The sequence below is a fragment of the Sardina pilchardus genome, chromosome 8 (assembly GCF_963854185.1).
Source record: "Sardina pilchardus chromosome 8, fSarPil1.1, whole genome shotgun sequence".
NCBI classification, from domain to species: Eukaryota; Metazoa; Chordata; class Actinopteri; order Clupeiformes; family Clupeidae; genus Sardina; species Sardina pilchardus.
Genome location: NC_085001.1, coordinates 17,581,743 through 17,653,831, shown reverse-complemented (window position 1 = coordinate 17,653,831; position 72,089 = coordinate 17,581,743). Strand labels below are relative to the sequence as shown.

At 42.2% G+C, this 72,089-nt stretch overlaps 2 protein-coding genes across 2 annotated transcripts in view; one reads left to right on the top strand and one right to left on the bottom strand.

The window, feature by feature from the left end:
- Positions 1 to 25,376, bottom strand: part of LOC134088867 (NXPE family member 3-like) — a 90,614-nt gene extending 65,238 nt beyond the window's left edge. Inside the window, exons 1-2 of the mRNA XM_062543032.1 lie at positions 25,358 to 25,376; positions 25,118 to 25,185 (exon numbers count right to left, since the gene is read on the bottom strand). Of these exons, the coding sequence (XP_062399016.1) occupies positions 25,118 to 25,180 (63 nt within the window). The 5' untranslated portion in view covers positions 25,181 to 25,185; positions 25,358 to 25,376. The remainder of the gene's footprint in view (positions 1 to 25,117; positions 25,186 to 25,357) is intronic.
- Positions 25,377 to 28,363: 2,987 nt separating this feature from the next.
- Positions 28,364 to 66,232, top strand: LOC134089575 (NXPE family member 3-like). The gene is made up of 8 exons (XM_062544027.1): positions 28,364 to 28,422; positions 28,638 to 28,699; positions 57,556 to 57,945; positions 59,415 to 59,830; positions 61,209 to 61,279; positions 61,580 to 61,783; positions 64,036 to 64,373; positions 65,244 to 66,232. The coding sequence occupies exons 2-8, from the start codon at positions 28,640 to 28,642 to the stop codon at positions 65,436 to 65,438; spliced, it is 1,674 nt and encodes a 557-aa protein (XP_062400011.1). The 5' UTR covers positions 28,364 to 28,422; positions 28,638 to 28,639; the 3' UTR covers positions 65,439 to 66,232.
- The last annotated feature ends 5,857 nt before the right edge of the window (positions 66,233 to 72,089 follow it).

Genomic DNA, 72,089 nt, shown 5'->3' with positions numbered 1-72,089 from the left:
ACGTCGGAATGAACGGCGGATACCCATTTATTTTAAGAGGAGAGGTATAGGACGTAATACTTTGGAAGGAGAGGGAGTGGTGCAATTTGATTTTCTTTGGAGCAACCTTTTCAAACAGCATCAATATCAAAAAAAAACTTGTGATAAAATCGTATCGTGAACAAAAAATCGTGAACCATATCGAGTCGTGAGTTGAGTGTATCGTTACATCCCTACAGGTGTGTGTAATTTATATCGGGTCTGAGCATTGCACGCCAAGATCGGATGTGATCACTTGCAATATGCAATGAGAACAGTCAGTCAGATAGATCAGGTTCTGATCGGATATGCAAGACATCCGATTTCGACTGCCAGTGTGAACTAAGCCTAAATGACGCTTGCCAACTTGTCTGTATCTCCTACTCTTGCACCTCATGTATATGAGTGTGTGCATGTGTGAGTTTGCATTTGTGTATAAGAGTGTGCGTGTGTGCGGGCACATGTGTGTTTGCATCTGTGTGTGAGTGTATGTGTGCGTGCCTACATGTGTAATGTGGATATGTGTGTGTGTGTGCATGTGTGTGTGCGTGCCTGTATCTGTGTGTGACTGACAGTATCATTGTAGACCAGCAACCCTTCACTCAAAAGCACCATCTACAGGCCAATGGGTGTAGTCACTAAATGTACACATAAATTAATTACATTGCATGTAAATGTACTGTTATCACTGTTCTTCTTATTATATCTTCCGACCAAATTCAACGGTTAATAACGCTAAAACCACTGAACCGTTTCACGTCATTCAAACACTCCTACAAAGGTCTTGTAACGGAGATTTGAGGAATGTATTTTTCACATTTGTGAACTTTATACTTTTTGAGATATTTACGATAAAAGAATTAAACACTCCCATGGGGTTAACATTGAGACGCTTTGGCGGCAAAGATGTATCGTTGCGTCAGTGCTCATTAAAGGTAGGGTATGGAATTAGCTTTGTTGGCCATTTTTGCAAAATCACTTGAAATCCTATTCCTAACCCACTTATAGCCACTAAGTTGGAAGCACTGAAATGGAAATTAAACACGTCAATCATCTGCGGAACGGGCAGGGCTCGAAAAACTCCAGCCAATAGAATTCCTCACCCCATACCATCATTTCACAGCTCGTTCGTCAATCTAACGTCTTACTCCTCTTCCTACTCCCCCTCCCCACCGCGCGCGACCCTTTCGAAAGCTGGTGACCGCGAGTCAGTGCTGAAACGAAACCAACTGCCTGCTGCTGCACGTCCATGTTCCCCTCTTGTTGTATGTGTCACTTCATTTCTATACAAACTAACTAAGGCAGCGGATGCCTACGGAAACTCAATCACCCACGCAATAAATAAGCTATGTAGCAAAAATTACATTTTACGATGACACGAAGAGTGCTGTAAACATGAAATCGAAACTTAACAGCTTGGAGCTACGGTGGAATAGGCGAACCAACGGGGCAGCACTAAACTCGGATATTTCAGGAGATAATCGCCCTGGTAAGAACAAACCAGATTCTGTTCAAATATACACACCTATGGCTACTGAACCATATGTACTACAACCCTTTGGAGGTGAATAAAGAATGTAATTGGGGAAGTTGATGTGAGTGATTGTATGGAGACTAGAGCTCATAGTGCTGTAGACGCCAGGATGGCATTTCATTTAGCCTGGCTCGCTCTCGCGCTGCGCATTTGAATTGTCGCTCGTGCATGGAGGGCGGGACTTGAGGTTGTATATGTTCAAACTCTGCCGTCCGTTTTGCTAATTCCGTACCCAACCTTTAAGCTGTAGGCCTACAGCTGTTACAAAGATCCTCCGCTCTGCTTTAACCTTCTTTGGCTGTAACACTAGTGTTATAGAAGATTGGCCTACTGCCAATCTACTGAGATGTTAGGCCCTGGAATGACTTGGTTGACACGTTTTAGTTTCTTTGTTACCGTTATGAAGAGCCCCGAGCGTTGTCTTTGCTTCAGAATGTAATCCTTTAATTCAACGTTAAAACAGCATGGCAAACGCACCTCCATGGTGGAACAGTCAAAAACCTTTTCCCCTTCCGGGGTCAACACCTAACCACAACAGTAAGGTTCCTACCTATATACCTGATACCCACACAGACATGTCCACCGCAGCAACATATTTGGCTGCTACATACCGGCCCCTATTTGTTAATGGCAGGCAGACATAACAATTCAAATAAAATACAACAAAGCACCAAGAATGTTGCAATAACCCCAATAACAATCAAGTTTCATACAGACAAGTTAAACTTCATGCACCAAACACAGTTTCATTACAGGCCTCTCAATCATACTGGACTTGGTTTGTAGCCTCACAGAATGTACATGACCTTGTTTGTCTGGAAAAACCTGAAGCACCTTGCCCAATGGCCAAGAACCTCGTGGGGCTGAGGAGTCCATAATTACAACAATATCTCCTGTGCTCAAACCTTTTTTCTTCTGATTCTACTTTTGTCGCTCTTGGAGTAAGGGCAGATATTCTCGTAGCCTACCCATCTTTTCCAGAAAAGGTCCGAGATATACTGAACCTGTCTCCATCGTCTTTTCACATACTGATCATGAGGCCTGAACACTCCAGGTGGCAAAGCTGGTTTACCCTTCATAAGTAGAAGGTAATTAGGAAGTGGCTCCAAATAATTTGGATTATCGGAGAGCTGGGTGATTGTACGATAATTCAAAATGGCTTCCACTTCACAGAGTACCGTATGCAGCCCATCATCATCCAAACTCTGCTGGTGTAGCACAGAGCTGAGAACCCTTCTCACCAGGCGAATCATTCGCTCCCACACACCTCCATGGTGTGAGCCTGCTGGAGGATTTATTGAATGTCCAGCTAATTCCAACCTGAGAAAGGGTTTCTTGAATTTGGACATGATTCAAAGCAGCAACTGCCTCCCTCACACCGTGTCCTAACTGCAAGCGACGAGACCGAATGCGTGCAACAAAATCAGTTCCATCGCTGTATTTTCAATTGGAATGTCCTGACTGAATGCGATGCAACTGAACGCGACAAGTCTTTTTCAACACCGTTTTGTCACTCTGTCCGTTCCTATTTTAGTCTCGTCGCCTAGACATGGACATTTTTAAACTCATCCAACTGGTTGAAGCCAGGACATATCTGTATGACACATCGGCTAAAGACTACAAAAACCTCAATAAAGTAGCCAAGGGATGGAGGGAGATCGCCAAGCAGTTAAAAGTTTCTGGTAAGTAATTTTAATTTGTCAACACAGCTACCGTAGCCTAGGCCTAGGTTCACATCAGCTATCGATAGCAACTTTTCAAAACTTTATCACATCAAAAGTTATTGAGAAATCGCAAGTGGCACTGTTACTACGCACAAGGTAATAATAGCTAGGCCTATGGCATTTAGTGTGGTTGAAATAGCCTAAAGAATGTATCTCTCTAGCTATGTATATGTTATTGAGAATGATGACTTTCTCTTCAGCATTGAGGTAGCGTAACCTGCTAGCCGTTAAAACGAGGCATTGAAACAATGTAACATTGGCTGCAAAGATTACAGTTGCGATTCACTGTGACACGCGCTCACACACACATTATCGAAATCATACGTCGGACGCTTTATGCTATTGTTTCTACATGGGTTTAGGTAATGATCGGGCTATAATAAAACCACACTTTAATAGTGGTTGGTGAAAACTGGGACATATTAGTGTCCTGACAGGATTTTGTCGGCACTCGGGACACACCACTCAAAATCGGGACTGTCTTGTCACCCTAATGTAGGCTAGCTCACCTAGCTATACTATTGATATGGTTGTTATTACCTAGCTCACTGGAAACAAGGGGCAGACAGAATGACATGGACAGACTGTTTAGGTTATTACAGTTGGGCTGAGATATGCTTTTGTTGTCCCTTTTTGAAAAAAGATATGAGATGTAAAGAAGTTTTCCACACAGATGTGTTAATGTTTAATTTAATTAATAAAACTATGTAGGCCTACATCCACACACACACAATTAGCCCTCTGTGAAATACTGGACAAATTTGTCCCGGATGGCGAGTGCTGCCTGACCACCACGGTTTGGATGGTGGCCTACCACTCTAGGGCCACAATTCCATGGCAGCCTGCATTCTGCATCCCCAGGCTTAGTTAGAAAGTTGTGCAGAATATGCATGCTGCCATTACCAAGGTGTCCATTTTTTCCACTCCCATATGTATGGGACGGAGGAAGATTCTCCACCTTGCTGCCAAAATCCCAAACGCCTTCTCAACAGTCATGCGAGCCCTTGACAGTCTATAGTTGTACTTGCTCTTCTCTCTTGTCAAATTGCGTCCACCATGTGGCTTCAGCAGGAAGGGTTTTAGGGGGAAAGCAGCATCCGCTATGATGACATGGGGTATATCTCCTAGGAACTCTGCACCTGGCAGGGGCTTTGGTGGTGGAACATTGAGGGTTTGGTTCTCCAGCCCTTTGGCCAGGGCAGAATTTCTAAAAACCCCACCGTCACTTGTTCGACCCAAAGTCCCCTACCTGGATGGTGAGAAATCTGTAGTGTGCATCTACAAGGGCCAGCAACACAATAGAAAAAGTGCCCTTGTAGTTGAAAAGGAGGCTGCCACTTCTAGGCGGTGCTATGATATTTATGTTTGCCATCTAATGCACCAATGCAGTTGGGAAACTGCCACTTCTCCCTGAAGTCCTGGGCCACTGCAACCCAGGTCTCTCCCGTTGGTTTGGGGAGGAAGCGGTGCACCATTCTCCTCTCAATCGCCCTTGTAGTCTCTGAGATGCAGTCAGAGACGGTCTGCACACCCACACGATAGTCGTATGCCATTGAATGCATTGAGTCCCCCGATGCCATGTATCTGCAAAAGAGAAATCTAGTTTTAAGCAACATGATCCTAATTAAAAAATATGTGAATATATATGTTTGGTCTTTTTCTGACAGATCCTCAGGAATGTAAAGCGAAATGGAAGTCACTCCGTGACATATTCAACAGAGTGCGGAAACTCCCCAAACCAAGTGGGTCAGCAGGAGGTAAAAGGACATGGAAATATTTCCGATCCATGTCATTTCTTTTGCCACACTTCAAAGAACGAGGGTAGGTTCATTTGGAGTTCATGCACACATACATACGTACATACACACACATACATTCTCCCTCTACCAGCATGACCAAAAATATTAAAAAGAAGTGTAATTATGTGACCTGCCTGAAAATAGATTTTTTTTAAACATGTTTGCACAACACAATAGCCTACTGGCAGCTCCACGTGCATGAAAACTTAAAGGGATAGTTTGGGTTTTAAGACACAAAATTATATGGGTTAAAACCAGCTGGATCTCGGGTCACAGGACATTGTGGGGAGGAGAGACCAACCAAAGAGCAGCGGACAGAGAGAGGAGACAATCACACCTACAACTCCAAAAGAAAAAGAGCACCGACCAAACAACCAACAACAGAAGAGTTGTATTCAATTTTGCGAACCCCCTCCACACCAGATGACCCAGACGAATAATTTTTGTTACGCCTTCTGCCAGATTTGAAACGCATAACCACAAACTGTCAGCTGAAAATACAGCTCATGTCCGCTATCCAGTGGCGGAACAACTGCACACAGGGCCCTGGGCCCCCTCCCCATACCCCTACCTACTTTACATATTACCTAGCACGTGTGTCTCTTTCATTTACCTGAGTGTGATCGCCGATCTTTGTTTGGCTTCAATTGGCTCACGGTAGGTGGTCCTTTGTTTTGTAATATCTGGGCCCACATAGGACACGATCCTCCAACTGGGTAGCGCTCATCCTAAAGTAGTTATGAAACATTTTACTATCCAGTTCCAGCTCTCTGACCAAATTATAATAATCGCCCTGTTGCTTTCGGGCCTGATTTAAGGGATGGACCCACTGTCTTGTCTTGGATCTAAGTAGCAATAGAGCAGCCACCTTTCTCCTGACTTCTTGTCTTCTCTGATAGGGTCCTGGTAGATAGATAGGTAGGTAGAGAGGTAGGTAGGTAAGTAGATAGATAGATAGATAGCCTACTTTATTTGTGTCAAATGGATATTAAGCTGCATGTTGTTTTTACTAGACATAATGAGTATATCATGATTATTGGGCTCTGACTTGTACACTTTGATCTAACTAATGTAATCAACGTAGGCTACAGGCTCAAATGAAATTAAACGTTTGGAGGGCGGGCCTAGCAATCACACCCCTTAGTTACAGAAAGAGGCCATGGTTACACTTTGCTAATTGGTCAACATTTTGCATTGGAACTTCCGGGAAAACTAAAGCATGACAACGCCCTTCGTTGCTTGTTAACGTAGGCTATGGACACATTACTCTTAGGTAGGTTATAAGAGAGCAATTAGGCTATACTCACCCATTTTTCAGTTGGCTCTTCTTCGTTGGCGATACCGTCTGATCTGATCTCGAAGGGACAGCTAGGCACGTGATTGTTTTTCACGACATAACAAAGGTTCATTTAAAGAATGTAACGGACACAATGTGGACACAAACTATGCGGCGCAACGCGACAGTCGCGCAGTCGCTTACAGGACACAGTGTCAGTTCTCTTTCTGCTCCTATGAAGTTGGTGCCGTTATCGGACCTTAGTTTTGACACTTGTCCTCTCCTGCTGATAAAACGTCACAAAGCATTGGTGCAAGCGTTTGTTTCCAATGACCCAGCTACCTCTAAATGGACAGCCCTGCTTGCCATACAGCTAAATATAGCTCCATATCGTTTGCAGGTCGATCTTCCCTTCTTTACTTCGACCGGGCCAAAGTAATCCACGCCCGTGTTGGTGAATGGTGGTAAATCAGGGAGGACCCTCACCCTTGGAAGATCTGCCATTTTTCGCCTCCAGTCAGAAAAATAGACAATGAGATGATCAGTAGGATTAGACGTATCACACACATTAATAGCATTTACGGTCTCCTCCCTTCTAACCTCTACATCACTGGAGTCTAGACTTGTAGTCAAGACTGCCTAAACCGAGACCAAGACACTACCAAGACCAGAGGGTATCAAGACCGAGACCAAGACGATACCAAGGCCGAGACAGACTGAGTCAAGACCAAGACAAAGTCGAGACGAGACCGAGACGAGACTGCTAGTGAGCTATAGTGTTACACCATAACTTGCATCAATTGAATGAGAGCAGCATAAGAGGTTCAGTCCCAGTTTAAATTCAATTTAAGAAGGTATTCTTTCAACAGACAGAACAATGCAGAGACAGAGCATGTCATGAATGTGTGTGATTGTGAGCTCACTCTAAATGTTTTCGTAGACTGGGTGAGATAAACTGCTGTTACTGCACTAGAGGATTGAGACTCCCAGGGGTGATAGTAAAAAAACATCCTGAGCCTGAACTTTTTTCCCTGGGAGTATCAGTATTGTGCTCGTTGCTACGATAGGCTATAGGATTCAGTTGCATGTTCTGTAGACATGAAGTGGCAACTAAAGCCATCATCAGCCATGAAAACTTCAGCCAGCCGTTATTCTCAAAGCAAATGGCTTCGGGGTCTATAGGCTACATAACACACTGTCCATTGCAAACATAGCCTATTTGAAACCGATCATTTTGCTACGTGTGGACATGATCTTAGGCTACAGACATCACTGTGGCATTGACAAATGCCTCCCCACCCCCACTGCATGGCTGTAGGCTGGCTGTTTGTTGTTTACATGCAACTCGTGGAAGAATGCGCAATCATGTTTCATCGTATATGCGCGTTTTAGAATGTTCGAATTCGCCAGCGTGCGTGTAGGCCTAGTTGTGTGAATAGAAAAGAATAGAATATATACTTTTGATGCCTTGCTCAAAATACTTCTGCCATAGCCTACCCAGGTCGGGGATCGAACCAGCTACTCTTGGGCGTAAGGGCTGAAGCTCAAACCAGTGGGCTACGGCTTTGTCCCTTCGTGATGTTAATGTGTGTCTCAATCCACAATCACGAATTCACATAGAAGTTAGCTTAAATTCTAGAAACAATAGGCTTATAGCTGTTTTTCAGCAGACATCGAAACATAGCCTACACATTCGCAAAACTGAGAATATATTTTTCACTCATCATTTTTAATTAGCCTACTTCTCGCGCCTATGCCTGCTCAGCATTTCTGCTCTCTCTATCTCCCTCCCTCCGAGGTAGCTAGACCCTAGATGCTTCTCCCTAATTGAATGAACATTGTCTTAGAAAGTAGCCGCGGTAGCCTGTAAAATGCGGCATGAAATCCTGGCTACTGTGTAATTGAAACCAGTCTAGGTTAGGCTCTTTGTTCGGTCCGATCATTTTCGGCGGCGCAAACATAGCTACCTATTAAATGAATAGAAGTGAATTTGGGGAGTGAATTAGAGCTAGCCACCCATTCATTTTAGAGCTTAGATTATCTGCCCAAACCCGGACTGCGGGTTACGGATCTCGAGATCCAACAACACCGGTGTTGGGCCGACATTTTTCATCCTTCCCCTCCCGTCGGGTCAGGCTCCTAATCACAGACCGCGTATGCCTCCTTTTTAAAATAGCCAACATTTCTAAGTAGGCTAGCATACAAAATGTAAAAACGAAATATAAAAAATTAAATACTATAAAAAAAGTTGAAAGTGAAGTTTGCTCAAGGTTTGTTCAAGAACTCCTCCAGAGTTTTTACCTCAAACAACACAAATCAACCACAGACAACACAGTCTGACAAATGTATTCAAACGATTTGATTCGTGCACGAAGCGCCATCTAGCTGTCATTATGTGTAAGTAACAGCCTCCCAGTCTAAGGACTCAGCGGTCTTTTGACCGCCTCGCCGCGCTTTAAGTAGTTCACAACAGCACGGCGCTTCTAGTAGGTCGTCAAAGCGGTCAAATGATCGGGGCGCGGCGCTTCTAGGTATAAGTGGGTCAGAACGGCACGGCGCTTCTAGTGTTAAGTCAAATTTGAATATAACATGGTCAAAAGACATAGCCTTAAAGGGATAGTTCGGATTTTAAGACACAAAGTTGTATGGGTTCCCTGTCAGCAACGTAGTGCATCAGCACTGACTTACCCCCGACAGCGTCCTGTGAGCCGAGATCCAGCCGGTTTTTGATCGTTTTTGATGCCGGACTATTTTCTTCAGCAAGTTTCTGGGGTCACGAAAGTAAAGTGTTTTTCTTCTCAAAACCATATGCGTTCAACAGAGTGATATATTTGCACCACAAAAACGTTGTCCAGCTGTCAGTAGCGCGCAGTGATAGGAATCGCGAAAAATAAGTAAGTGATAACGAGGTTTGAATTTTTCCTGGACAACGTTTTTGTGGTGCAAATATATCACTCTGTTGAACGCATATGGTTTTGAGAAGAAAAACACTTTACTTTCGTGACCCCAGAAACTTGCCGGACTACTTTCTTCTGCATCAAAAACGATCTAAAACCGGCTGGATCTCGGCTCACAGGACGCTGTCGGGGGTAAGTCAGTGCTGATGCACTACGTTGCTGACAGGGAACCCATACAACTTCGTGTCTTAAAATCCGAACTATCCCTTTAACGTTGCTCCACAACTCGAAATAGGTGGGCGGTCACGCGCGTAAAGCACGTAAAGTCATGTCACGTACAGTCAAATCCGATCCGAGTGTTGGATATGGACAGATGTGTCTCAGTCTGAACAGCTCCCGATACGAATGCGATATGAAACTACCTGGATGTGGTTTGCAACCGTTTCGCAAAAATCGGATTTCATTTGACCTGTCACTGTTCAGACTTCAAAAGTGACATCCGATTCAAATCTGAATGGACTAAAAATCGGATTTTGGCTGGCACTGTTTCAAAGAGTAATAAGTGTGTACCAACACAGTTGATACATGTGCTACATAGGGTAATGGCAGACACGTTCCAAGACATCAAAGACGCAACATAAACTGCTCACAAAAAGTAAGGAAACTTGACTTTGGCCCATTATATCTCCCCTTTAGTAATACCAACCAGTAAAGTGTTTCATATAATTTTTAACGTTGATTTGTCACCTTTACAATGAGGTATAGCTTGTAAGCATAGGGCAATCATGGAATGAGCAACACAAGCAAACGTGTAAGTAGTGCCAACGAAAAATGTGCCAAAATGGCCTGTTATGCTGTTGGAATTCACCTTTGTTACTTCAAGCATTGACGATTGCACTCTCCCACAGAAATGAGGAAAACAAAACATGTTAGGCATACATTTGTTCATTTTATACTCAGTGTCAGGGTCCTCAGTAGCGTGTAGACAGGTTGGCACCTTCTTCTCATGCTGGTCACCAACCTGGCTACATTCTGCTGTGGGATGGCATTCCATTCCTCGATAAGGATCTGTTGTAAGTCAGCCAACCTGGTTTTGTTGGTGACTCTGGCACGTACAGCACGCCCAAGCTGATCCCACAAGTGTTCAAGGCAGGCCATATGGAATTGCCACTGGCTCCAGAATCTCATCCCGGTATCTAACTGCATGATGATTGCCTTCAATGATAACAAGGTCTGTCTTTCCAGTTAGGGAGATGTCACCCCACAGCAGAATGTAGCCAGGTTGGTGACCTGCATGAGAAGAAGGTGCCAAGCTGTTGTGGCTGCATATGGATCCTCTACACCAGGGGTGTCCAAAGTTATTTTAATGAGGGCCAAACACAGAAAAATAAACAAAGGGCCGGGCCACACATGACACATGAATGACATATTGACACATAAATACTGTGTTGTTACGACCTGGTTCATTACTCAAGGTCTCAACATAAAAAGGAACACGAACAAACAATTTAGGTCTTAAAAAAAAGAACTGTTTATTATTAAAGTACAGTAAAGTGTCGACAGGCCTGCAGATGGCTCAGGGGGTCGTATCAGTGTGATCTCTAGCTCACCTATAGTGTGAAGAACATTGCACTCAGTGGGAGCAGTGAAGCTGTCCTTTGGATTGAAGGATGGCTGACATGTCAGGAGACAGTTTGGTGGTTGAAACACGAAGGACTTCACAGAGATGGCTATCAGTCATTCTGGTTCTGAGTTTGCTTTTGTTCTGATTTAACAAAGAAAATGTTTGTTCACATATGTATGTTGAGCCGAACAGGCTCATCATTCTTTTAGCGTGGCGTCTCATCAGAGGGAACTTGGCACTATCCAAACTCTGATAGAAGTCAGGGAGGGAGAGAAGCTGATGTTGACTCTTCAGAGAATCATCACATTGCATTTCAATCAGTTCTAACTGCAGACTCTCTTCCACTTCCTCTGCATCCACCACGAAGGGGGTCGAGAACAGCTTGATTCAGGGCTGGACTGGGACCAAAAAACGGCCCGGGCATTTTTGGCCATAGTGGCCCACCATGATAATTTACACGATAAAACATATGTGCACACTGTTTTGTTTGTAAAAAATATTTAAGTAAACCGCAGTAACCGCACACACACACACACACACACACACACACACACACACACACACACACACACACACACACACACACACACACACACACACACACACACTAGAGTGACCTTTAAACCAGCAAGGATGAGGTTGTGCACAAAACTCATGCTATTAAATGCTTCACTAAATAAAACCTGCTATAATTTATGTTGAGCATTTGCACAATTTTAGCCAACAATTCACCTTGATACTATTTAGTGAAGATGTATAGGCTACACATCCCAAAACATTTTCATTGTTAATTCCATGGGCTATCACCATTCCTGTTTCATTCCATGCGCCTGACTGCATGTCTGTGTGTATGGGTGTCTGCTTGACGCAAAGAAATGTGATAGTTTGCTTGTTGTACTGCGTCAAGATTGACAACAATTTCGACCAATCGTGACTGTCTTAAGATTTCAGAAGGTTGATGGCGAGCCGACAACTCGTTAATTTAATGGGTATCGCAATTCAAATGCGGGGGGTAGGCCTACACAGAAACCACACAAAAAGACGCGCTCACACTATAAAACTTTGTTTTGCTTAACTGGGTGCTGAATCCTACATAGTAGGCAGGTTAATACATCTAAAGAAGCAAGGGGAAGAAGCAGTCGCAGATTTCAAACTTTTAATTGTTCGTTGTGCGCCCAAAAAGTTCAGCCAACATTTCGGCTCCTTCTTACCTGCCTCACAGTAGCTATTCTGACCTCCTCCTCAATCTGTCCCTGCTGGGTCACGTCTCTCACCTCTTCCTCCTCCTCCGAATCAATTTGAATAGCTATCCTTCCTCTGTGTAACTCTGTTGCACACTCGCATGTGCCTCTCTGAAGCCTGCACTCGGTGCTGCTTCTGCACTGCTGCTATGTCGACGGCCCTGTTTGAACTTGTGGTGGCAAACATTTATGTAATTTTAGCACATTTTTGCTGCATCCACTTGTAGGCTTTATAGATGTGGCCTTTTAGCGTTTTATCTCGCAACTTCTCTGCGCCCCCCTTGCGCCTTTGTGGTTTGTCTTCGTACATTTTCATATACGGACGGTCTCAAACTCCGGTCGAACTCCAGTTAAGAGGGAGATGAAGCCGGGAGGGAGATAGGGAGGGCCCTGAGATTTCATTGGACTAGCCCAATGTCCATTAATGCAGTCAACCAATGGGCCGCGATTCGCTACCGTTGTGGCCGTACGTTATATAAATAAGCCTAAAAAAATATTATTAAATAGACAGCCTCGGCCCAAATATGCGTCGGCCCACCGGGCATTGCCCGGTATGCCCTATGGCCAGTCCATGCCTGGCTTGATTTGTTTTTCAATGACAGAAAAATCTTTGAAACGCTGGTTGAATTCTGTCACGAGCGATGCAATCACAGACACATATTTCTCGTTTTTAACAGAAAGATCGGCCGTAGGATAAGCATCCTTGATTTCAGTCAGCGCAGGGAAGTGTGCAGCATTAAAGCTTCGTAGTTGTGTCTCAAACAGGCGGAGCTTTACACAGAAGGCTTTGATGTGCGCATACAGGTGTGGCACCAGCTGATCTTTGCCTTGTAGGTTCTTATTCAGTGTATTCAGATGATGAGTGAGATCAACTAAAAATGCGAGGTCTGCCAGCCACAGAGGGTCACTCAGTTCAAGAAGAGGTCGGCCCTTCTCTTTCAAAAACGGATCGATTTCTGATCTCAGCGAATAAAACCGCTGCAGCACATAGCCGCGGCTGAGCCAGCGCACCTCAGAGTGGTAGAGTACATCCCCGTATTCAGCATCCACATCAGAAAGGAAAGCTTGAAATTCTCTGTGGTACAGTCCTCTAGCTCGAATTATGTTGACACTTTTCACAACAATGTTCATCACATCGCCCAGCTGGACATTTTTGGCACACAGTGCTTCTTGGTGGATTATGCAATGCATCTTAACAGCCTCACCTCCGCTCTCCTTTACTTTGGCACACCATCGATGCCATTCCTTTGCGATCGCCTGTCATGGCCGGAGCTCCATCCGTTGTCACTCCACAGAGCTTGTCCCATTTAAGCCCCATCTTTTCCACGGCCTCTGACACAGCTCCAAAAATATCTTTACCCCTCGTTGTGCCTTTTAGGCTCATCATATCAAGCAGCTCCTCCGTACAGCAAAAGTTATCGTCGACTCCCCGCACAAAAATTAACAGCTGAGCGGTGTCTGTAGCATCAGTGCTCTCATCACATGCTATGGAGTAAAAGTCGAAACCACAAGCTTTGTCTTTCAGCTGAAGTTTCAAATTAGCTGACAAGTCCTCAATTCTCCGTGCCACTGTATTTCTGGATAAGCTGACGTTGTTGAAATCCTGCACTTTCTCCGGGCACACTATTTCTGTGACTTTGATGAGGCACTGCTTTACGAAATCACCATCTGAGAATGGCTTGCCATGCTGGGCAATAAGCTTAGCAACTTCATAGCTTGCGGTTGTGGCATTTTCCTGAATTTTGTTTGCACGAAAAAACACCCATTGCTGTGCTTGCAGGCTAGCTGCCATTTGCTTGACTTTCGCTGTTCGTTCGGCACCGGTGTAAGATGCGTAGCTGTGATGTTTGGTCTCATAGTGCCGACGAACATTATATTCTTTCATCACAGCAATATGTTCATTGCAAATCAAACAGACACACTTGCCGTTGATTTCTTTGAAAAAATAATCATCTTCCCACCGTGATTGAAAATGCCTACACTCATTAGGTAATTTGCGTTTCTTGGGTGCTGCCATTTCTGGTAACTCGCGCGGTAAAAGTTTTTCTTTGCTTAATTTTGTTTAGTAGTGGTTACCGTTGTTAAGCACCGTTTCCATTGGTGGCGCCATCTAGTGTTAACTGAGAAGTGCAACAGAATTGAGCTCAAACTTCTAGTGCGGGTCATTTTCAATTATATTTTCAGAATTTGCCGCGGGCCAATAAAAACTGGACCGCGGGCCGCAGTTGGCCCGCGGGCCGTAGTTTGGACACCCCTGCTCTACACGCTACTGAGGATCCTGACACTGAGTATAAAATGAACAAATGTATGCCTAACATGTTTTGTTTTCCTCATTTCTGTGGGAGAGTGCAATCGTCAATGCTTGAAGTAACAAAGGTGAATTCCAACAGCATAACAGGCCATTTTGGCACATTTTTCGTTGGCACTACTTACACGTTTGCTTGTGTTGCTCATTCCATGATTGCCCTATGCTTACAAGCTATACCTCATTGTAAAGGTGACAAATCAACGATATCAATGATATGAAACACTTTGCTGGTTGGTATTACTAAAGGGGAGATATAATGGGCCAAAGTCAAGTTTCCTTACTTTTTGTGAGCGGTTTACATGTCATATGTGCATGCAAGTAATTGACTGGTACACTTAACAGGTTTATTCCACAGTATCAAAGAGTAACAAAGGTGTAGCAGTGCAGCTGTTACATTTATCAACTGTGTTGGTACACACTTATTACTCTTTGATACAGTGACATACTGTAAACCCGTAACAAGGTTGTAGCAGCACAGCTGAAGACAATGACCCCTTGACTGGAGCTAAGAATGGTTTGTATCAAATCTGTCATGACCAGATTTACCCCATTCAGCAGGTCTCAGGTCAGCCCTTTGCCTCTGATGAAAAAAAGCACTCAGTATTACAATGTAGCAACTATATGTAGGTACCCACAAATACATAATGCAAGTACAATGATAGTACCTGATAGTACATGTTGTTACACAGGTTGTACCAACGTACCTATTTAGGTAGGTACACTGTAACAGCGACACCCCAAACTAAAGTGTAACCGAAAATTTCATAAAATTTGGGACCCGTTGATTCTGTATTTTGATAGGCTCAACACTCTCCCATAAGACAATAGGGCCCTGATGTGTGTTTCAACTATGTGTAACTGAAGGCATGTAAAATGTAAGAGTGTGAAATGCCCCCCTCCTTTTATTATTTTTTTTATTATCATTTTTTATTTTTATCAATTATTATTTACATTAATTCTGTTACAGTTATCTTTATCATTATTATTATTATTATTATTATTATTATGTACTTATTTTCACTATTGTAACTCCTTTCAACTTGTTACTGTAGATGGCAGTAAGTGGGTGTTGTGGGTGGGATTTGTTTGACAAAATATTGTTAAACCAATTCAAGATATTGTATTTTAATGCATCCTGTACAGTATTACCTTTCTTGAATAAAAAATATGGTTTAAAAAAGACAAAAAAAGGAATCCAACGTTTAGCGATCATGAAATAATACAATGCAGAATGTCAACAAGCAGGAAGATAATGAAGAGAAGTAGTACTACTCACACTAGGCTTACTTGTGCACGTAGGCTATGGAAGATTTATCAAATCTAACAAGTAGGGAAGTTTAAGCGGATGGTGTGAAAGTGAAAGTAGACGTTCGAAAGGCCAACGAAAGTTAAGGTTGCTTATGATGTAGTACAAAGACGCAAAACTGGTGGTCTAATTAGCGATTTTGTTGTCTTTGAATGATTCTCTTATAGATGCACTTAACAGCCAAACCGCATTCAACACCTGCTTTTACAAGGCGGAAATATTTAGGCGTAAAATAGACATGCGCTTTCACAGGCAGTTTTAGTACATACAGGGGAATACATAATTATGCGCATTTAACGCTTCTCCTCCCATCTTTTTACACGAACCTCCTACTTTCATCTGACACTCCCATAAATCCATATGCATGAGACGGAAAAGCGCAATTTGCCATTTTCAGCTCCCACGACAGGCCGTCTGTGCCTTCACCTCATGTCTGTTTGTACATACTTGGCCATCTATCTATGCGCACGTTGCGAAACAAATACGCCTGACGTGGGCGCAAAAGCGTTAGTACATCTGCCCCTGAGTGTAGGTAAGATAACGTTTCTTATGCTCGTCTGCAAGTAGGCATGACCATGACCTCTCACGTGATTGGACGAGGATTAGAAGGCTCGTCGGGCTCCTCCAATCACATGCGAGGTTATTGTTATACGGAAGGACTCGCGAGACAAGCTCGCTCTGGCTGGCGTTTATGAACAAGTGTTGTCCCTGTGAAACTCAAACTCTGTCAGTTGGAAGATGGAAGTCCCAAGACTGAAGGAAAGACCCCGTCTCTTCTGTGCACATTGCAACAATGAGCTCTCTCATTCACAGTATTGTGATACTCCAGACACTTGAGGGAAACCTCAGAGCTTTATTTATTAAGCAAATAGCAACAGAGTTGCTGTTACAGCCACAACTCAAGCTTATAACAGTGCAATTCACCGTACTATGTCCAACTTCACTCTCGGAACCACGCACACACCTAAACTCCACCCCTCCAGTTCCCCTTTAAGGGACACAACCATTTGGTGAACTCAACCAAAGATCCTTAAGGCGGAGCAAGATACGTCGTCGTAGTTCATGTCTATGGGCGCAAAACGGGGATCACTTCCTCTGCATAAAGGGGGTGTGTCATGCGTGTCATGTCCATAGACTTCAATGGAACAGCTCTGCATAAAGGGGGATTTTGCCCCCCCTCCCTCTTGCGATTCGGGTTCCAGGAAGTGGCTTCTCATGAAGTATCTTGCTCCGCCCTTAATGATCTTTGACTCAACTCAAGGTAACAGGTAACACATTTAACAGGATATCACAGTGTTATGACCACAGAAGGCGCTATTTTAAAAATGGAGTTTGGGAGAGAAAATCCAAAAGGGCTAGGTCAGATAACGTTAACGGTACATAACCTACTTATGATTGATATCCAGTCAAGATCCAACTGGGGGAGTTATGTACAACCTTGATTGATGAACGTGGCAACCTGACAGGGACAACAAGAAAGCAGACATTCCCAGCTGCACTCCCCTTCCAGACAATTGCATTCCCACCTAGTGTCTATTATAAATGTAGCCTACATAGGCTGTTTTAACTATTATACAGTGCCCTCCAAAAGTATTGGAACACATTAAAGTGAAATATAAAATAATCTTTTGGAAATTAATCTTGCTGAAAAAATTAGGAAATATTCAACCTTTAAGGACATACATTTTCTTTGTGAATGAATAATGTATTGTAAATAAATAAATGTTTTCCATAAAATACAGGGGTCATAGCCTAAGTATTGGAACGCCCATGTTAAATTCCCATAGACTCTATGGGAATCTACTCTACTCTATCCCAACAGCTGGCTTGATGCATCATTAGACAAAGTACGTGCCTCTGATACACCTTTGGCCAAATCTCAGTGCAAAAATGAGAACTGCTGTTTAAAACTGACCTACAGTCCTTTGAGCAGTGACATCAGGAACATTGTTAATTTGCATTGGCACATTATTCTAAGTCAGGGGTGTCCAAACTACGTTTTTATTGGCCCGCGGCAAATTCTGAAAATATAATTGAAAATGGCCCGCACTAGAAGTTTGAGCTCAATTCTGTTGCACTTCTCAGTTAACACTAGAAGCGCCGCGCCGTTCTGACCCACTTATACCTAGAAGCGCCGCGCCCCGGTCATTTGACCGCTTTGACGACCTACTAGAAGCGCCGTGCTGTTGTGAACTACTTAAAGCGCGGCGAGGCGGTCAAATGACCGCTGAGTCCTTAGACTGGGAGGCTTTTACTTACACATAATGATCGCAAGATGGCGCTTCGTGCACGAATGAAATCGTTTGGTCATAAATTCAGTTTGCACTAAGCCATGTCATTCGTGTCAGACCGTGTTGTTGATAATCTGTGGTTGTTTGTTTCATTATGACATACAGCACGTTTGAGTTATCTGTTAATATATTTGTGTTGATTTGTGTTGTTAAAAACTTTGGAAGAGTTCTTGAACAAACCTTAAGCAAACTTGACTTTCAACTAAAATGCTCTAAAAGTGAATGTGGCTAGTTCTAATTCACTCCCCAAATTCACTTCTATTCATTTAATAGGTAGCCTATGTTCGCGCTGCCGAAAATGATCGGACCTGGTCACCTGGAACAAAGAGCCTAATAGTCTGGTTTCAATTACACAGTAGCCAGGATTTCATGCCGCATTTTACAGGCTACCGTGGCTACTTTCTAAAACAACTTTCATTCATTTAGGGAGAAGATCTAGGGTCTAGCTACATTGGAGGGAGGGAGATAGAGAGAGCTATGCTGAGCAGGCATAGGCGTGAGAAGTAGCATAATTTAAAATAATGAGTGAATGATATTCTCTGTTTTGCGAATGTGTAGGCTATGTTTGCGATGTCTGCTGAAAAAAAAGCTAGGCCTATTGTTTCTACAATTTAAGCTAACTTCTATGTGAATTCGAGATTCAGCATTGAGACACACATTTTCTCCTAGTTAACAAGTAGTGTCGTAGCTCACTGGTTAGAGCTTCGGCTTGATCACCCAAGGGTTGCTGGTTCGATCCCCAACCTATTCCTGCCGGAAGTTCTTTTGAACAAGGCATCAATAAAGTAGGCTAAATTTATATTCTTTTCGATTCACATAACTACACGCACGCTGGCGAATTCGAACATTCTGAAACGCGCATATGCGATGAAACATGATTGCGCATTCTTCCACGGGTTGCCTAAACAGCCAGCTTACAGCCTATGCAGGGGACAGATAGATGGGGTGGGGGTGGGGAGGCAGTTCCTCAATGCCTCGGTGATATCTGTAGCCTAAGTATCCTAGACGAGTGTATGGGGGAGGGGGATGATCGGTTTCAAATAGGCTGCAATGGATAGTGTGTTGTATAGACCCCGAAGCCATTTGCTTTGCGAACGGCTGGCTAATGAAGTTGTTGGCTGGCTAGCTGGCTCAGCCAAAACCTTAATGCAGCCGCCACAGTTTTCATGACTGATAATGGCTTTAGTTGTCACTTCATGTCTACAGATGTGTATATTGTATTAGATATCAACACACAATGTTATTGTATTGTTTTGGACAACGTTCTGCACGTTTCACTTCAATGTAGACTGCATGCGTTCATTGCGTTGTGAACAGCGCAGCAATCTCTGGAAAGGAAACGGTGGAAGTCGCATCAGTAGGCTAGCTAATAGCCTATCACGTTCAATGCTGTAAATCCATCTGTTCCAGAATATTTGGTTCATATCATCAATCTTTGGTTTTGGTGTTTGTGCAACCGGGCCCTGACGATTTAACAAAAGTCTGAGTAGCCCTACGTAGGAATTAGGAAAGTAGCCTATGTAAGGTGAGATCAAAATCAGGCTACTTTGTTTGCTGCTTTTCCCCATGTCATTTTCATTGGTCGTCAACTCACTGGGAGTCCTGTGTGTCGTAGCAACGAGCACAATACTGATGTGGTGTGTCCAGTGGGAAAATCTCATGTAGGCCTAGTTTCTAGGCTATCGTTTATTTTTTCGCGTGTCACTATGATATAATTATTTTTAGATGCAAAAAGTCTAACTGGCTTTGTCAAAGTTTGTCAGTTGGCGGCAGAAAATGATTGGCTGGCGAAATTATTTGTCGTTAATGGTAGGCCTAAACATATTGCGATTCATCCGTTTATTTCAGATAGGTTGTTATTAAAAACCATTAACAAAAAATAATTGTTCATCGACGTTGAAAAACGGTCAGTAAATTCTATCGATATAAGATTTTGCATTTCGCTCCTGCCGAGATGTGAACACGGGTCTCCGGCATCGCAGACAGGAGTGGTAACGCTGCGCCAATTGACATTATACAACAAGTGTGTTAGGATAGGTCCTTGACTTGACGTAACTCAGTCAGTCCAGCAAATATGTAAGAAAATGCTTATACATTAGTCTGAGCTTTAAAAGATAGCCTACAAATAGAAGATAAGATGTACAACTATGAATGTACGTAGGCATACGCGCCCTACGTACATAAATAGGCTACGACGAAAATTACACATGTAGGCCTGTCGCAACGTTTTCAAAACAAACTCGCATTTTACCACTGTAAATCGCCTCCATAGACTATGCCATGTAAATGAAAAATAGTTATTAAAATAAAGCACATATATAATACATGTTGCACATATAAACGATATGTTTTATGGTAAAATATTATTCTCATGCCCGACTGACAGGAAATCCTTGCGACATCTGCTGTGAGAAAAGAGAATAGCAGCCTGAACAAAAATGGCCGAACGCGAGACAACATAGTGTTGTCACATAAGTGAGCGCAAAATAGCTCTAAACTAGCTTGTACCGGTGTGCTTTTGATCATGTAAAAATTCTGGGTGACAAAACACGCGTATTTAGGAAAAGTCGTGAACGTAGGGTCCTGGAATTTAATCGAGTGAAAAGATTTTTTTTTTTTTGTAATCGCTGCGGTCAAATGACCGCAGCCCGGCAGTTCTAGGTATATCTAGGTCAAACCCCCACGGCGCTTCTAGGAATACGCGTCAGCGGTCAAATGACCGGCGCTTGGCGCTTCTAGTGTTAACACTAGATGGCGCCACCAATGGAAACGGTGCTTAACAACGGTAACCACTACTAAACAAAATTAAGCAAAGAAAAACTTTTACAGCGCGAGTTACCAGAAATGGCAGCACCCAAGAAACGCAAATTACCTAATGAGTGTAGGCATTTTCAATCACGGTGGGAAGATGATTATTTTTTCAAAGAAATCAACGGCAAGTGTGTCTGTTTGATTTGCAATGAACATATTGCTGTGATGAAAGAATATAATGTTCGTCGGCACTATGAGACCAAACATCACAGCTACGCATCTTACACCGGTGCCGAACGAAGAGCGAAAGTCAAGCAAATGGCAGCTAGCCTGCAAGCACAGCAACGGGTGTTTTTTCGTGCAAACAAAATTCAGGAAAATGCCACAACCGCAAGCTATGAAGTTGCTAAGCTTATTGCCCAGCATGGCAAGCCATTCTCAGATGGTGATTTCGTAAAGCAGTGCCTCATCAAAGTCACAGAAATAGTGTGCCCGGAGAAAGTGCAGGATTTCAACAACGTCAGCTTATCCAGAAATACAGTGGCACGGAGAATTGAGGACTTGTCAGCTAATTTGAAACTTCAGCTGAAAGACAAAGCTTGTGGTTTCGACTTTTACTCCATAGCATGTGATGAGAGCACTGATGCTACAGACACCGCTCAGCTGTTAATTTTTGTGCGGGGAGTCGACGATAACTTTTGCTGTACGGAGGAGCTGCTTGATATGATGAGCCTAAAAGGCACAACGACGGGTAAAGATATTTTTGGAGCTGTGTCAGAGGCCGTGGAAAAGATGGGGCTTAAATGGGACAAGCTCTGTGGAGTGACAACGGATGGAGCTCCGGCCATGACAGGCGATCGCAAAGGAATGGCATCGATGGTGTGCCAAAGTAAAGGAGAGCGGAGGTGAGGCTGTTAAGATGCATTGCATAATCCACCAAGAAGCACTGTGTGCCAAAAATGTCCAGCTGGGCGATGTGATGAACATTGTTGTGAAAAGTGTCAACATAATTCGAGCTAGAGGACTGTACCACAGAGAATTTCAAGCTTTCCTTTCTGATGTGGATGCTGAATACGGGGATGTACTCTACCACTCTGAGGTGCGCTGGCTCAGCCGCGGCTATGTGCTGCAGCGGTTTTATTCGCTGAGATCAGAAATCGACCAGTTTTTGAAAGAGAAGGGCCGACCTCTTCTTGAACTGAGTGACCCTCTGTGGCTGGCAGACCTCGCATTTTTAGTTGATCTCACTCATCATCTGAATACACTGAATAAGAACCTACAAGGCAAAGATCAGCTGGTGCCACACCTGTATGCGCATATCAAAGCCTTCTGTGTAAAGCTCCGCCTGTTTGAGACACAACTACGAAGCTTTAATGCTGCACACTTCCCTGCGCTGACTGAAATCAAGGATGCTTATCCTACGGCCGATCTTTGCATCGCTCGTGACAGAATTCAACCAGCGTTTCAAAGATTTTTCTGTCATTGAAAAACAAATCAAGCTGTTCTCGACCCCCTTCGTGGTGGATGCAGAGGAAGTGGAAGAGAGTCTGCAGTTAGAACTGATTGAAATGCAATGTGATGATTCTCTGAAGAGTCAACATCAGCTTCTCTCCCTCCCTGACTTCTATCAGAGTTTGGATAGTGCCAAGTTCCCTCTGATGAGACGCCACGCTAAAAGAATGATGAGCCTGTTCGGCTCAACATACATATGTGAACAAACATTTTCTTTGTTAAATCAGAACAAAAGCAAACTCAGAACCAGAATGACTGATAGCCATCTCTGTGAAGTCCTTCGTGTTTCAACCACCAAACTGTCTCCTGACATGTCAGCCATCCTTCAATCCAAAGGACAGCTTCACTGCTCCCACTGAGTGCAATGTTCTTTACACTATAGGTGAGCTAGAGATCACACTGATACGACCCCCTGAGCCATCTGCAGGCCTGTCGACACTTTACTGTACTTTAATAATAAACAGTTCTTTTTTTTAAGACCTAAATTGTTTGTTCGTGTTCCTTTTTATGTTGAGACCTTGAGTCATGAACCAGGTCGTAACAACACAGTATTTATGTGTCAATATGTCATTCATGTGTCATGTGTGGCCCGGCCCTTTGTTTATTTTTCTGTATTTGGCCCTCATTAAAATAACTTTGGACACCCCTGTTCTAAGTGATGATCAGCTGAATGAGCTCTTGCAGAATTTGCCTCTCTGTGTCTTTTCTATTAGTCCCAATCTTAGGGATAGACTGGTCCAGAGCCATAGAGAGAGAGAGAAAGTTGCGACACGCTTTGATGTCGCCGCCACGCGATCAAAAGTTCCAAAAAACCTGCGCTGAATGGCTGAATTGCAGGAGGGTGGGATGTACTTCTTGCTGCTGGAAGATGTAATCAATTAACTCATTAACTACTGACCAAGAGATTGGCTGTAAATAGTTCCAAAAGTCCCATAACGAGGAAATAGCCTGGAAAAAGCGCTGCCATTTTTTCCTATGGAGGTCTATGGGAGTGTCGCCACTTTTATCTACCGCTCTGGACTGGTCCATGCAGATACTGCCACGCCTCCCTCAACTAGGTCTACTCTCTCTAATGCCCAAGGTAATTTTCGCTCACACTATCTGAAGACACAGTCCTTCACACATCCACACACACAGAAAACATACAAAGTCAAACAGTTTATCACATGCAAAACCACTCATGTGGTCTATATCCTAACCTGCCCCTGCCCAGTCTTGTATGTTGGTAAAACAATCAGGACTTTGAGAACAAGAATCTTGGAACATTTGAGTGCAATTAGGAGATGTGACGAAACCTCATCTGTGTCCAGACATTTTCAATCAGCTAAACACTCTTGAAATTCCTTGGCATCGAGAGAGTTTTACCTAAAAGGAGATGCGGGGACCTAGACAAAACACTACTACATGTGAATTAAATAGTCTTTTCCCTATTGGGATGAATGAAGATTTGAATTTTGCATGTTTTTTGTAAATATGTATTTGCTTGTCTATTTACTTATCTATTTTAGAGAATACTGTCTTTGTATATAGACAACCACAAGAGTATCTGTATCTACTACTCGGGCCTGGTCTAAGGCCCTCCCATTACACCTGTCTCTTGTTAGTCTGAAAACCCGCTGGGTAACCTACGGTATTTGTTATTTGCATGTCTGTGGTTGACTCAGTGTGATCATTGAGAATAGCCGAATGGCTGAAACGTCTACTCACCCAGTAAAAGTCTTTTCTTCGGCAAAGATTTGTCTATATTTTTTCAGAGTGCGAACCCCTTCTACCATATCCTGATATCTTTTGGTTTGACGCACCTGACTACAAATACTTTCATCAAGAGCGCAACAATACCCCACCTTCTGACTTGTTATATTTGCAAACATATAAAAGGCCTACATTAAGTTAGTGTTCAAAATCAGTCCATGGGATTGGTTGGTGCAGCCAAGCTCGTTCAGGGCAGGCACATGGATTACTAGTTGCACTGGTTTGGGAGTATAAGTGAGAAAAATTAATGATCTGACTGCTATTGAGTAAAAGAATTAGGCCTACTGATAATATGCTACACAACACATCTCACAGGTGGTGACACACACAGAGGGCCTTCTTATTTTAAATAGACACACACAACCTGAATGCGGATAAATTAAACCAATCAGTTTTTCCCTCATTGATGAATTATTTATGAATTTTATACATGTTTCAATTTTTATGTTTAGATGTTGAATGTTAGAACTTGCAAAAGCTTTTTGCACACCTCGCTGGTGCGTTGGAGATGACCAAGTCAGGTCACAGATTAGGAACATAGAAAAAATCCCACACACAGACCATTTCGCAGGTTACTTATTTATTTACAATGTTTCGGTCCAAGACCTTCATCAGGTACGTCTAGGACCGAAACGTTGTAAATAAATAAGTAACCTGCGAAATGGTCAGTGTGCAGGATTTTTTCTATGTTCCCAGATGTTAGATGTTAAAGTTCTTTCTGTGTCTCTGTCTCTCTCTCTCTCTCTCTCTCTCTCTCTCTCTCTCTCTCTCTCTCTCTCTCTCTCACACACACACACACACACACACACATACTTGTTTACATTCATGTTGTTAGTTTTGTCTGTGGTTTCAATTACTTTCATATTGGCAAGTGGGTTTTAATAAAGTAATGTTGTTTTGACATACTGTACATACTGTAAATCCTTCAAAATAATATTGTAGAGAAATGTTGTAGAAGTACTGTGAATGTTAAAATAGTAGTAATAAATATTGTAAATGAATATTCAATAGTATGGATAGGTATTGTAAATAGTAATAGGATACTACTGTAAATGATGACACAGTAATAAATAAGTCCACTTACCATGATAAACAGAAGTCCAAGTGACAAAATAACAAGTCCATATCGTAGGATCTGACTGTGCATGCCTACTAAAATGATGAAGATATACTGTAGTCAGTTGAACTTCATGCTTAAAATACTGTAAGTGGACAAGGCTTATAGAAAAAAAGTATTGAAGCTCATTAAAACATGCTGTCGGAACCCATGATGTCACAGAATTAATCATTTATTAAAAAAAAAAAAAAAATGTTGCTTACTCACGCTTCGGAGTTTGCACATACATCCCTTCTGATTGTTAAGCACTGTGGCACAACCCTCTCTCTTAAATGGGACTAGGCTATCTCATCCAACCCTGGCTGAACAGGTATTTCTGCTCAGGATGAATGTGTGGCCGTGCTGGCTATATCAGATCGCAATCCTGTATATCAGATGGCAATCCTGTTTTAGTTCTGCTTGAGGCACTGCACAATCCAATCAGCCCCTGCGCACCTTTACATCTGTGTGTGCTTGTGCACCAGTCGCCCCCGAGTGTTGGCATGGTGTCGTCTCGTCTTCATAATGGAGTCCCTATATAAAATATTCACTTGCCACAATCACACAAGAATGTGTGTGTGGGCAGTTTCGTTCATTCACAGTGCTCACTGCTCAGGCATCAACGGTGTCTTAGATTGGGAATGCCCATTCAGACTAGAGGAGGCAGCCAGGAGACATGCATGTATTTGTATTTTCCTCAATGACTTAAACTTATAAATTGCATTGCATGAAATACAGACAATATTATTGAGGGTATGGATGTCCACATTGCTGGCCTGCATACAGCCCCTACGTGGAACAATATTAGTGGAGCCAGTTTGCCAGTACATGCCAGAACATTTATTTTTCCATAGGACAACATGGAGTCGAAAGTCATTATAATTTTCCATGGAGTCCCAACACCTCTACCTCACAACACTCCTCCAAAACCTTCTGTGTTCCAACCCAGTCGACTAGCCAACTGCGTTGTGTCCATCTATCCCCTGTTGCTCTCCTTCCTGGACACACTCACGCACATACTCACACACGCAAGGTACAGTATGTGTGTGCAAGGTATTTGTGTAAAATGGTGTGTGGGGGGGGGGGGGGGGGGTAGGGGGTTGTACCAGTGTATGTGTGTGGGGGATATGGCAGGAGGGGGGTGTTGAGGGATGTGTGCGTGTGTGTGTGATAGCCTATGTGTGTTTGTGTGCCAGTTATACATGTGTATGTGTGTGTATATTGCATATTCACAATTGTTTTGAATAAGATTTCATTTTGACATCATGCATCAATGGCTGATTATGAAGACACATGTAAATTTCATAAAATCGTTTCAAATTAATAATGTTATTACATATATTCATTATCTAAATCTTATCCAAAACAATTTTGAGTTGTGAATATGCAATATACAATAGGCTATAGCAAATCATCTGAAACGTAGGCCTATGTATAGGAGGGTGCAGTGAGCCGGTGTGGTCCATGAATAATATTGATAAAAAATTTAAAAAAAAAAAAAAAAACATCCCCCCTCTGTTTTTTGTCAAATCGCACCCATAAATAAAACACATGTTAATGTTTCCATTTGTATTCCCATGAAAAAATTGTTCCCATTGGAAATTACACTGTCCCCATTCTGTCTGTGTAAATGATTACTTAATTATAATGATTTGATTATGTAAAGGACAACCCAAGCTTTCCAAAAATATCGTATTGATATAAATAATACTAGAGTTTTTGCTATAGAGCTGAGAAGTTGGATTTTCCAAAAGTGACCCACTTTACCCATGTTCACCCTATATGTACTGTATGTGTAGAATGTTGTTTGACTGAGGTTGTAGGGTCATGGTTCAAGTTACAATAGGCCAGGGGTGTCAAACTCATTTTCACCGAGGGCCACATCAGCCCAATGGTTGCCCTCAAAGGGCCAGATGTAACTTGTAAGATTTGTAGCACCAGCCACAAAATCTATAGCATCGGTAAAACTTCTAAAATCGAGAAGAGCAAAAGGTATCAGCATGACATGTTCTTTCTTATTATTGTTATGTTTTGTAAAAACAAAACACCACTTTCAGTTCCATACAGTTTGACTTTTCAATGAGGGTCACTGGTCAGTCAGGAAGAGATCATGCCATGGATTCTTTTTTTTCTCATATTTCTGAGTTTTAAGATTCGAGTATATTCAACTTCACTGTCATTGCACGAGTGAAATACCAGTAACGAAATACAGTTTTACATCTAGCAAGTGATGCAAACGAGTAGGCTAACTGTCATGTCAAAAAGTGCATCCATATGAAATGCGTCACTAGCCACCGTTCCATACACATAGGCTACAGTAGAAGCGAACGGTCCCGGTGGACTTTTTCTCTGAAGTTTTAAAGTTGAAAGGTGTTGTGTGGATTCTTGTTCGTTTTAAACTGAAATGAAAATGCAAAGCAACAGGGCGATTACTACAAACTTCTAGCATCCCTCTGCTTGCCTGATCTGAATGTACCACGTCTCGGTCGGAATAGACTTACTTTCGCTTTTGGCCAAACAATCACTTGCTCGATTAGCAAGGATTTGGAGCTGGATTTTTTGGATGATAGGACTACACACAATTATACATGCCTTTTAAACGTAGACGTAAACGTATCACGTAGGCTAGTTTACAACTTACATCGATTCCCCTCTCAAAGAAGCACACGCACTTCAAACAATCATGCGTTTCACAGGCAGGCTAAACCGAGCGCATAATTTAGGCGCTCCGTTCGCAAAAATAGTTAAGAATACTGGTCTATTTTGTTTTCACACGTACACGTTGCTATCACATCTGATGTAGCCAGTTGCACTGATCATAGAGGAAGGTGGTTGATGTTGCCTCCCTGTCAGTCTCGCATGCGTGCATTGTATTGCATTGTATTGCAGTGTATATTGCCTATACGCAAAAACTGTATCGGACCTTTTAAGCTCTCGCGGGCCACATACTGTATCAGACCCTTAAAGCTCTCGCGGGCCAAATGAAATGACGTGGCGGGCCGCATCTGGCCCGCGGGCCTTGAGTTTGACACCTGTGCAATAGGCTATTATAAAGACAATATGCACACAGTAACTACATGTATAGGCTACAGGTTTCAGGAGACACTCCACTGGAGGTTTGGAGTAATTATTGCAAATCTAGTAGTTTTAAAGTTTGAATATTAAGTATGAAAGGGTTAAAGGGTGCACGACATTGAACGCGACATTTCATTTTACTTTCGGTGGTGGATTGACTCTTCCTGCCAGCGCAATCGAAAGCCTACTGAAAACTCGCTGCCCAAAACCTTCCAGGCGTGAGTAGTCTAATTCTTTATTTAATAGGCAATTAATTTAGCATTAGACCAATCCGTTTAATGACACGTGGAATAATTTATCATGTGTGAAACACAATCAACTTATTCAGATCATAAAGTCTTTTAGCTCAGTTCTACCTGTATAGCTTGTAAGAGATGAACTGCCGTTTTTCACGTACCTAGGCCATATATACGAACTACCTTTCTTGTTTTAGCGATGGCGTATGCACAGATCAAGAATTCTCTGATTTTGTCAATCGGGCTGCTGTTTTTCTTGGTAAGTTGATATCTGATTGCTGTAATAATCCAAATAATTCCGTTAAAATTCTTATTTCAATAGTGTTTTGGAGCATAGAGCTCAGCCAAACCAGCATAGATACATGATTGAGTTGTTTCCATTTCTGGAGAAATCCGGCCAATTTTAACACGGAACTCAATTGATCATTTTCACGGAATATTGTCGGTCGGTAAATGAGTGTGGGGAAAATCGTTGCTGTCCTCCAAATTTCATTAATTAGCATGCAACTGAAGCTCTCATTGTACAGTCATAATGTTCACAGAGGCGGACATTCCGGTTCCAGAAAGTTAAAGGCAGAGTCCTATATTCTTTCTATCTGTGCACTTGACAGATGACTCATTATTTAATCCACCTGGCTGCTAATTAGGATGGGATGATTTGCTAAATGCTTGGCTCAAATACCAGGACTTTTAGGCTACTTTCTGAGCCCGAGTTGTCCGCCTCTGAATATTATTGGTCGTTATTTTGGACATAAACTTCACTGTTTGGTCTCCGTGGAAATGGGAAAAGACATGTGCCTACGACTTCGGCAACGGAAAGGCAGACAGCCTGCAAACACAGGATTTATACTGTTCCTTCACAATGTTAAGGATGAAAACGCACAGTGGTGTCATGAAACGACCATTTTCATACGGTACAGCATGACATTTTGATTCTACAAGTAACCTATGTGCCACACGGCCAATGTAGCTTGAGCATAAACGTGAGGCTTTTAACCTCAAGTGACTGTAAGAAAAATAATAATAAAATAAATATATTGCGTGTGCGCGCTAAACTCAGATAGAAACACGCGATTTCTTTTGCGCGCTCTTGCTTGCTCATTCGAGACTCCAGTATCTACTTTGCAGGCGTTAGGGAGCCGCTATCAATATGTGTGAGACTCACGGAACTTAGTTCCGGGAGACTTTGCATGTCTATAGACGGCTTTACTTTGTCGGCAGCACAGAATGTAGGTACAACGCGCTTTAATCGTGTCATGTTTAGCTGACACAAACTCAAAATAATGACTATTAATGATACTTTGGGATTAACTGTAACCAGTTTTGAGGTCGTTTAAAACGCACCAAATCAACAGGCCACCTGTTCACCATTCACCATTCAAATTAACAGGCCACCTGTACACCATTTTTTTGTCATTAAAGTTTTTTATTGATTTTATAATTCACAAACACAATAATCACAGACATTCTATAAACATCCAATGCCTGTGACATACAGAGAAACAAAATACAAACAAACATAAAAAATAAAAAAAAAAACTGAAATCTTAAAGGCAGCTCATACCCCCCCCCCCCCCCCCTCGCAGCACCCCTTCCCTCATTACATACACCATTACACATATACAGTACACACTGTATGTACCCACACACACATTATGTAGTATAATCACCTGTATCTTTCTACCCTTCTAAGACTCTGTACCAATGCTGTAATCAAAATACATCCATGCTTGACTAATTCTGCTTGGATTATGCACCCTTCCAATCATAAGTTCAAAAGCGGCTGTCTCTGTCATGAGTTGAAGCCATTCTGCAACCTCTGGTCTATGTGGGCTCTTCCACTTACGGAGAATAATTCTAGCTGCTACCATGAGACCTGTTACCATTACTCCAGCTTCGATTTAGCAAGTTTAGGTAGTATTTGAGATGTATCTCCCAACAAGCATAGCTGTGGGGATTCTGGTAGGGATTGTCTGAGCCATCTTTCAAACTTTTTAAGCACTGCCTTCCAAAAAGGCTTTATTAAGGGACAATCCCACATAGCATGGAGAAATGTACCCACTTCCCTGTTACATTTCCAGCATTTATTGTCCTTGGATAAACCCATTTTAAATAGCTTATTAGGAGTAAAATAAAATCTATGAACAATTTTATAGTGGATGAGTTTATTCCTAGCATCCCTTGTAGACTTTCCTACATTGGAAATAATATCTTGCCACAAGTCCTCATTGATGTCCAAACCAAAGTCATTCTGCCATATAATTCTTAAGCCTTCACACATTTTGATCTCAATACTTGACATCTTCCTATAGAATACTGAAGCAGAGTGTAGGATATGTGGAGAATTAAAGAAACCCTGTATCGCATTTTCTTTTTCTTCCTGTCTTCTCAATCCAAAAACAGACCCCACACTGCTCCTCAGCTGTAAATACTTCCAAAAATCCCCTCTATCTGTTAAGTGGAAGTATTCTTTAAGGTCCTCAAATGACATAAATAATTGCTCCCTGTACAGATCTTTAACTACCCGTATGCCTTTCACCAACCATGCTTGCCAAGAAAAAGATTTTTTTGCAATACAAACTGAGGGATTATTCCATATTGAGAAATAGCTTTGTTTATATTGTGATATACCTAACATCTTGTGTGCTTTTGCCCACACCCATTGTGAATGCTTTAAGATTAAGTTTCTTCCCATTGTCTGGTTTTCTGCATTTTTCTGTGATAATAGCTCCACAACACTATATGGGCATGCAAGCACCTCCTCCACCTTAATCCACCCAGGGCCAGTTGAGTAGGTTCCCCAATGTCTTGCCAGTTTATTAATCTCAAAAGCTATGCTATATAGTTCCACATTAGGAAGTGCTAATCCACCACAATCTCGTGAAGCTAGCAGTTTCTTTAGCCTAATTCTGGGCTTTTTCCCATTCCATAAAAATTCTGTTATCATCTTGTTATATTGCTTAAATATTCCATCAGAAATTGTCACTGGTATCATCATAGAGATGTAATTAAATTGTGGAGCAACCACCATTTTTATGATGACCAATTTTCCCCCACAAAGTCAGGTTCATCAGCCGCCATTTGTCCAAATTCAACTTGATTTTCTTAAGTAAAGGTGTCATATTCATAGCAATTATGTTTCCCAAGGCTGGACACAGCTTAATACCCAAGTACTTCATGCCAGTAGGGACCCATTTAAACTGACAGGTGGGTAATATCCATCCTTTTGATATTGGCATGCATTCAGACTTTTGCCAGTTTATTTTATAACCTGACAGTATTGAGAAAGACTCTATTGTGGCCAAAATATTAGGGATTGATATTATAGGATCCTCAATAAGCAATAAAATGTCGTCCGCATAGAGGAACATTTTGTGTTCTTCCTCCCCATGTAAAACTCCTTTAAAACTGCTCTCAGCCCTAATAGTAGTGGCCAAGGGTTCCAGAAACATTGTAAATAGCAGCGCCCTGAGAGGATCTCCTTGTTTAGTCCCACGTGCTAACTTATTAAAGATATCAAAGCTTCATTAAACGTATCGGGTAGGTTGCCCACTGAAAATGACTCTCTATACACTTCTGTTAAGATGGGAGCCAGTTTGTCAACATACTTCTTATAATACTCTGATGGAAAACCATCCAAACCAGGTGCTTTCCCAATCCTCATCGATAAGATTGCACTTTTGACTTAATCTACTGATATAGGGCGATCCAATAACACCTTCTGATCCTCTGACATTTTTGGCAGCTGAATCTTAGGGAAAAAAGTATCGTATTCACTCATCCCAGGGTTAACCTCAGATTTATATAACTGGTTATAAAAACTCTCAAACACTTTGTTGATATCGCTAGTGCTTGTCACCAAATCCCCTGTATCAGTTTTAACTGCTGGTATAACATAACTAGCTTCTTTTTGGCGTATCTGCCTAGCTAATAATTTTCCTGATTTTTCCCCACTCTCATAGTAATTACTTTTAAGTCTAAATAGGGCATACTCTGCCTTTCTATTGTATATATCATTTAATTGAAATTTTAAGTCACATACTTGCTTCAGTAGGAGATCACTATGTTTCTGAGCCAATAAATTCTCAAGGTCCTTAAGTTGTGATTGTAGGTCTTTTAATTGTCGCGTTTGCTCCCTTTTTTTCTTACTGGAATGTGCTATAATCTTTCCCCTGATATAAGCTTTAGAAGCTTCCCAAACTGTCCCAACTCTATCTGTTGTACCCATATTCACCAAAAAGAAATGGTCAAGTTCTTCTTCAATATGACTATGGAATAATGGGTCCTGAACAGAGGCGTCGATAGACCTGGGCATTCGGGGCTATAGCCCCGGATGTATTGGGGATAGCCCCGAATCTCCGTGCCTTACAAAATGATGAAAATCGCCACAGAGTTTTTTTTTATAAGGTTCAAATTGAATGCCACGGTCAGCAGCCCCTAGCCTGACGTGATTGCCGCTAGTGGCGTCTAGATTTTTAGGCTATTTCTTAGCAGTCACAACTTAGCCTGAGAGCCAGAAACACAGGCACAACTGCAATATTGTTACTCTTGTTCGCTGACGTTCCATGGAGTCGGAATAAATTGTTGCAAATGCGACATCAGTGTTCCACGCTTCCCCCCTCTGTCGGGCTGACTGCCAGCCTCTGTAACTCGCTAACTTTAAGACCGTTCATTTGGATAACAAAGAGATAAACTTACTCACCGACGTTACCTAACGGCTCTGTAGGATAGATTAACGAAACGTTCTGCACAAGCATTCGTTTTCCATGAACTTGTTCCATTAAGTCTACTAGTATAGGCTACAGTAGGCCTAGTCAACAGTAGTAAACACGTAGCCTACAACAACAGTAGTAAACACTAGTAGTTACCACAAAACGAGTGGAAGAGTCAGGCTGGCCGCACGTAGATCTCCTAGGCAATTATACCAATGATTTCCATGTAAACTGAAAATTGGACGAGGAGTTGTGTTGGATTAATCCATTTACAGCGATTAGAGTGGCACCTGGAAATGATTCATTCATTCATCATGTCACAGGCAGAAACAAATGTTTGGGTGTGAGGTCTCTGTTAGAATTAATACCAGTAGCCTTGAGGGGAATTAGCTTTATTTGTTATTAAAATATGATGAGAAGAACCCCAACGAATTTCCTTCCTTTCCTTCTCAAACTACGTTGAAACGGCATCTTTAACGGCCCAATTTTCAAAATTTCCCGGGGGAAAAACCCCCGGACCCCCGTGAGAAGGGGAAAAAATAAAAAATAAAAAAGTCGGGCTACAGCCCCGGATCTATGGTACACCTAGTGACGCCCCTGGTCCTGAAGTAAAGAAACATTCATTCTCCACCTACTTCCTTTATTTCCATCTGTCCCTATTACTAGTCCTAGATGCACAGTGGCATGATCGGTCAATGCTGTAGGGCCTATGGAACAGTCAGAAACACTGTTAACCAGATCATTACTGATCAAGAAGTAATCGATCCTGGAGTGAGATTTATGTTTATGAGAGTAAAATGTATTCTCTATCTTTTGGGTTGACAAGCCTCCAAATATCCGTCAGACCTATATCCTCTATTAACAACTCAATGGCCATTCTATCTTTTGGAATGTGATTGGAAAAAGTGGTTTTGTCCAAGGCTCCGTCAAGGACTTGGTTAAAATCCCCAGCCATCACTGTATATCCATCAGCTTTTCCTATCAGTTTGTTTATTTTGTGGAAGAAACCTGGGTCTTCCATATTTGGAGCATACAGTACCCTCCAGAATTATTGGCACCCTTGGTAAAAGTTGACTAAAAATAGGTATAAAAAATAATCTTTAGGTGATTTATTGTACTCCCACAATGAAAACAATGAGGAAAAATATACCCTGCAAGGCAAGCAAATTTATTCTGAGAAAAAGGAAAATCTCATAAAGAAATAAATATTTTTAACAAAAACAGCTTGCTCACAATTATTGGCACCCCTGAAACAAATTGTGTACAACATTTAACAGGAGCATTTTCCTATGTAAATGCAACGTTTTAAAGTAAATCAGAGTGTCTGTGAACTTTCAGAAGTAGTTCATGACGTTCTTTTTCACTATGGTATGAAAATGAAGTCACTCAGAGGCTAAATCCTCTAGTCATTTTTCAACATTGGAGAGACAAGAGAATACACTAAATTGAAATAAAAAGAAATTGTGTTGACATTTGTAAGTAAGAGAATGTCTATGGAAACTAGGTATTTTGTTGAAAATGCCTATGTTTCCAGTTAAAATGATGACTAAAAGGTTCTAATCATCTGGAAATGTGGCAAACATGCTTGGACAAAGACCCATGGCTATTTTGCTCCCACGCACAGTATGGAGGATGGTATGATAGGCAAAAAAATCCATAAGAACCACTGTTGAGAGTTACAGACAAAGCTATCATCTTGGGGTCACCAAGTCCCCCCCAAAAATCTTCAAAAGTGACCTCACTGCTAATAGATTATTTAGACAGCATGTCAGGTTAAAGCCAGTAGAGTCATTTAATGAACAATGTAAATGGCAGGAGTTACTGAATGGTACCATGACATGTCTGGCAGTGTGGTCTATTGTCAGATGAAAATAAAATGATGCTCTTTTGCTAAAAACACTTAAGGTGTCTTTGGCGTACATAGAAGAATGACTATACTAAAAAGAACCCCATGCCTAATCAGAATTATGGTGGAGGGGCTGTGCTATTGTGGGGCTGTTTTAATTCCCAAAGGCCTTGGGAACCTAATTAAGGTGCATGGCATCATGAACACCAAGAAAAACCTGAACATTTTCAAAGGAAATCAAACAATCTCTGCCAAGGCCCTAAAAGTTGGTCATGATTGGATCATTCATCAGGTCAATGAACCAAAACAAATGCACAGATCAAAACAAATATGGTTTACTGAACACAAAATCAAGCTTCAGACATTGCCATAGCAGTCCCCTGATCTAAACTCCATAGAAAAACAGTGGGATGAGTCAATGAGAAGAATGCACAAGTGTGGACCTAGCAATCTGGACGATCTGGGGAGGTTTTGTAAAGATGAATGGTCTTAAATCCCTTACTTTGTATTCTCAATCTTTATGGGGTGTCAGAGAAGAATATTACATGCTGTTTTATTGACAAAGGGAGGTTTAAGAAGGTATTACAAGTAGGGGTGCCAATAATTGTGAGTGACATGTTTTTATTAAAAACATTTATTTCTTTATGAGATTTTCCTTTTTCTCAGAATAAATTTGCTTCCCTTGCAGGGTGTATTTTTCCTCATTGTTTTCATTGTGGGAGTACAATAAATCACCTAAAGATTATTTTTTAGACCTATTTTTAGTCAACTTTTACCAAGGGTGCCAATAATTCTGGAGGGTACTGTAGATGTTGCACAAATTAACTTTAACTCCATTAATCTTAGCCTCTATGTATATAACTCTTCCTTCTTCATCTTTTTGTTCTTTTATAAAGAGAAAATTCAAATTCTTATGTACTAAAATAGCTACTCCATGTTTTTTAGGAATATGAACTATGATATATTTGGCCAACCCAGTCTCTTTTTAATTTAACTGCCTCTGACTCAGTCACATGGGTCTCCTGTATAAAAGCAATGTGAACTTGTTGAGACTTAAGGTAAGATAAAATTGTTTTCCTCTTAATGGGATTTTGTAGTCCATTCACATTCCAGGACACTATTCTTACACAGTTACTCATGACTTAAAAATGCAAATTATGCAAATTATGGAACATTTCTCCCCACATGTCGGTCTAGGCCAATATAAGTGATCACCAAAAAAAGAGAGTAAAATGAAGAGAAAAAGAGAGGGTGCTGCCCAGCTGCCAATCAAAATAAGTAACACACAATAAATTACACTCAAAACCCTTTTAGAACAGGGAACATTGAAAACAATCCCATACCCACCCCATCTAACCCTTCTCTCTGCCTTGAGACGGTCCATGAGGCACACTGAAGTGGTCATCATTAGAAACCCCACCACCAAACCCGCCAAAGCATCCTTTCTAAGCAGTCCAAAACACACCTTGAAGTAATTTCCTCAGTATCTACAAAGGCTCTAGCCCAGGCTACATATTTTGGCAAAACTATCCTAATTTCTGAAAGAAAATATTCAGGAGAAAAGAAGGCGCCATAAGCCGCACATTGGCTAACATCAGGCTACTTACTCTGTCTCTGAAAGCGCGCATGAAGTATAGCTAGTTAAATTAGGCTAAAACAGGCTACTCAGCTGTAGGCTCCTGTTCTGGCGTCTTGTTCAGCGATCTTTGCACCTTCGACTCCCTGTTCAGAAAGTCCATAGCCTCTTTGTCGTCGTCAAACTTCAATCTTTTCCCTTGCCATGTAAAGCGCAACTCCGCCGGATGAGCTACTGTAGGGTGAAACGCACGTCAAGATCATAGACGGTTCCGCACATCTTTGAACTTTCTCCTCTTCTCTGCCGTCTCTCTTGTCATATCAGGAAAGAATGACAGCTTACACCCTTTCCATACGATCTCCTTATTCCTGTACGTCTTCTTCGCAGCCATCAACACTCTCGCGCTCCAGAAAACTTAGAAATCAAATTATTATTGGTCTAGGAGGATGGCCGTCGTCGGGCATAGGTGCCGGAGCGCGGTGCACTCTTTGCAGCTGCGAACTATCAAGCTCAACGCCCAGAGGCTCGGAGATTATATTCTTCACACAGTTTGACGGTTTACCGTCTTCTAGCTTTTCTTTCAGACCAATAAGCCGCAGATTTTGTCGCCTGTCTCTATTGGCAGCGTCCTCAATGGCCCGATGTAGTTCCTCACATTTCGTAGCCGTTTTATCTGCTGTCTGGCGGAGCTCATGGTTGTCATCCTCAAGCAGAGAGATACGATTTTCAGCTTCCTCCAACCTAAGCAGAACACTGTCCACGTCTGTTCTTAGCCCAACATTGGCATTCTTAATTTCTGACATATCCGCTTGCAATGCTGTTAGAAGCTTTCCAACTCTTCCCATCTCCTCCATAGCTTTATCCAAGGACTGCTGCATAGATGCTAACACATTTTCACCCTCCTCTTTGCTAGCCCCGGCATTGGTAGTCAGCTTGCTAGCTCCAGCAGAACTTTTTTCAGTATTCCTTCTTGACGACGACATAGTGCACAATTCAAGCTGTTACACACTAAAACCGTAATAATATCCACTTATAACAACAAGTATGTCGACTGCACACACTTTACTAGCGAATTTCGGGTAACTTTGATGGGTTCACGGGAGAGCTCCAACTATGCGACCATCTTGCTCGGTGATCTCACGTGACTCCACCTGTACACCATTCAACCAGCCTCAGAAAATGGTTACAGTTAACCCCAAAGTACCCTATTAATTTCCAGCTAGAAAATACGCATCTCCCTCCTTAGTTTACGTTTCGGTTTGTCGCTGAATGGACACATGAGTTGTCCTTGCTGAAAATGTGAGCATACATGATGTATAATCCCCGAGACAAGAGGACAGCAAAAATATATTTTTTACTAGCCTAAGGAAAATGAGAAACATAGTAACGCACAGTGACTTGGATACTGGATTCTGCTACTGGAGTGGAAATGACGTGTTAGATTAGGCATAGGCTACTCGTTACCGAAAAACGTGGCCCGATTAGAGTAGGCCTAACGCGTGTTACAGGCATCCTTATAGTGCGTTCATGCACATCGGACCTTCGGAAATTTCTGACCTCCGATAGCGGAAAAATGACATGAACGCTAGGTCGGGTTGGATTTTTTGCTCGGAGACTCGTGCGGAAGTTTTGTGCCCCTAGGTGTCCGACTTGACGTCACTATCATATTCTCCAACCACGACGGCCTCCCTTCCAACAACAAAAGAGGTGAATTTTACTGTCATTACGAATAGGCAAGGTAATTTGTCACTAAATTAACAACACAGATAGAAACACTCGCCCAAGACATTTTCCTTCTTGCTCAACCATACTAAGCAGTTGTAATTAACGTATTTATGCGTTTCCTGTATTTATTTTCCGAACTGATCTCATGAACACAATTTTTTCGGAGGTCGGAACTTTTTAAAGGCGGGTCCTCCGAGGTTCCGAGCTGCATGAACGCAGTATTAATCACTATGGGCTCTGGGCACAAAATCGTAATGTCCTGCTGCCCCCACTCCCCGCATGCACACAAGCGCATAGCAAATAGTAGCCCACAAGCCCACTCTCCCTAAGAGCAAGTCGGGCAAGTTGCTCATCTGGCTCATCCAAACCAGCGTGCATGAAATAAACACTAACATGGAACTTGGACATTACAACAAATGAAGAAGCCCATAAATACAGTAATAAGATGTTAAATTGAGAGAAATTGTGTGTGTGTGTGTGTGTGTGTGTGTGTGTGTGTACTAGGCTATACCTTCTAGAACAGGTGTTCTCAAACGTTTCACAACGAGTAGGCCTACCATCTCAAGAGAACAGTTGACTCTCCATGTACCTCCATTATGACCAGCATTAAAATACAGCAGTGTATAGGCCAATTTTTATATATTTTACATTGTTGTTTTGTTGGGAGTTTTTTTTCAAGAAGGATAAAAACTAGTTTCAATTTATGCATAACTTGTACCTGTACCAGGTCAACTACCCCCTCCAACACTTCCCCCCAACATTCTAGATCATTTTCAGACACCATGTAGCATAGTCATATACATCATTTGAAAGTTTGTTTGGACTCTTGGGAATCAAGACATGACAATCTTTGTCATGCAAAATATGTGTAGTACTTTACATTGTCAGATTAATCTTACTATGTCTTAATCAAATTTAATCAAAAATGCCCTCTTCCCCCTCCTCCGCTTTTGGTGCCAACCTGACCTCTGGCTGCAGTGTAGCTGCAGTACAATAAGTAGATGCAACATATTGGGTACTGAAATATTCACAAGAATCCATAGATATTGAATCTTCATGATGTTTTATCCTATATTAGTTGTGCAGATGTATATTCCATCTTATACACAACAATTGAACCAACAAAGTAAATGCAAAATTGGACACTTTTGTGTAATTATTCCATATTTTGTGTATTCATTCTATATCAGAACTCCGGACATGCAATCCAAATAGTCTACAAGAAACCTCAGAGTGTTATCTTTGATTTGAGACCAATATTATGCTTCTACACAAAGGGGTTCTTGTGCAGTAAGTATTTGATTGTCAGTATGCATTTTGGATAGCCAAAAGTCCTATGGGGAATTTCCATAGGGGAGCTTAAAAACGCATTGAGCATACCTTGGCAAAAAATGGTCTACATCATTCATATTTCATGCTATATTGATCTACTTTTGCATCCAGCTTCACAATACCTGGTGCAAGGGCTCAGTTGTGTTTCTAGGTCAGAATATATGACTTAGAGGGTTGATATGTGGTCAGTTCAGAGATGCTCGCAATCCGCCTGGAAGAAAAAAATATATTCTAGCCTCTGTGGCCCTGTGTCAGTACATCACACAGTTATTCTACTAGGTACTAGGTCACACAGGTACTGAACCTGCCGTGTCTCAGCTTTCCAGAGGGATCAGACATGTGATTATAGGCCAAAGTATGTAGGAGCAATGCTCTCTTAAGTAGATTTTGTGCAATGTCAGGAAAAAAGCTCAAAAGGGGGGGTAAGCATAAGAATTTAAATGTAACAAGTTTTATTATATAAATTTTTATATAATTTGAAGTGATTATTTTGTCTTCATGAAATAAAACATCTTGGCGACTCCCAGAGAATAATGAGAAAGTAATTTTGTTAAAGACGGTTAATATGATGCTGTTTAATTCATTTATAATGGTGCACTGTCACTTTAAGACTCTTGCCGGCGCACTCTGCTGTGCCTATGGCCTTCTCACAGTTTATTATAATGCTCAGGAGTGCATTACTCTTTGCGTTTTTCTTTTAAACGTTTCTTATAAAATGGAGATATCAGTTATCAACAATGACAAGCCAGCTGGATCCCTTTTGTGCACGCTCAAACGCGTTCCCAATCAAATGAGTAACATAACGTAAATTAGATCTATTGCAATGGAGATTATAAAGAGTATAATCTCTATGTAACATGCTGTTTTGACGTTGACATTGCAAACGTTCTCTAAAGCCTACCTTACATTGCCAGACTTTGCAAAGATTTGGAAAAGATTTTTGAAAAACTACAGTCTCAGACCCTCTCACATCTAAAGACAATTCATTGAGGTTTTAGTCACAGTCTAGTCACAGGCCAGTCTCAGATTAGGATTTTGCAAAGACTGTGGGTCACTATTTACAAGACTGCTGCTAGATTCCTTCAAATTATTTCCATCGTGCAATAGGCTACACGTCATCATTCACAGGAAATCACATGATAGCCTAACTCATATCAAAGTATTTTTTTCGCGTTTCTGCAGCATTGTTTGATGTGTGACATCACTAACAGATATAGAGCTGTTCTGTCACGTAGAACAACCGACTAATAAATTATAAGAAATGAAATAACAAATAATCATAAAGGCTACAGCTGTCGCCTATTTTGCCCCTTCCTGTTTCATGTTCGCGCAAGGTTACTATTGGTTTTTAATGTTCACGTCACTATTTGCATGAGCCACGACTGAAAAGACTTCCGATAATATCAAACATGTTTGATATTGTCGTAACGGCAAAACTAGAAAAAGACTGCCTCCGACGGATTTAAAACCGCTAAGATTGGCACCTTACACTAAACGATTTAGATGACGGGAGCGCGCTGCGATTTCAGTACAACTCCCAAGATTTCCGCCCGATTTTGGAAATTTAGTCGCCGACTGTTAAAACAGACCAAAATCGTGCAATGTAAGCCAGCCTTTAGAATAGTGTAAAGCAGTTTGCTGTAACGTTTACCAACGCTGTTGCTGGGAAAAATAGCGAACAGCCAATGATAACCTATCGGGCAAAATCTATGATAAACTAATGCATGCTCGGCGGGCCGTAGTTTGGACACCCCTGCTTTAGGTAATCAAGCTTCCACTCTGACAAAGTTTTACCACTAGCGAACTCCCCTTTCGCTTTTGCCTTCGAGCAAATATGTAAATATCTCTGAAAGTTTTATCCTACCTGGACCATCTTTTGTGTCAGTTTGGACTATTTCATCTAGCCACTCATTTTTAAATGTTAGGCAGACCTTTTTCTGGAGCACCTGCTCAGCCTTTCTTTTCGTCATGGTACCCGCCAAGAGCCTTAAGAATACTTTGTTTGTAACGTTGTCTACATCCGACTTGGTTGTCAGACATGTCAGTATTTTAAATGTTTGCTAACTAGGCTACATCGCGTTTGATAGTCACATTTTTAATCCCTGAAAAAAATATAGTTTGTGCGGTCTGAAAAATATGCGCGGTCTGAAAAATCTGTTGCGCGGCCACTTCGACTGGCCTGCGCATCCGCGCACGCGCGCAGCTTAGAGGGAACAGTGCTCACGCCTGTATATTTCTTCTAAATTCGCCAAAAGTAAGTATTCTAACATGTCATACACTACCGAGACCGTGATACAAAACATATCATGTGTGGTGTCGTTGGAAAGCTGTGTTTCTCCTGCATGACGTTATGCCATCCAAATATGGACACTTCCTTTGTATCCGCAAGCAATTGCGAAAGTTCAAAGAAGAGTGTAGTAGACTGAGTATGCATGCCATTGGCTGTGTTTCAAGGCTGTTATCTCAAAATTAGTTTTTTGTAATTTTCCAACATCTCAGCCTATGTAGCACCTATACACCAAACTTTCCAGTTATACACTTATCAGTATTCTGAAGATATTTACAGTTGGATATTGTATGTGAGAAGAAAAAAATAGTAGTCCTACAGTGCATTTCTATTAGTAGTGTGTGAAATGAATGTCCCACACTGGGAATACTGCAGGTGAAGAAGACTTGAAGAAGAATCTGTCTATTCACATTTTTTTTACCAGCCATTGATAAGTTGATTACATTTCTATATTAACATGTTGTATTAAAGAAAGGAAAGAAAATAACTCTTTTTGTGTGCTGTAAAGTGGTTAGAAGATGCCAATCGGAATCGGCTAAAATCGGTATCGGCAGGTCAAATTCTATGAAAAATCGGAAATCGGAATCGGCCAAAAAATTGCAATCCGTGCATCTCTAGAAAAATGTAAGCACAGTAATATAACAGTTTTAGTATAAATATATGGACACAAGAGAAAAGTAAACATAGTGGGGCAATTGCTCTGTCGCTAGTTTGGAGTTTAACACGGTTTTAAACTCAGTGGTGACGCAAGAAGTCACGTGACGACTTAAGGCTGGCTTACATTGCACGATTTTGATCTGTTTTAACAGTCGGCGACTACTTTTCCAAAATCTTGCCAGTTGTACTAGAATCTCGGCGCGCTCCCGTCATCTAAATCGTTTAGTGTAAGGTGCCAATCTTAGCGGTTTTAAGTCCGTTGGAGTCAATCTTTTTCTAGTTTTGCCGTTACGACAATATCAAACATGTTTGATATTATCGTAAGTCTTTTCAGTCGTGGCTCATGCAAATAGTGACGTGAACATTAAAAACCAATAGTGACCTCGGTCGACGAACACGAAAACGGAAGGGGCAAAATAGGCGACAGCTGTAGCCTGTATGATTATTTGTTATTTCATTTCTTATAATTTATTAGTCGGCTATTCTACGTGACAGAACAACTCTATATCTGTTAGTGATGGCACACTATCAAACAATGCTGCAGAAACGCGAAAAAAATAATTTGATATGAGTAGCCTATCATGTGAGTTCCTGTTGATGATGACGTATAGCCTAGTGCACGATGGAAATAATTTGAAGGAATCTAGCAGCAGTCTTGTAAATAGTGATCACAGTCTTTGCAAAATCCTAATCTGAGACTGGCCTGTGACTAGTCTGTGACTAAAAACTCAATGAATTGTCTTTAGATGTGAGAGGGTCTGAGACTGTAGTCTTTCAAAAATCTTTTCCAAATCTTTGCAAAGTCTGGCAATGTAAGGTAGGCTTTAGGCTCCATTTCTGTGTCATACCTGTGGTTTAACCTGCTGCTGCGTTCTACCTTGATCTCAACTGCTATGTCTTCAAGGAAATTCAAATCACCCACCAGAGGGCGCATTTAGTGCATGCATAGTCTAATCTCGAAACGGACATGGTTTTAGACTAAACCTAGCCTGGCATGCCCTCCCAGTGACGTAACACCTTCGGCGTTGCTGTCGCTGATCTGGTCAACTGCTAATCGGGAAGGATTTCTGAATTCCCCAAATCTGCGGAACTGCCCCTGTTGGTCGAGAACCAATCAACTTTGAGCAGCTCCAACGGCTCTGGGTAGAGGCGTGTTCAAGGCAGAGGAAAGAGTGTTGTTATTGGTTTAAACTCGGCAAACCACTTTCTGACATCGACCAGTAGCAAATCGAGGCACTTAAAGGAGGCGGGTCAACCAAGCGCTTGGAGAAACCGTGTAGCACAGGCTCTTGGTCAGACTAAAGTCTCGCAGAGCCTTTCAAGTCGATGGCAATCAGGCTAGACTAAACCATAGTTTGCAGGATAGCTAGATAGGTGACAGCTTACGCTCCATAAACCGACACACACACATACACACACACACTGTTGGCTAGTTGGACTGGATTACAACATAAGCTACAAGATAGCAGTACACACATAGCCTAACCAGCTCCCAAGCAGTTTGGTTGGCAGCATGGTGATAGACCTAGGATACACGTGCATTTTATTGACGAGCCGGATTCTGCAGGAGGAGTTCTCACGTCTTGGGCAAACTCGGACTGCCTGCGTTGCATGTGAAATGTATATTCCAGGTAGCCTACAGTAGCCTATAGCATGCATTTCAGCATATCATCATATGAATATAATTTCATGGGTTTTATTTTTTTCAAACGCCAAAAGATGTTTATAAGGCAAGTGGAAATAGCGGCTGCCTTGCAAGCGGTGGTCCTGGCCGCGCGTCCATAACAGTGCGGGGTGGTGGCGGGGCGGGTCTGCAGTGCCGGCCATGGGGGTATATGCCTAGATATGCCTACCTGAGACCCCTTGAAGGGTGGGCGCTGTTGAACATGTTGGGAACGTGACTCAGTCACACACGTCCTTATTTCCAATGCCTCCTGCTCAGCTAGCCCAAACAGGTGGCCAGGCAACAGCGGTAACTGGCGCAAGTTGTTCCGACACACTTCTGGTAGGGGTGACTGTGCTAGCCACACCTGTCGTCTAGCATTAACAAGCAGACCCAGAGCTCTCCTGCATTCGCTCGCCATCGCACCACGTGCCTGTAGAGATGCATCAAGCAGACCAGACGTAGCCATATCTGGGGCAGCTGTGTCTGAAGTGGAATGTAAGGCCAAGAGCAAATGCCCCATTGAGTTGCCCACACGTCCAAGAATCACAACCGTGTTGTAGGTTTTAACCAGCATGCCATCAGTGCGCCTGCATTCCTAATTGGGGCATCGCACATCCTGGCGTAGGGCTTCATCAGGCGACAAGATGAGTGAGGCTACACAGGGCTCCAATGCCGAGATTGATGCAAGACCAATGGCATCCGGCATTAGAGTTCTCAACGGGGCGCGTTCGGGCCGAAAATATAAGCAGATGACTCGGGTCGGGTCGGTCCTCGGGCTTAATATTTTCCGCTCAGTGAAGTCCTTGCACTGGGGGCACGTGCACGTCCTTTGTCCCTGGCACCAAACGGCACAGGAGGTTGGTAGGGTCAACTGGGGCCTGTCAGTGGGTGGCTGACCGTAAGAGGAATCATTAAGCAATGGGAGAGTGTGGTCACTATGCTGTGCTACACCGTCTGCTTGATCAGTGTGGTCTTTTTCAGCAGCTTTGATAACAGGATCCGACAGGAGTGCTTGCAATTTTTGAACAGTTGTAGTAAGCCTATCCATTCACTTTGCTAGCTTAGCAGATGAAGATTTGCGCATGGATTTAGGTTGCTCCAAGTCTTGGCACCATGCATACTACCTGCAGCATTAAATGAAGACTCAGGTGCGTGCTTAAAGTAAGCAACTGACAACCGGATTTGTCGTTCAATGGGCATCATGCTACACTTAGGGCAAGGATTATATAGTGCCTCTATAAGGTGCTTCACGTCCAAACAGGATGGACAGTGGTTATGGCCATTTAACATGTCCGTTCCGGCAAGGTATTGTGTCATGTCACGGAGGTCCGGCACCGACACCGTCAAGCTAATCCACAATATCTACTGCAGCTAGGCGAGGCTAGCATTAAGCAGATATAGCCAGCTGAGAGTTGTTATCTACTCCAAGCAAAGGAACCCTGGAAACCAAGGGTATTCATTGGGAATAGAAGAGAAAGTACCAAGCGAGGGGACCCTGAAAACCAATAGGTACTCGCTGGACGAACTTGTTTACTTGCCTGATAGTTCACTCTCTGTCGCTGCAGCTACCACTGGTCACAAGTTAGCTACTGTCAACAACAAAGTGACCCTGGAAACCAAGGGTGTTCGTTGGGAATAGCAGTGAAATACCAAGCGAGGGAACCCTGGACACCAATAGGTACCCGCTAGTAAAGTAGTGTACTCATCGGAGAACAGTAGTTCACAGCTGTATTCGCAAACTGTTAACGTCTCCAACAAAGGGGCCCTGGACGCCAAGGGTAATCGTCAGGAAGCCGCAAAAATATAAATCCAAGCGAGAGAATCCTGGAGCTGCTAATCCAATGTGTTGATAGACAACAATTAATGGGGGAGTTTATGCTCAGCCCAAGTGCAAAAAAATTAACTATATAAAAATAACTTATAACTAGCATTATCAGCTGCCACACATTTATCTAAGTGGCTGATGTGAACAGAGGCAAACTGTGGACAATACCATCCACCCATAGACTTTTTGAAAGTGGGTGGGACAGGTCAGTGGGGGTCCTGGGGGTTCTCTCCCTGAAAAAAATGATGAGCTAGATACAATTTCCTCGATTGTGGTAGGCTACATCTTAACAGGTTGTTAGGCTACTTCTATCTAACAAAGTAAAGCTTTTGTTTAAGATTAATTCGGAACCAGCTTTAATAACCTCATGACAGGCCTAATCTTGCATGTAGTTGCAATATCTGTTAAATTAATTTCTTTAATGTTTTGAATGCAGGCTTCGGGAGGATTCCGTTAGCGTTTTGGGCTAGTCTGAAATGAATGTCATGAGCTTCAAGATTGTTTCTGAAGCTCATTTGGTTTGCCGTTGTGACACCTCAGCAGTAGGCCTACAGTCACCCTTTATCAGTTTCAGCTTTAATAAAGTATTATAGCACTCACAAAAACTGTTAATTAATATTAGCAGTGTTATATTTAACGTAACCAAAATGAGAAGGGTTTTGCGAGTGTTTTGAGCTAGTCCTATTTGCAGACTCTTCCAGTGGTTATGTCAGCTTGAATTTGACCAATCATTCATCTGTGTGCGCGCGCATATGCGTGATGTGAGGAGCAGGTAGCAATGAAAACCCGAAAATAAAATGGAGTTTGTCATTTGTAGCATTTGTAATCAAGTGGAATGGATTTGACTTGGACGTCAGAGATATTGCGAACAGTTTTTAAACAGCACGCTAAAACAGCTATCATCACTGTGAATGACTATCAGAGATCCAGTAGCGGTTTTAGGTACGGGCGAACCGGGCGGTCGCCCGGGGCGGCATCTTGTATGGGGCGGCATGAGCGCTTAAAGACTAAACCTTACATTGACAGACTTTGCAAAGATTTGGAAAAGATTTTTGAAAGACTGCAGTCTCAGACCCTCTCACATCTAAAGACAATTCATCGAGTTTAGTCACAGGCCAGTCTCAGATTAGGATTTTGCAAAGACTGTGGGTCACTATTTACAAGACTGCTACTAGATTCCTTCAAATTATTTCCATTGTGCACTTGGCGACACGTCATCATCAACAGGAACTCATACGATAGCCTACTCATATCAAAGTCATTTTTTCTTGTTTCTGCAGCATTGTTTCATGTGCGATATCCCTAACAGATATAGAGCTGTTCTGTCACGTAGAATAATTAGACTAATAATTTATAAGAAATTAAATAACAAATAATCACATAGGCTACAGCTGTCGCCTATTTTGCCCCTTCCTGCTTGGTTTTGGAGCGAGGTCACTATTGGTTTTTAATGTTCACGTCACTATTTGCATGAGCCACGATGTCACGCTCCAAATTTTCATCGATGCTGCGGATGTAACATACGGAAGCCCTGAACCGCAAGTGGAGAAAAAAAAATTTGAGATGCTATCTTGTTATTTTGAGATCATATCTCGTTATTTCAAGATAATATCTCATAATTTCGAGATAATACAGATATGTTAAAAAAAATAAGATTTCTTTTTTTTTCCTTCAGATATTATCTCGTTATTTCAAGATAATATCTCGTTATTTCAAGATAAAAGTAACATCTCGAAATAACGAGATAATATTTCGAAATAACGAGATAATATCTCGAAATAACGACTTAGTATCTCAAAATAACGAGATAATATCTGAAAGAAAAAACAATTATATATTTTTTTTTTTACCTAAGTGTGTTATCTCGAAATAACGACATAGTATCTTGTAATTACGAGATATTATCTCGAAATAACGAGATAATATCTGAAGGGAAAAAAAAAAAGAAAATCTTATTTATTTTTTTTACACATGTGTATTATCTCGAACAAATGCTCAGTGATCATAGCCTGCCGCTAGGGGCACCTAGATTTCTAGGCTTTAGTGATCAAGCTGCGTCAGGAAAATGTATATCCTCCACTTTTTTAAACAATAAAACAATTTTCAATGTTGCAATGCACTCGTGGCTGTGGACCACTGGCGCAAGAAACAGACTTAAAAAAAAAAATATTGAATTACACGTTTAAGTTGTCAACACATCTGCATATGCGTTTATAGTACTTCACATACAAAAAAACATCAACAACCCTGTGGCATTTCACAGAGGAAACAGATGTAATTGAACTCAGCTGAACCTAATCCAGTGATATGAGGCTTCACCTGCTACTCTAGGCGTTGCCAAAGTCCGCGATGTAAAAGTCCGGTTTACATAATACATAGCCTACGTGCACCCCACTCCAGTGGCGTAGCGTAGTTGCGCAAGGCCCCGGTGCAAGTCTGGCGCTGGACCCCCCCATCCCCCCGCTCCCCCGCTATCTCGACCCATCCTTGTATATCTCAAGACACACACCGACCGACCACAGAGGGAAAGAACGCACGCACGGTCATTATTACATGGACAGCGACTATTTGCGTAACTTGCACACAGCCTACGATCAAAAACAGAACGCATACAAATTCATTCAACTGAACACACCACGTTCCCTTGCAGCACAACAATGGCCTCATGAAAGAATACACTGAGGACGGCTTGACGCCGAAACGCGTTTGTTTTATCATGGTGCTACAATAAAGTATACTAGTGAGTGTGGTTCTTTTGCACATTGGAATACGATATTTAACTCGCACCCGAAGAAGGAGATATCTTGGAGTTTGAGCACGCCTCTCTCTGCAAACTCATCAAAGAACAAACAGACACATAAATTATGGCACAGCGGCCATTGATTTAACTAACCTGTACGCCGATCAGTTGCCGTATAAAAAAACATTTGCACTCACCCGTCAGAAGTGTACTTTGCGTGCCTTCTGCTCAGCAAACTCGTTAACTATCGTGGTGAAATCCAATTTCCTCGCCCTGTCATTTTCGATGGAGAGTATGGCCAATCCACTCAATCGCTCCTGACCCATGGCACTCCTCAGATAGGTCTTTATTAATTTGCTAACTTTCCACGACTTTAGTAAGAGTAGTAGCCTATAGCCTACATGTTTACATTTGCTAGCATGTGCAGCAGCCTATGATCAGAGATGACGTAAAGATGTTATGACTGGACAAACAGATTTCCCAGCAGGCCATGTGACAACATCTTGTAAGTTGACGATAAAATAATCAATAATGGTATTAGTTTTATTGATTAATTTTGATTCTAACATTGAAATATCATTAGTAAAATCAAAATGATATGAAAAGTAGGAGAAAATACAAGAATTGGGGAATGGATAGGTGCCACCATGAGACCAAGTTGTAGGACATAGTGAAGCATTTAAATAGCAATCGGTTTCCATTAGTGTGCAATTCACAAGGGCCGGCGTCATGATGACAATAGTTGACTTTAAGTCGCATAGTTGGGAGGCGCTGGACAAATTCTGAATCGCAAAGGGCCCTACGAAGCTCAGGGGCCCCGGTGCGTTGCACCGGTTCCACCGTCGCACGCTACGCCCCTGCCCCACTCGCAGGCCATATGGGCTGGAGGGTTACATCTTCTCGGATATATTAAAGTAGACTAGCCTACATCACATGCCTACTACCACACTATGTATAAGAGAGATGGAATGCGTCTTGCATGAATATAGGCTATGAATGGCCTGAGCTAATAAAAAAAAAAATAGGCATAGGCTATATTGATAATCACCCTGTTTGATCAGTTAGAGTTTTTTTGGCAGACTATAGGTGTAAGGAGCCGCGACCGCACAGCCCAGGCTGCAGAAGTGCCGCAAGGGCGCAGCAAATTATCTTCAGAAACAATATAATTAAAGGAATAGTTCGGAATTTTGGACAAAGGACCTCATTTCCAACTTTGCCGAGGTGATATAAGTCGGTGGAGACCGTTTTTATCGCGTTTAACCCCTTCCTTCAGTTGCAGCACTCCCCTTTGGTAAGGCTGGTTCTGAGCTAACGCATTTCAACGGTAACATCCAAAACAGTCTTACCCTTAGCCTACTCACTCCACAGCACACTCGAGACAAGTAAATTAAATCGTCAGACTATCGATATACATGTACGTGTTGATAGAATAATTTTAGAATTAAAACTAACCTTGCAACTCAATGATTTATTACATTTTGAGGGACTAGTTTCTCAATATCAATCCGCCACTGCCATACAGGGAACAAAGTAGGCTATTGCAATGCGATGCAAGGTTCGTTTTATTTCTAACATTGTTATATCAACACTAGGCATGTGCATCGATAGTCTGACGTTAAAATTGATTTGTTTCGGATGTTCTATGGAGTGTTTTCAGTGGCAGGCTGGATGTTACCGTTGACTTGCGTTATCTTGGCACCAGATTAGCACGAGATGAACGCTGCAACTCATAGGAAGGGCAGAAATTCACTGAAAATGGTCTTCACCGACCTATATCACCCAGACTAAGTTGGAAATGAGGTCCTATGTCCAAAATTCCGAACTATTGTTTTAAGCTCACGATATTCACAACGGCCCAAAACGTTAACGGTCCACCGGGAATCCTCCCGAATCTCCCGATTAGCCACCCGGGCCTGCACGTACGCACACACACACGCACACACGATACATGCATAGCCTAATTGCACCTGTAGGGGGAACATGGGGTGCTGTGTTTGACTTGTGCGCTTATAAAGGGGTGGGTGATCGATTTGCCTGGCATCGATTGATTCAGTTTCAGCACCACCGAGGTGAACAGTTCTCGTTAAGAGCTTCTTTAGAAGCTTCTTTGGCTTGATCTTAAAGGGATAATCCGGAGTGAAATGCACTTTGGATCAATTTTTCGGACTATTGGGAGTACATACGTTGAGTTGACACCAAAATCATGTCATTCGGATGTATTTTGAGAAAGTTCGAGCTCACCGTTTTTAGCCAAAACTCGTTAGCCTGGAAGTGACTCGGGCATGTCCTTTCACCGCTACAAAACGCTATTTTTATACCTCTTCTACTGTTCCAAACAACACTACACTTACGTGGCAGTGAGTAGAGGGTCCCTAAAGCCAAACCGAAGTATCGTTTTGGCTAAAACGGTGAGCTCGAACTTTCTCAAAATACATCCGAATGACATGATTTTGGTGTCAACTCAACGTATGTACTCCCAATAGTCCGAAAAATTGATCTAAAGTGCATTTCACTCCGGATTATCCCTTTAAGGTTCTCCTAAGAAGGCAGTTAAGAACGCGTTTGGGAAACACCCGTATCTTAGCGCTCCTTCTTAGCGATTCCTTCTTTGGAGCCTTCTTAAGTCCTTAAGAAAGATCGCATTTGGGAAACGCGGCCAACAATAACAGTACTAATATAAATATATGGACAATTAAAATAAACCTAACATAGTAATAATATAAGAGTTATAGCAGCAGTGCAAGGATAGTTAAATATGGGTGCAGACATTAGTCATTGGTCAAATATATGGACAAAGAGAGGGTAGACATGTAAGACATACCATGTAAGTGTATAAGAGGGTGGAGGTGCAGATATACTATGCATAGAAGTCCAACTCTCCTTTTCCCTTCAGTAAAGCATTGTACAGTTGTATGGCCCTGGGTACAAATGACTTCCTCAGTCTATCTGTTGTGCATGTCATGGAGTGTAGTCTCCAGCTGATCAAGCTCTTCTGCTGTATGATAGTGCTGTAGAGTGGATGACAGTCATTGTCCAGGATGCTGTGTAGCTTGTTCAGGGTCCTTTTGTCTGATACTAAAGTGATGCACTCCAGATCAGCTCCCACAACAGAGCCAGCCTTCCTTACCAGCCTGTCTAGTCGCCCAGCATCCCTCTTCCTAGTGCTTCCTCCCCAGCATGCCACAGCATAGAAGAGGACGCTGGCAACAACAAACTGGTAAAACATCCAGAGGAGCTTGCTGCAGACATTGAAGGACCGCAGCCTCCTCAGGAAGTACAGCCTGCTCTCCCCTTTCTTGTATATTGCTTCAGTGTTGACTGACCAGTCCAGTTTATCGTCCAGATGTACGCCCAGGTACTTGTATGTGTTCACCACCTCCACATTGACCTCCTCAATGGTCTCCTCAAACCATTATCGAGAGGCTCCACCTAAGTATGACTGCGTGCTTGCGCTTTTATGAGTCTTTCAGGAAATCGCATAATCATCTCAATTCTCCCAATTTACTGCAATGGAAACTGGATTTTTGCTATCCCCCCAGCCTACATGAAAAATCCATTGTGAGAAAACGACTCGAAATTACCTGCGTGAAGCTGGCCCCCCATGTTATTCAAAAATGATTAAAAACACTGCTATTCGTTTGTGCTACGTTTGTGCCGGTTTGTGCCGTAAAAATTATCGTTTGTGCCGTTAAGGGTTTTTAAGTAATTCAACTTTACATTTTCTGGCCAGTGACGTCACTCAGCCCCCCATACATGTCCAACTTTCCCCAAAATGGTCTCAATCGTTTGTGCTACGTTTGTGCTGGTTTGTGCCGTTAAAAGTAACATTGGTGTTGCTATGTTTTTTAAGCTATTCCACTTTATTTGTTACACGCGTGACGTCACCCAGCCCCCCATCAATGTCCAAATCTTCCAAAAATGGTCTCAATCGTTTGTGCTACATGTGTGCTGATTTGTGCCGTTAAAAGAAACATTTGTGCTACTATGTTTTCTACGTTATTATGGTTTATTTATTACTCGCGTGACGTCACCAGCCCCCCATCAATGTCCAAAACTCCCAAAAATGGTCTCAATCGTTTGTGCTACGTTTGTGCTGATTTGTGCCGTAAAAAAATGCTATGCTTTTTAAGTAATCACGCTTTGTTACAGGCGTGACGTCATTCAGTCCCATTCAGCGTCCAAATCTCCTCAAAATAGTTGCGCTCGTTTGTGCTACGTGCATGCTGATCTATTTCATTAAATGTTTGTGTTGCCTACTATGTAGAGGTTAGCCAGGGGAGCTTGTCCAGCAGTTTTAGCTTATGCTAGACATCACCCAGCCCCATCAATGTCCTTATCGATTTACGGTGCTACCCTCTTTAGGCTGGGATTATACTTGCCGTTAGACCAAACGTAAGCGTATGCGCCCGTGTGCGACCTGCTGTGTCCTGTGTACAGACTCGCTGCAGCATTACGCACCTTACTGGAGGTCTTCACCAGGGGGAGACTAGTAGCCTATCATCAGATGTGTATGTGGCCATGTGCCATTGTTTACTCTCATGATTGCCCCCAGCTTTGATGTCGATAATGCATCTTGCAGTCACTTTCTTTTGGCAATGATCGCCCCCTACTTTCTTGTCAGTATTGCATCTCGCGGACGCGTCGTGTTCGCTTGCGACGACGTGCACGACCGACGCACCAAACGACCGCAAAATACGCGAGGCAGCCATGATGCGTACACGAACGCGTTGTCTACAGCAAGTCTAAACGTGCCCTTACTTGGCTGTTTCTGCTGCCCAGAATTTTATGCACCAGTTGCTGGTGCGTAACGTCAGAATTGCTGTAACCAGAATTAACTGCTGGCCATCCAGTCTGCAGCTGAGGAGAAACGCCAGCTCAGATACTCCAATCTCCGGCAGTGCAGGTGTGCTTAGCAACAGTAGAGAGATCATTTCCCTTTTGTATGTACCCTCACTCCAAATAGGGCTCGGGATCATGACGTAAAAAACTTCGCGGGCGCAGCCATATTGGCAGCTTCACTCCTAAGTTTACTATGGATTACTATGGATTTACTCCCGCCTATATTAGTGTGTTCCTGTTACTTAGTTTTTGCCTTCTTGGTCGTGTGTTGCTGTGTAGTGGGGTGTAACAGCACCACCCATGATCGCAAGAGGAAAAGAATCGCTAATACTACATTTCTGCTTCTTGTCTTCTGCATCTGAATGAATGGATATTACGCTCGGTGCGCTACCAATATGGCGGCTATTCCTAGAATGCAAGGCTTGTTCCCGAGCCCTATTGGCCTAGCCTACCATAACTTCCCAACTCATCACTGCACTGTATATTCTCTAAAATAAGCAAAAGTTTTTGTTTGCCTATGCATCAAAATGACAGAGCGTTGCGCACACAAGCAGCATTTAGGCAGCTACTTGAAGTCGTCCCCAAGGCCACTAGTTAATTCTGGTTACAGCAATTCTGACGTTACGCACCAGCAACTGGTGTATAAAATTCTGGGCAGCAGAAACAGCCAAGTAAGGGTAGCACCGTAAATCGATAAGGACATTGATGGGGCTGGGTGATGTCTAGCATAAGCTAAAACTGCTGGACAAGCCCCCCTGGCTAACCTCTACATAGTAGGCAACACAAACATTTAATGAAATAGATCAGCACGCACGTAGCACAAACGAGCGCAACTATTTTGAGGAGATTTGGACGCTGAATGGGACTGAATGACGTCACGCCTGTAACAAAGCGTGATTACTTAAAAAGCATAGCTGAACAAATGTTATTTTTTTACGGCACAAATCAGCACAAACGCAGCACAAACGATTGAGACCACTTTTGGGAGTTTTGGACATTGATGGGGGGCTGGTGACGTCACGCGAGTAATAAATAAACCATAATAACATGGAAAACATAGTAGCACAAATGTTTCTTTTAACGGCACAAATCAGCACACATGTAGCACAAACGATTGAGACCATTTTTGGAAGATTTGGACATTGATGGGGGGCTGGGTGACGTCACGCGTGTAACAAATTAAGTGGAATAGCTTAAAAAACATAGCAACACCAATGTTACTTTTAACGGCACAAACCAGCACAAACGTAGCACAAACGATTGAGACCATTTTGGGGAAATTTGGACATGTATGGGGGGCTGAGTGACGTCACTGGCCAGAAAATGTAAAGTTGAATTACTTAAAAACCCTTAACGGCACAAACGATATTTTTTACGGCACAAACCGGCACAAACGTAGCACAAACGAATAGCAGTGTTTTTAATCATTTTTGAATAACATGGGGGGCCAGCTTCACGCAGGTCTCGAAATTCTATTACAAGGGCAATATTTTTTCATTCCTGATTTTTGTTTCATAGTAGAGAATCCAATGAACGGAAGGTAGGCCTACACAGACCCTAAAAGGGTTTGAAATTCTATTTTTGGTGTTTGTATTTGTCATTTTTGACGTCCCATTTTAGAGCAAGACAATTGTTTTTTTTATTATTATTATTGTCTATGCGTAGTTCTAAGTACAGGTATCAGTGATTCATCGTGAAATGATCCATATGAGTTTTGTTATAGATCTCTGTGAAAACTCATTCAATTCAACTGTAAATTTGTGGGATAACATCTTAGTAATGTGGTCAATTGACCAATAACACGCCCTGATCAATTCTTGCATCTAGATAAAAAGTGTGTGTTACATTTAACCTCTGCTGCATACCCTGACTTGACGTTTCATACCGCTCAATCTAGCTCACATTCAGAATGAAATCCGAAAATTTGCGTAATTGTGCGGTCTTGTTCAGAGCAGTAGGCTGGCTGTTTAGGCAACTCGTGAAACAATACGCAATCATGTTTGATCGCATATGCGTTTCGGAATGTTCGGATTTTCTTGCGTGCGTGTAGTTGTGTGAGAAAGTGTGTGTGTGAATGAATGCTAAACCACGAATTCACATAGAGGTTTAAAAAAAAAAAAAAAAAAAAAGCTCTTTTCAGCAGACATTGCAAATATACAAAATTAGCAAAACTGAGAACATCTTTCATATAATTTTTAACTACTTCTCGCACCTATGCCTGCTCAGCATAGCCTACTGCTCTCTCTCTCTCCCTCCCTCCAAGGTACAAGATGCTTCTCCCTCCCAAGTTATAAATGAATAAATTAATGTAAATTGTTTTAGAAAGTAGCCGCGGTAGCCTGTAAAATGCAGCATAAAATCCTGGCTACTAGGCATGGCTTATTGAAAACCGATTAGGTTAGGCCTCGTCTTTGTTCCAGGTCCGTGATAATTTCGGCTGCGCGCCGAAAAATTTTAAACATACTGTAGGCCTATTAAATGAATAGAAGTGAATTTTCACATGATTTTTCCATTCATCTTAGATTCTCTGCCCGAACCCGAACTGTGGGCCGGTGTCGGGCAGAGATTTTCCATCACTAATCCTAATCAGAACGCATGCCTCCGTTTTTAAATATTATAAATAACATTTCTAAGTAGCATACAAAATGTACTGTCCATCTTTTTCGTCTTCGCCTTGAACTGACAACTATTCATGGAAATGCGGTCTTGTAATCCTTTCTCTTACATTAATCAATAAATGAATTAATCAAAAGGTTGCCTATGTAGTCTTTCAGGTTGAACTGAAGGCTATTTCCTCCTGATAGGCCTACTGTAGGCTATTTTCTAAAACCGTTTTCATTAAATGAGATTAAAGGAGACAACTATATTGACGGATATGCAGTCTTGATACCCCGTCTCTTACATTAATCATTAAATGCATTAGGCCTACCTAATCTAAATCTTCAGTCTTCGGGTTGAACTTTACTGTACGCCACCTGGTGGTTGTTTGGGTACATTGCCGAAGCCTCGAAAAACTGGGCTTGACAGCCTACGGGATTTCTGCGGGATTGCCACGGGAAAACTTCCATTCTCAACCGCCCACTGTACGTTAAAGGGATATTCCGCCATTTGTGGAAATGCGCTCATTTTCCACCTTCCCTCGAGCAAAACAATCAATATTTACCTTGTTCCCGTTCATCCAGCCATTCTGTGAGTCTGGCGATACAACTTTTAGCTTCAGCCTAGCATAGATCATTGAATCGGATTAGACCATTAGCTTCTCGCCTGCTAGCTTCATGTTTAAAAGTTACTAAGATTTCTAGTAATTTTCCCATTTAAAACATGTCTCCTCTCGAGTTAGAAAGTGCAATAAGACCAACTGAAAATGAAACCTGGCGTTTTTCTAGGCTGATTTGACATGGAACTACACTCTCATCTGGCGTAATAATCAAGGCAACTTGCAAACGTACCATAGGCGCAGTGATATCGTAAGCAGCATCTGAAAATAGTCCCCATAGACAACAAGCAGTAGTAGTGCCAGTAGCTGCAAGTTGCCTTGATTATTACGCCAGATGAGAGTGTAGTTCCATGTCAAATCTGCTAGGCTGAAGCTAAAAGTTATATCGCCAGACTCACAGAATGGCTGGATGAACGGGAACAAGGTAAATATCCATTGTTTTGCTCGAGGGAAGGTGGAAAATGAGCGTATTTCCACAAATGACGGAATATCCCTTTAAGACTGTACATCTTTTCTCTAAAAGATTTTTGCTACTCCAGACCTAACTAGCAGAGAGATGACTAGCCCTACAGTATGTTTAAGGGTTTTCTTGTGTGTGTGTGTGTGTGTGTGCGTGTGTGCGTGTGTGTGTGTGTGTGTGTGTGTGTGTGTGTGTGTGTGTGTGTGTGTGTTTGTTTATTTATCATTGTTCAGGCGCTGTGGTTGTTCATTTACGATGACTGGACAGGTGCCAGGCCTCTTCCCAGGCCTCTTCCTAGGCCTCTCCAGCAGCAGCCCAGGATTGGATCTGACGGAGTCACAATCAAAACACCAGCCCCCGCCATGAAGGACCCAGGCCTGGGTGCCGAGGAGTGGGACCGGATACAGAGGACACTCCAGTGGGGTGGACCGGACCACCAGGTCACCACAGCAAACATGAGCACCAGCCCTGACATCTCCACCTTCATCATTAATGACTTCAAGGACACTTACCATGTGGGAGATGAACTCCAAGTCACCATTGTTTCCAAGGACTTTACCGGTGCACCGAAACGCTATGGAGGGGATTTATTCCAGGCAAAGGTTTATTCAGACAAACTAAAGGTTATTTTATTTTTTATCTGGGACGTATTTACAAAGTATTTTGTCTTACCACTAGGAGTGCGCCTAAATCACACTAAAAGATTTTAGCTAGTAAAGAAAAATGACAACTCCTAACGTAAGATAAATGCTCCTTTCCTATGGTTGACGCCATTACTCATGCATGAGCTTGACTGAAGTGACCACTTTGATTGGCTGATGATAACGCAGGAATGATGGCAAAACCTCCCCTACGATATTGAGTGACAGCTGAGGTCTTGCAAGTGAGCATGCATGTGCTATAAATAGCCTACTATGAAGGAATGAAAATGAATGAAAGCAGAGACTACCGGACCTGCAACGATACAGGCTTGGTTGAATTGTCCGCCATTGTTTTCCAATTTGAAAAACCTCCACGACATCCTTGGTCCCTCCCCTTCCGCTTTTTAGTCAAGATGGCGTCCGTTTAGTGCGAGTAGGGTCCATCGATCCACACTGAACTTTTTGACCATTTTTAGGGGGTCATCCTGGTACCTTCAGTGCACTGACTTTTTGTGTTATCTACACTATATACTTAAAACTAAGTGGTCGAAGGGTAGAAGTGGGCGGAATGAGACACAGCCTAAGACAGAGAAAATAGCCTAGTGTACGGTGTACATTTTAGGACATCCTCAGACTCGGGTGTCAGACTCAGAAAAACATCTGTCATCTTAAGACAAAACTGCCTTAGCATCAGAAAAACCTCTGTCATCCTCAGGAAAAACTGTGTCAACGTAAAAAAAACCCCATATCATCCTCAGACTCAGGTGTCAGACTCAGGAGAACAACCGTCATCTTCAGACAAAACTGCCTCAGCGTCAGAAAAACCTTGTCATCCTCAGGAAAAACTGTCAGCGTCAGGAAATCCTCTGTCATCCTCAGACAAAACTGTGTCAGAAAAACGAAGGACATCCTCAGATGTCAGAGTCAGATGTCAGACATCAGATTAAAACGGCTTCAGGTCTCAGGAAAAACGTCAGACAAAAAAGTCTCAGATGAAAAGTTATCCGAGTCAGGTCTCAGAGAAAACGGAGTCAGACAAAAAAGTCTCAGATGAAAAGTTATCAGAGTCAGGTCTCAGAGAAAACGAAGTCAGACAAAAAAGTCATTAAATGTGTGTTTAAATGTGTCTCTATGACATTGCTCTGAAGAACCAGTACTGTCTGGCCCCATTATTTTTAAGAATACAATTTTGAATAAGTAAGGGCTATTGGACCACCTAGTGTACAAATATTTAGGCAGTACACAATCACGTGACAAGGTGATTGGCTAAAAAAAAAAAAAAAAAATGAGTCAATTAAAATGTTTTGCTTTAATCCCTGGGAGCTACTTTTAGCCCTAAAATTCTTTGCGAATACGGGCCCTGGACTGTAATTCTCGTCAGTCTACAGTATATAAAATGGGTCTGCTTTGTGAATGTTAGCTGAATGTTTCCTTATCTCCCTGGATGGTAGGCTAGTGTGTTTGGAGAGGTACTGGACCACCAGAATGGCACCTACTTGGCCCGGTTCACTCTGCCCTGGGCAGGCGAGGCGTCGGTGGCGGTCCGTCTGATTCACTCCAGCGAGGCTGTGTTGGTCCTTAAGCAGCACCGGAACACAGACTCCGACCGTGGCAACTTCTTTGGCTACTTTGTGGGCAAGAACCCCCAGGGTGCTCGAGTGGAAGAGACAGTGGAGTGCAATATCAAATGGGACGGAGTGGTGCTGTCGACCCAGAGGAACTGTTGCTGTGAGTACCAGGATGCTCGCACGAGGCTGACGTGGCAGTGCCGCAAACCCCACACTCTGCCCTGTGACGCCCTGGTGGACCACTCTAAAGGGGACTTAAGGAATCGCCTGACTTCCCTCGAGGGGGTACTGCTGGACAGGTTAGCAGCCAGGTGGCATGTTTGGCACCTATTTATTTTATTCATAATTCTATTTTGCATAGATCATTTTCATTTAACCTTTGCAAGGTAACTCAGTTGTTTTTTTTGTTGATGATGTGATGTTGTTAGTGGTGGTAGTAGTGGTATTAACAGAGACAGAGGTGATATTCTTGCATTGCTTCTGTTTCTCACAACATTCTGACAGTGAACATTTTTATTAGTGGTGGGCCGTTATCGGCGTTAATGTGTGGCTCTTATCAGGCGATAAATCACTATAATCGCTATGATCGCTTTCACCTTGATGTTTTAGCGCGAACGCCCAAAATGTTTAGGAGTGCGCCTGAAAAAATTCTAGGTCGGCTGCTTTCTTTCACACGTTTTCATTGTAAACTATGCGTGCAACTTAACCAAACATTATAGAAGTAACCCCCCTCTCTTTGGCCCGCTTTCTCTTGCTCTCGCTCTCCCTCGCTCTCCCGTGCGCGCTCAATGGACACCCGCCCCTCGACATGCACATTTAATCCAAATAAAACAGTCACAATCGTGAAAGCAATAATGCATAGAAGAGGACTAGCTAAATTATTATTAAGTCCGGTTAGCATCATTGCTACAGAAATTTGATTAAAACTCTTGCATTCAACTTGAGTTGACTGATAATCTCAATACCAATGGTTTCCAACTCCAAAACTCGAAAGGGCCTGTCCCAAGGAGAAAAAGTATTAGCTTACATTGAAACTTACAGTAGCCAAACACACGTGGGGAAACGGAACAGTCCAACCAGCAAACTATGATAAGCTGGCCAACTATGCTACTTTGTTTACAATATTTTGAGGCTTCAAGCAGACAGCTGAATTAAAGAGGCGGAGTTTAATATGAATAGTAGGCTACAATCTGCATAAAGTGTGCTGTCATGAATATCAAAAATTTCAGTATATAGAATAGCCTATATAAATATTTTTTAAAAGAATATATGTATATTCTTTTATTGTGTTTCAAGCTTTTTCTATGGCTTTCTTTCAATCATTATGTGAAAGGACGGCGATAAAAAGGGGACTTTTTGGCGTTAAAGGCGATGCAAAGAAAATATGGGTGCACCTAAATTTTGCGCTGGTGCACTTGCAATTAATCTAGATTAATTCCAAGATTACAGTGAGAATAATCTAGATTTTAAAAATTAATCTATGCCCACAATTAATTTCTATACATTTCTATTCATGCAGCAGGTGTTGTCATTTAAACCAGTGTACAGCAACAAGTGAACAAGTGTGCATACTCAGTTGTGCTGCTCCCTAAGTAAGGAGCGTACAGTTTAATCATGGTGCTGTGAGACGGCAGCTACAGGAGCATTTCTTATGTCCTACTTTATGTGTTTCATCAGCAAATATGCAGACCGGTGGCTGAATGGTGACACACGCCTGTTTAGAGTCAGCTCCTCGAATGCAACTATTGGTAAATGTTCTGTCTTACATTTATTTTTGTCAGCGCCTCAAATGCAACCATTGGTACATTTTTATTCTGTCTGTGGAACTGCAGTGTCACCCTGATACACAGACAGACACACACACACGCACACACACAGACAAACATGAAAACTCACACAGTCACTGTCACATTTTCTCTTTCACATCCTCCTTACTCAGTATGATGTGGTGATTTGACTGAAATAAATTGAGTAATGCATCATTTAGAACTATCTGCAAAATAAAATAAATCCATTCATCAGACCTCCTCATACGGTCTCACCCTCAGGAGTGAGAGAGCCGTGTAAACCTGGACTGCCAACGCCGATACCAGCAGGATTTTACCTGAAGGACGTCTGGATATCATTTGTGTGTGATGCCCGTCATTTTGCATCCAACATCGCAACCCAGTGTCTGAAGGACAAGCACATCTACATTATGGGAGACTCAACTACCAGGCAGTGGTTTGACTTCCTCATCAAGGCTGTTCCTAGTGAGACATACACATTTTAATGCTTTTATTGGGATTTTAACACAGGGGGAAATATACAGATCACAGACACATACACCCCATCACCATCATTATAGACTCTATAGTCATCCCAACAATAGCGTCTTCTCTGTGTTAGAGTCTGGGAATCTGCCTGAAATAGGGCTCGGGCACACGCCTTGCATTCTAGGAATATTGCCGCCATGTTGGTAGCGCACCGAACGTAATCACCATTCATTCAGATGCAGAAGACAAGAAGCAGAAATGTAGTATTAGCGATTCTTTTCCTCTTGCGATCGTGGGTTGCGCTGTTACACGCCACTACACAGCAACATACGACCAAGAAGGCAAAAAATAAATAACAGGAACACACTATAGGCGGGAGTAAATCCATAGTAATCCATAGTAAACTAAGGAGTGAGGCTGCCAATATGGCTGTGCCCGCAAAGTTTTCACGTCATGATCCCGAGCCCTATTCAGTAGTAAGAGACTGAGAAAGGCTTCTATCAAAAGTCTGCCCACACCTTGAATGAAGGCTGTAACTGGCACACATGAAATGATGACATTACCTCTATTCACTTCAGAGCTGCACATCATCTTCCGTCACTGAACGTGTTGACATGCACATTAATAAACCGATTATTATCGGGGTTTTGTAGTTATCTGGTTATTCAAGTGCTCATGTAAACGTAATAAACCAATTATCAGTGTACTGCCATTATCGTTTTTTTTAAAACCCGTTTGACACACCTAGGTTTCTGGCAATATTCTGATTTCTTCCAGACATGTATACACCGTAAACGGGTTTATTTGTTTTTTTTTTTTATTTATATCTGTGCATGTGCAGCAAAAAGAATGTTGACAACGCTCGACCAGAATCATCATTTAAGTCTTCAAAAAACTATGGCGGCAAGTAAGAGCCACTTGTTTTGGTCTGAGGATGAGATTAAACTTATGTTGACAAAGATGGTAAGTCTTAATATATGTGACCATTCATAGCGAAATCAGTCGTTTTGCGCACAACGTTATTTTGAGAAAATCAACAATAACAAACTTCCGGGTTAAAATGTTGAATTTCACGTTTTCGCCTCATTCGACTGTATACAGTCTACAGTTTCATATCGTGAACGCATTTCACGGAAAAACATACGTTTTGACTGTTAAACCCGGCGAAGATTCAACACATTTGCTGTCATTCCCGTTGTGCACGCGCTGCTTAAAAAGGTGATTTCTCCTCTTCTGGCATATCGTGACAGGAGAACCATGTCAACTTTGGATGCTGTTATCTTAGCGATAGTTTGTGTAATACCCTCGATATACATATCGTTGGAAAGCTTAGTTTATGGCCGTTCACTTGAGCACAATAACTTAATTTAATTAATTTGACCGAAACGACTGGTTCCGCTTTACAGGGTCACATATTACATTTATTAGATGGGAGGAAGTACAGAAAGTGAGACCACGAAAATAATTTCAAAAAGGAAGGTTGAGGAGGGTTATCTCAGGACCGTCGAACAAGACTTTCTACGATGTAAAAAACTAAATACTACGTGTGGGTCAGACGTGATCCGTATCACCGTTGGGATTCCAGAGCCGTTTATGTTTTTCACTTAGTGGTGTAATGGCATGGTATAGCCATGTGGTGGCGATCTGAATAGTTTAGGTTCAAATGTATGACAACCTAGGAAAAACAATACAGGCGAAGGTCTGTGCTCTCTGAGTGCTTTTCTAGTTTTTATTGTTTATTTTCATTAGCTAAGAGTATTGCTTGATTTGACATTGGTGTGGCCTAGCCTAATTACGATTATGTGGGCCTAGTCTGGCCAACTTTTTTGTACACTACGTTGCTTTGAATAAATGTGTCTGCCAAATCCCCTAAGTTGTGAAAACAGTTTTACATCACAAACTTGAAGAAAAACCCAACAATTGACTAAATCATGTAAACCCGTGAATTCTTAAATGCATGTATACACCTTAACGGTTTATTACAATTACCCGATTATTGCCAGTAATCGGTTTATTAGTGTGCATGTAAACGTGCTCACTGTGTGATTTCCAGTGAATTATGCTAAACTAGGCTTACGGGAACAGACCGTGTTATTGCACACACAGGGATGAGAAGGATATGTATCCACTGATCTAACTCTGAGACAGTAAAGATTATGTTATTTGTGCCAGAAGACTATTTCACTACTTTGTACTTAGCATTGTTCTATGCAACAAATTAATTTGATTTGACTGGTTATCCCTTGTAGCTTTAAAGCGTATGAACCTCCACACCAATTTCCAAGTGGGGCCACTGATGGCTGTGGACGTGCAGAACAACATCGACCTGCACTACCGCTGCCACGGACTTCCCCTACGCTCCAAAAAGACCTCAATGTCGTCGCTTCACTACATGAGCAACGAGATTGACGACATGGTTGGTGGGCCGCACACAGTCATCATCTTCAACTTGTGGGCACACTTCACCACCTACCCGATCAACTTCTTTGCCTATCATGTGTTTCTGATTCGCCGTGCAGTCGTGGCACTGCTTAGACGGGCGCCAGAGACCAAGGTCATCATCAAGTCAGCTAACACAGGGTTCAAGGTGAACACTTCAGGCCATCTCACATTACTTATAGTACACTGGAGGAGTGGAAGGAGCAGGTTGCTTCATGCTTCATGATGGGGAGGGGTGTAAACTGATGGGCTCGAATGTCTACCTTTCCTGTCAAGTCATGGATTCTACCTTTGTCATAAAAGGATCTCTTTCCTGCAAGTTTATTTTAAGAGGCAGGCGTGATATAATGTAAACCCATGGAGGTATTATAACTGGAGAGCGTGACTAAGTCCCGCCCTCCATTCAAATGAATGGCAGCGGCTAAGCTAGTAAATCCGGCCAATTGATAGTCAACGCCATATTGAACACTGGAGCTCCGATCCAGCGGCAGTCGTTTAATATGACATCGGTCCACTCTTTGCAGCTATAATAATTTCAACTCTTCTGGGAAGGCTTTCCACAAGGTTTAGGAGTGTGTTGATGGGAGTTTTTGACCATTCTTCCAGAAGCACATTTTGAGGTCACACACTTATGTTGGACAAGGAAACTGGCTCTCAGTCTCTGCTCTAATTCATCCCAAAGGTGTTCTATTGGGTTGAGGTCAGGACTGTGCAGGCCAGTCAAGTTCATCCACACCAACCACAAGAGTTAAAGCTGTCAGCTGGAAAGGGTGGACCAACGTCGTATTAAACCCTATGGATTAAGAATGGGATGTCACTTTAGTTATTATGCGAGTCAGGGCAAGTGACCCAATACTTTTGACAATTTTGTGTATATACAGGATTCACTAGAAGAGCCTCTATCACTGTACACTGTGCGAGTGTGTTTGTATATGTGTAGTGGCCTGTGCTAGAGTTTATGTCTTAACATGTTTATGTGTGTGTGTGTGTGACTGTGTGTGTGTGTGTGTTTTGGCAGAATATCTTTAGCAGTGACTGGTATTCATTGCAGCTGGACCGAATCTTGAGGGAAGCATTCCGCGACATGGAAGTGTACATCCTGGACGTGTGGCAGATGACCGCCTGCCACTATACCAAAGACAACATCCATCCAGCCCCAGTGGTCATCAAAAATGAAGTCGACATTCTTCTCTCCTTTATCTGCCCCCAGTAAGAGAGACAAACCCCTCTGACTCTCTCGCCTTCACTTGGTGTCCTAAAACACCTCGTCACTTTGGCCCATTGACTCACTCACTCTTTCGCTCGCTCATTCTGATGACCGGTTTCTATCTCAGCACGCAGGACCTCCAGGTGCCACTGAGCACAGACATTTGAGCCACTGTGCCCCTGCCTATGCATACGTTTGAAGTGTGAAGTCACTGTCTTAAGGTACCATTTGGTTGGCACCCTGCTGTTGTGCTGTTCCTTCTCACCCCCTCTCCTCCTCTTTAGGTTCATGGAGAGGCCTAAACTCAAGTTCCAGTCAACTCAGTTCAAGTTTAAAATGTATTTGTTGAATGGGGAATTATAGCATTTATGTTTAGTGTCATTTTAATGGTCTCAGTGCATGAAGTACAGTAAAAGCACGGTTCCCATGGGTCATGGAATTTCTGGAATATCATGGGAATTTGTTGAAGTCTATTCCATACATGGAAAGTCAAGGAATTATATAATGTGGGGCAAAGTCATGGAATATCAAGGAATTTTGTTGTAACTGTTTAAATTTTACTTGCCAAAATACATGCAAATATATGTCTACCCAGAATTGGTGTATGTCTGGTAATTAGCTTTAATGCTTGCTTGAGTGTTATGGTTATCCCAACTTTGTTTAGTCCATGTCCATTTACTCATCCCCCTACTCTAAGAATAGTCAAACTCTTCAACACTATGCGGCTACTCTGAAATCTTATATCGGTGTTATGATTCAATCTATAGTAGGCCATGGAAATTCAGGTTCAAGTCATGGAATTACCCAGATAGCAAAATATGTTATTTTAATGTTGAGTGTTGGTCAAAATGGTTGATTTACGGTTATGGTTTAAAATTGATAGTGGATCAACCACTGAAAGAATTAAAAGTTGAAAAAGTGTCATTGAATCAAAATTGTATTATGGTTGGATTTAATGGTTGAATAGCAAACATTAGATCAATGTTGTTGACTCTACTGCATGTTGTCATACTGTTTAACCGGGGGTGCAAGTGGGTGTTCTTCATACTGTAGATCAGTGGTGGGGGCACTGCTCTAGGTTGAGACCATTTGATGGGAGGGGGTTTCATATATTTAAATTAAACACAATGGCCCTCATTTATCAACCGAGCGTAGAAACCAGTGTATATCTGAGCCAGGGCTGTACACTGCGAGCACCTCGTCGCAAATGCGAGGAAATATATATTAGTGCTAATTGAAAATATGAAATGGGAGCACAGGTGCGAGTACTGAATTCAACCCTTTTATTCAAATTTTGCTCCTAAAAATCCACAGTGGATCAAAGTAGGCTATAGGCTAGTACAATTTTCGCGCATCTGTATAGCCTACAAATTTCATAGTTGACAACTCTAAAGTAGGGTTCAGACCAAAGCGTCCCGACGAGACGAGCCGCGACGTTCTAAAACCTTGCGACTGCGACTCAACGTGTTTAATGCTCTGCGACGGCTTGCGACTGCTTGCAACTACGTGCAACTTCTAATTCACACCGCTGCAACTCAGTCTCGTCGCGTCGGGAATCTTTGGTGTGAATTGGGCTTAACGCTCCTGGCTGGAAACTCACGCTTTCAGCATCAACCTCGCTGTCTCTCACACACGCAAGAAATGTCACTCCAAAACCATTCTTCTTTTTCTTCAATCTGTTCGTTATCAGTTGGTGACTTTGTAGCGATTAGCCTACCGTTGAAACGGCAAACCATGATAAGAATGTTGACTATAGCCTAGCCTACAATTACAAATTATTATTACAAATCCTATTTTTTTCCAAGTCAATTTAACGGACCCTAGCCCGACGGACGCAAAGTGCATCAAAAAACACACCCATTATTCTCTGTTACATTGCTCCGCGATTATTAGTCACATCGAGATGAGACCTATATTGCATGAAAGGGCAGAACCGGGGCTTTCCAACGAGACTAGACAAGTGTCTGTACGATCAAGTATGAAAATAAAATATAATCATGAATTTACAGTAAATCAAAGTATATCATATTTCCAGTCTATATTGCTCTGCGTTCACCCATGCAACCACTGCTCTCGCTTAAATTACTCCGGGAGCAGGCATCTACAGACATGACACGCCTATCAAATGAAAGAAGAGAAACAGAGCTGTCCATCGATACCAAACACATCGATCCTTTTGTGTTATACAAACAGACGAAGTGACAAACAAATAAGAATGTCATATAGTTTCGGGTACCGCTTTCGTTTGATTTACTCGTGAAACGGTCAAAAAGATATGGCTTGCATGTCAGATAAAAGAGGAGAGCTAGAGCTATCCACAGATAGGCTACCAAATACAACCTTCTAGGCCATAAAACAGACGAAGTGACAGCAAAATAATAACTTAATTCAGCTCCACTTAGTCCGCGAATAATGACACTGCCATGTACAGAACAGTTCTATTTCCTTGGCAAAGAACCCCCATGGTTCTATATAGCACCCACAAGCACCCTTTTTTCTAAGAGTGTAGAAGTTAACGTTACTGGACAGTGGACACTCATCTTTTCTATTACACCAGAAATATTTGTCTTTACCTTTGTTCGTTTTTTGAACATTTAAGTTATTTAATGAAAACATGATGTATCCTTGAACTATGCTTGACTCTTTTCCTAAAACCGAATGAAACCTAATTATGCTCACGTACATCTTAAAGTGACAGGCACTCAATTAGACCTACACACCACCCCTGTAATATCATTACAGTGTAATCAATATGAAGTATTCAGTTTACTGAATAGCCTATTTTAAGCTATAAGTAATTATGCAGATCCTAAAATGCTATACATTGATAACAAAATGTATACAAATTCTGAATTCAAAATATGAAATAGAAACAAGACAAGCCATTTTCTGTGTGTGTAGGGTTTGAGCAGAGACTATGATTGCCACTGCTGTGAATGATCTGTATCCTGCTTAAGGCAAGAAGGTTTTCAAGGAAATTTCATAGTGCTCCTAAATTTTTTTCTGTGCTCCTAAACTTTTTCATTAGCGTACAGCCCTGATCTGAGTGCAGAAACCATCTTACGACGAGGCTCACGTGTGATTCATTAAACTTTCGTATCACTCCAATTCTAGCGTAAGAATGTTGATACATTTGGCAGCTGGAAACAAGCGTAATTTAAATATCACGCCCCTATATATGCTCGTTTTAATGGCCTCGTCCCTAGAATTTACGACATGAAGGTGCATTATACGTCCAAAAGAGATCATTAGTGATCTCGAGCCACAGTGACAGCTGAACCTTGTTCATTTTGACAGCTAGAAGCTGTCATCAAGGAAGGCGGAAAACTAGAGCAATTTAAGCACAACAGACTACAAAACCATACGACACTGAAATTTGCCCTTTGAAAATAATTCAAAATATATAATTAATAAATGTTGCATTTGCCAAAGAGAATGTATAATCATCTCCTATGGCTATTCTAAGCCATCAAATGTGTCAATATAATATGCTACATTACAGCAAATAGGCTGCACATGTACAGGAAAGGTGTTATGTCCGAGATAGTCCATAAATTCAACTCATCGACTTTGTAAACCACCGTCGATTTACTGCTGCACAGTCCTATGCTGCCTGAAAAACTTGCGTACGCGAGTTCAGACTAGATGTGAGATTTGAGCGTATAGCACCGATCACGCTCACATTGATAAATGCCATACTTTGCGTGGAAACAAGCATACGCCTGTTTTTCGACTGTTTTTGGACGTACGCACGTTTCATAAATGAGGGCCAATATGTGTAAAACATGTGTTATGTGTGTAACCTGTAAGAAAAAGAAACTTCTAAGTAAAACTTAAAATGGGTCATCAATGGACCTGGAGCGGTCCAAATAGAGCTCAACAGTTCTGCCAACAGCCGATTCTGGAAGTAAGAATCTAATACAATTTCTCCACTCGTAACTTGGTAGACTTAAAACCAGCTATGACGTGACTTAGGCCTGATTCATAGTCAAGGCTTAGTCATAGTCATAGTCATGAGGTTTCACCAGACGAGGTGCAAAACATCATTGGGAAGATTAAATCCTCCACCTGTCCCCTGGACCCTCTCCCAACCTCCCTGGTGAAAACCCATATCACTGTCCTAACCCCTCTGATCACGGCTGTGATAAATCATTCCCTCCAAACTGGTCACGTTCCCTCTGCTTTAAAACTGCCATAATCAGACCATTACTCAAAAAACCCACTTTTGATCCAGAAATCCTCTCCAACTACAGACCCATCTCCAATCTCCCCTTTATATCAAACTTACTTGAGAAAGCAGTTGCCACCCACCTTCAGGACCACCTCAAGCAAAATAACCTCTTTGAAAAATTCCAGTCTGGTTTCCGTTCCGCCCACAGCACAGAGACTGCCCTTGTCAGAGTTACCAATGACCTCCTCATGTCGTCCGACAATGGCTGTCCCTCCCTCCTCATCCTCCTGGACCTTTCTGCTGCATTTGACACTGTCGACCATGACATTCTTCTAAACCGGCTTCACTGTACCACTGGACTAAATAACACTGCTCTCAGTTGGTTCAACTCATATCTCACAAACCGGACAGAATACATCTCCCTGGGTCACTCCAAATCAAGTACACACACAGTCACCTGCGGTGTCCCCCAGGGGTCAGTCCTGGGCCCCATCCTCTTCATCCTCTACCTCACTCCCCTTGGCCAAATCATCAGCCGTCACAACGTCTCATTCCACTGCTATGCTGATGACACACAGCTCTATGTCAATGCCACAGCTGCAACCCCATCCTCACAGTCATCCCCATCAAAACTCACCACCTGTCTGGAGGAGATAAAGGTATGGATGGAGCACAACTTTCTCCAACTAAACAGCTCCAAAACCGAAGCCATCCTGGTTGGCACTCCCCACCAGACCAAATCACCATCAATAACCAGCATCACCTTCTCTGGCTCCAATATCCCCCTTTCATCAACAGTCACAAATCTGGGTGTAAAAATGGACTCACAACTCACATTTGAAGCACATATAAATCACCTCTGCAAGACCTCCTTCTACCACCTCCGTAACATTTCCAAACTCCGCCCCATCCTTTCTCTCTCAGATGCTGAAAAGCTGGTTCATGCCTTTATCTCCTCCAGACTGGACTACTGTAACGCACTTCTCATTGGGATCCCTAGCAAGAGTCTGCAGAGACTCCAGTACATCCAAAACTCGGCTGCTAGGATCCTGATGAGAGTGCGGAAACATGAGCACATCACCCCCATCCTCCACTCACTCCACTGGCTTCCGGTCTCCAGCAGGATTGAGTACAAGATTTCCCTCCTCACTCACCAATGCATTTATGGTCATGCCCCCCCCTACCTCAAAGAAATAATCAACCCACAAAACACAACACGCTCCCTCCGCTCCACTCACTCAAACCTCCTCCACATACCCAGAACCAGACTCAGGACCATGGGAGACAGGGCTTTCTGTGCTGCTGCCCCGCGTCTATGGAATGCCCTCCCTGACACCTTGAGGGCACCACAATCCATTGACTGTTTTAAAAAAGACCTAAAGACATTTCTTTTTAGCAAAGCTTTTGGTCCCTTTTAGATGTTCTTAAACCTTTTTCTTTTTCCTCTTTTTGTTTTCTTTTTAATGAAATTGCTCATCTTATTTTTGTTTTTAACCTGTAGCACTTTGAGATCTCTGATGTAAAGTGCATTATAAATAAAATGTATTATTATTTATTATTATTAAGGCAAGGAACACAAGTGTCGCAAAGAACGCTTGCTCACACGCATACAGTATTTTCACGGCAACTTGAACACGCGTTGTTTGCTGCGCTTGATCCGTCCAAATGCAATACGTTGCTCATGCGCTGGGGTAGTAGCCTGACGAGCCAGACCCACATCAAGATGTAGGGTCTGGACACTCACCGTAGACAGGGCTCAATCGGAGGGGTGGGATAAACAGTTGTCTTTCAAATTCCCTCCCCGCAATAGGATAACGCTAAACGAATCATCTTCTTGTTTTCAAGTAGCAGGATGCGTAACTTTCCCTCTCCACGCAATAGGATAACGCTAAACGAATCATCTTCTTGTTTTCAAGTAGCAGGATGCGTTACCGTCGCAACTTCTGGTCGCATGTCAATCACCATTATGTTAAGCCCACCCACCGACTCTATACACGCTGTGATTGGCCCGCTGGTTTTTCGAGTTCTCAGCTCCCTGGCTCTGGATCGTGCCTAGTCTGCCCCGCCAGCCAAATTACATTTGCTGCCGCTAGGGGCGTCTAGATTTCTAGGCTACTGGGGTAACAGAGTCAGGGTAACATTTTCAGGGTGACATTTTTCGGGACATAGGTGACAAATGGTGACGGAAGTGCATACTTCGTTTCGGTAACACTCCATAATAAGGGTCCTTAATAAATAGCAAACTAGCCATTAACTAACCCTTTGTTAATATTTGTTAACTGTTACTAAAATATCTATTTGCCACAAGTTAATGTTTTTTTTTCATCATTAATTAAATATTAGTTGTTTGCATATATTCTGTATGTTAATGTTTTACCAATTAGAAAACAATCTATTAACTAATATTGTATTAATATTTGTTAATAGTTAACTAAATGTATTTTTGGCACAAATTAACAGTTATTTCTTCCATCATTAAATGTTAA

What these genes read in the sequence shown, in the direction of transcription:
- LOC134089575 (XM_062544027.1), top strand. Translation starts at nt 28,640, where the DNA reads ATGGCGTATGCACAGATCAAGAATTCTCTGATTTTGTCAATCGGGCTG. An exon ending in TCGGGCTGCTGTTTTTCTTG is followed by an intron (nt 28,700 to 57,555) that starts GTAAGTTGATAT and finishes ATCATTGTTCAG; the next exon opens with GCGCTGTGGTTGTTCATTTA. An exon ending in CAGCTAACACAGGGTTCAAG is followed by an intron (nt 64,374 to 65,243) that starts GTGAACACTTCA and finishes GTGTTTTGGCAG; the next exon opens with AATATCTTTAGCAGTGACTG.